This window comes from Athene noctua, chromosome 1 (assembly GCF_965140245.1).
Source record: "Athene noctua chromosome 1, bAthNoc1.hap1.1, whole genome shotgun sequence".
NCBI lineage: Eukaryota > Metazoa > Chordata > Aves > Strigiformes > Strigidae > Athene > Athene noctua.
Window position 1 is genome coordinate 109427004 of NC_134037.1, and position 56876 is coordinate 109483879.

A 56876-nucleotide genomic window follows, 5' to 3' on the forward strand; every position below is an offset into this window, starting at 1 on the left:
GCTTGCCAGGCTGATACCAGCACTAACTCTCCCAGGAGGACGGTGTGAAAGCTGGGACCTCAGCAGGCGGACGTGAGCAATGGGGGAGGTCCAGGGTGTTGATTTGAGGAACACTGCTGTGGATGCACGCACTGCCTTCCAGCAGATGACTGGCATGGTTGAGGCCATTTGTGTCAGCAGGGCTTTGCCGTATTCCCAGGGTGTGATGTGAGCTGTGGTTAGCAGTGCTAACCCTTACAGTAGTCACTGAACTGGCACCAGGGAGCTGTGCCTTGCTGCTGACTTGACCTGGGACTGGGCTGGGAGCTCAGGTGCTGAGCACCTAGCACCAACCAAGGGAAAGCGTTACATGATGTGGGGATCTGCAGTAGTTGTTGCCTCCCTCTAGCCCCCCTCTTCAGGTTTATGTGTGCAAAAAATGAGCAAAAGCATTTGTCTTTGCCTGAGTTGTTGAGGAAGAGGGACTCAATTTCTTTTAGTGAATAGGTGGTAGGGTTTTTTTGGTGGTGCCAGCCCTATCCCCATGACAAAGGTAACTTTCCTCCCTTCCATTTCCTGGTATGTGAAATGCTTTAAATTGATGGGTACTTGCCCTTGTTTTGAAGTTACGGAGCTGGCTCTTTGATATAACCGCCAGCTTTGCTGCACAGCTCAGACGTAGTGAAGTTAAGAGACGTCTTCTGCCTGGTGTCAGCTTGAAGCCTTGCAGACACTGAATCCCTCTAGAGGAGGGCACATCTGTTCAGGAATCTGATCTCATTTCTGCCTTATAGATTCTCCAACTAAATGGACCATTTGCTTTCATGAAAGTAATTGCTTTGAATGCTGTGGAAAAAAGAAGCCAAAGCCACAGACGGTATCTAACCTAGCTAGTGTTTATTCAATAAATTAATAAAATAAACACTAATAGGGTAGCATTCAAGTTCACAACGGTGCAGTAATCCATTTTAAAGCTGTTGTGGCTATTGCTAGCAGAGCACACCACACAGCAGTTGCTATCTGTAATGTGAAAAACCTGGCTATGGGTGGAGATAGCAGTTACAGTACACCCACGAGCATCGTGGAGACGGGGCGTAACAGCTCCATAGAAACACATCTCTTCCCTGCCACGCTGATGAGGAGCTGCTCTGGTTCCACTGCCTGATGCTGCCAGCACTGAATTCATCCCCATGGTCTTAGTTACCTGAACTACCGGAGATCCTGTAAAATATGATGCTAATACTGGGGGGCTGTTGATGTTGGCACCTTGTTCCTGACGCTGCTCTGACCTTCCTCCTGCCTGGCTGTTGTGCAGGCAGGCCACGCACTCCCAGCGTGGAAAGTCGCAAGCGTGTGTCTCTGAATACGGGGAAACCTGTGTCACTCAAACTCTGTCAATATGACTTGTGTGCTCTTCCTACGAATAAGAAAGGCATAGTGACATTCTTGCCATAAATCTTCTTCCCTTCCCTGCTATATCACCCTGCCCCTCTGCCACCGCCGCAGCCTTCCTGCTCCCTACCCACCATAAAACAGAAATACTGCTGCACGCCCTGTCTGAAAGGGGCAGTGGGTACATCTCTCCCCATGCACAGACTCCCTCGCCTCCCTCTCCTGCCACATCATCCACCCAGCTCCTGGCCTTTTGTGCAGCAGGGAAGATATGTCTGATGTCTGCAGGTACCGCAGCGGCTTGGCTGGCTAAGGCCATGTCCTCCAAAGCTGGCAACATCCTTCCCTCATGGTCCTCAAATCCCTTCACCTCCTGACTTTACTATGAGGCTGGGCAGATGCCTTTTTATGTGCTTAAATAATAATGTACATTATTTACTACAAGCATATTATAATAAATAATGCATTAATAATTATAATAATACATCATGTAGGCATACATTTATTGTAATTATATTAATAATATATTTTAATATAATTGTATATATGCACACATAAAATATATTAATGCTATTATTTTAACATATGAGGGTAGATCCTTTTTATATGCTTAAATAATATTATGTTTTATAAATATATATTTAAGCATATTAAAAGCATCTCCTCAACCTCATACCAAAGTCACAAGGTGAGAGGAATCAAGTACTACAACAGAAGGTGCTGCTAGCGGGTTTTTTGTTTTTTTTTCTGAAGAGCTGGTAAAGGTAGTTTGCCTTAGGTTTACTTTTTAATATTGCTTTTTCTGCATTGTTTTTTTAAGAAGCAGCAAAAGTTAAGTGGATTCTTCAGAAAGAAGAGATGTTTTTACAGACGTACAGCTATTAAAATGGCACTAAGAAAACCATGGAGCTCATTGCTATTACCCAGGCCACAGCCACCAGGGGCCAGCCCAGGCACTTTCTTTAGGTGGTGTGATGTGCTGCAACAGAGAACTGTCATTTCTCTCCCTCTCCTGCCCTCTCCTCACCTCCTCTGAGCGCTGCCTTTGCAGTTTTGAGGCAGATGCAACACAGATTACCTCTTTCTTGGGTATCTTTCTTAGACACTAGAAGACTCATTTTGTTTCTCTAACAGCCTGCCATCCTAGTGAGATTCCAGCACCTGCTCCACAGAGCAGCTCAGAGTCAAGGTGTGTGCCTCAGGTTCCAGCTTGCAGAGACGGTGTGCAAGGGAGGTGAGGCATGGCGTATGGCAAAGCTAGTGACAGAGCAAGTGTCCAGCTTCAGCAGGCTCCTGAGCTGATTTGGCATTACACAAAGACGTGTTTTTTTCCTCATGGCAGCAAAGGATTTGCTGGGTGGTTGTGGTTTTTACTGGTAGATGGATGAAGATGGCTCCAGCTGGGGACCAGGAGAGTCACCTTGAGGAATATGTGTATCCATCCACAAGCTGAAGCTTGTGTGAGCAGATGTCATTTCTCCCTCTGACTCCCATGTCATCTCCCTCTGACTGCCCAATATACCTGAGGGGAAAGCGGTGCTGTTAAACTGTTAAACCTGCGCAAGGGGTCTTCATCACATGTAAAAATGGGTAGGAACAGTGGTTTAGTTCTGGGCTTCCAGAAAAGTACACCACCCAGAAAAAACAACCTTCTCACTACTTGAGCAGCAGAAGAGCCTCGTCACCGGCCAGCCCGGCTAAGGTGGTACCAGTAAAACCTAGAGGTCCTCCTCGATGGAAGGGGTGAGGTCCAGCTAAACCTGGTCCTGCCCCTGTTCCTGCCTGCTGAGAGCGTGTCTGCAGCCATCTTTGCCCAGGCCTCTGGGGTCACAGCAAATGGCCCCCCTAACCCTGCCAGTGCCCACCCTGTCATCCTCTCGCCAAGCAGCCGGGTGATGGCTGCTCCTGCAGTCCAGGAGGTTTTGTGTCTGCAACAACTGCAGGTGACCAAGGTAAGCCCACCTGCAGCATGCACAGCGTCAAAACATCACCTGCCAGGTACTGGGAAATAGTGTGGAAGGGATGGTGTGTGCTGTGTTTGTGATTTCTGAGCTCTGAAACCCTGTTTTACATCAGTGTTTCTCCACTCATTTTTCTTTATATCTCTCTCCCCACCACATCATACTGTTCTTCTTCCCAAGAACAGCTCAGGCAGGCTCTGCCAGGAGGTAGAAATATTGGACACCGTCTGGAGCTTGCTTTTAAGCAAGGTAAACAGGGAGCAGACAAGGTCTGCAGTAAGCCGTTTGGCACCACGTAGAACTGCCTTTATTTAGCACCACAGTGCTGCTGTCATGCTCAGGATGTAGCCTGGCACTAATTGCTTCTTCAGTTCGTTTAATTATGATATGTTGGTCCCAATATGCTGCTGCTTTTATATCAGTAATGTGAAGATTCACACAGTACCTGTTGCTACATCCCATGGGTGCTGGGAGCTGCTGAACCAAGGTGCCAAATCTCAGCTCCTGAGTGAAACTTAGTAAGATGCTGAGCTATAGCTTTGGGGTGGAGGCAGCCAAAATAAAATTAAACAAGCCTCTACTCGTCAGTACTCATACAATGCCACAGTTGTGACTAGTGCTTCATGGGATGAGGAAGAGTGTGTTGGAAGCGTTTCTATATCAAACCCAGAACCAAGTACAACAAACCACAGGGTGGAACAGAAGTGTGGCGGAGACGCAAAAAAGCAGAAGATGAGGATTGGGGAAAAGCTGCCTTGAGATGCAGTCAGTGATGGGGAGACAGACACCCAAACTCACCCCGTGAGCCTGGGAACAGGCTTTCCCTTCCTGGTCTTGCCCTGAGAATGACTTTCTCAGCAGCTTTGGGCAAGGTGTATTGCTTCTAGACTTCTCTTTTCTTTCCTAAAACCGAGGTTGCTGCTTTTATGCCTTTACAATGATGCTGGGAGGACTGTTACTGTTTGCAGCACCCTAGAGTTGAGGGATTTGCCCCCAAAATGCACCCTCCTCCTATTACAGGTCCTGTGAAAGCTGGAATAGATGCTCCACTGTTAGCAGAGCAGGAATTCAGGTAGGACCGTAGGGGAGGTCTCTCCTGGGCAGCTTGGAGAGGAGTGCACTCTTGCTGATGGAAATCTGCTTTCAGCAATGTTGCTGAATTCCCTGCTGCTTTAAATGCTAGCCTAGATGTTAATAGTGATATTATTACATTGCTGAAGAGATTCAAACAGCAGGAAATACACCCATCATTATTTAAAGGCAGCTAAATAAGCATATTTTATTTAATAAAGTGTTATAATGCTCTTTTGGCATTAGACCCGTCCTCGGTGTCACCAGTGTCAGTTCCTGTGTCTCTGTTGGGTACAGAGCTGTGTGGTGTCAATGTCGGCAGCCAAAATGTTTTTTGTGATGAGGAACCAACATCTTTGGCGGAGGGTTTTGGCTCCACTTTGTGATTGCAATCAGCCAGTGACAGTTGAAGATTATGACATTAAAAATATATTTTTTAACTACACTTAATTGATTCTCACGGGAAATCAGCATGCAACGGGCCATTTACTCTCTATTTATCGCTCTACTTTGCTAAATGAACAGCCCTGCTGTCTGCTACTGTATCTCCACTGTGATGGGTGAATCTCCTTGTACCTCAGTGATGCCGGCCTTTGATTTCAGAAGACAGGCTATAACCCCAGCTGGGACGGGCAGCAGCCACCTGGTTCTGTGGATGCCACTGGAGTACAAGCACCGCTGGATGGTTTCAGTTATTCTGCGGACGCTGTGCTGTACCCTGCATCCCCATATTTCTTACTGCTGCTTTCCTTTTCCTGCCCCACTGCAGCTCTGTCTGGGAAGCCAGAGCCACGTGCGTGTCTCCAGGCTATACGTTAAACTAGGCTTTTTGCCACTGTGGCTCTGCAATAAAAAAGGAGGAAAGCATGTCCCTGCTTGACTGATACGTAAAGCAGATGTTCAGTACCTAGACCTCATTTCAGGCAGGCAGAAAAGAGAACGAAGGAGAAGAGGATGATTTTCTCTCCTCTCTAGCAGCCAATGATGCCCTTGCAAACCTGCGTTTGCGACGCCAGCCTGCAAATTTGGCGTTAACAGCTGTTCTTGATCTGCTGGCTGGATTGCAGGGATGCTACCTCCCAGGATATTTGAGCGTGTGTGAAGCTGGCTCCAGCTGCAGAGATGGAAAGGGCTAAAAGGATGCTTTAGAGCCACTGAAGAAATGCTGAAAGAATATGCTGGAAGCTTGGGGGTTATCGGGCTGTGTCACATCTGAGCTGACCGCTTTAACTCTCCTTCAAGCTAGTCTCCTTTATATTTATTTCTTACAGAAGTAGCTCAATTTTTCATAACTTTCCTGTCTGAAAGGCTTATTATTATATGTTGTTGTTATTCTCCAAGGTTACGCAGCACCTCTGTGGTAGAAATGCAGCCCTAAGAATGAGCTGACCCATCGTGGCTCTTGGTCCCATTTTTGCATCCATCCAGATACCTTTGCCCTCACCCACAGGCAGTAGCAACGGGGAAATGTCTCATTGACAGAGGGATGCAATAAGTGTTATTAATATAACACAGGGATTTCTAGGCAGAAAGAAAGAGCTAGTTAACGTGTAAATGTGATCTAGTTAATTGGGGAGGCTAAAAATACCACTCTACCTGGGCTGGACACAGTTGAGATGATGTAGCTTGCTCTGCTTCATCTGAGGGGTGAGGAACAGAGCGGGAGGTTCTCAGCCCTGTTCTTCAGCTAAGAGGTCAGCCTTCCCCTTGCCAGGTTAATCACCCCCTCCCACCTTCATCTATGCAAACAGCTGTTAAAATAACCCCTCCATGTTCCTCTTTAAGTTGTTTTAACTGCACAAATTACTTCTATGTAGGTACAAGAAAGACAGTGGTCAAAATTATAGCTGATGGCTATTTGGAGAGCAGAGCATCCGTGCAGCAGGCTGGTAAATTCTGAGTATTTTGTGGAAGAAAATGGAAGAGCAGTGGTGCCCTTTTCAAGCTGTTCCAGAATAAATCCGTCACTGAGCAGAACTGCTTTAATCCGCACGCTTCATAAGGAAAAATTTCCTTTCAGCAGCAGCACAATGGTCACCACAATGGGATGTTCATAGTAAAAACCATCTCAGGGCTGTGCCAGACAGAGTGAATTTCACAGGATGCTGCAGGAGTGACAATCACAGGGCTGGTTTCCTCTGCTTGGCCGCTGGAAAAATCAAAGAGGATCAGTTGTGGTGGCAATGGTGGAATCTGTTTTGGGTGAATGCTTCAACTTCCCATCATAATAAAAGGTTTCTCCCATACTAAGGTTTCTCCTTAGTCCTATATGCACGTGGAAGAGTGCCACTGGAGCCACACTGGAAGCACAGCCATGGTGAGAAAAAAAGTCTCTGCTGGCTAATACAGCAGCTATTCCTCTTACGAGCAAGGCAAAGATACGACAGCACGCTGGTGGGGACCTGGCCAAGTCCTGCTCTCCAGGCAACACTCCCTTTGCCTTGCCTTCCATGGGACTTACAAGAAAATAAAAGATTACAATAATCTGGTGCGGGAAGGACAGGTATTGAAGGGCCATACTTTTTACATATGATTGATGGCTCCAGTCAGTAAGGCTATGCAGCTTCACTGGGCATAAGGGGCTGAACTGGATCCCATCAAAGGCGAAAACGGCTCTCTCGGCTTCAGTTTGTTCCCTCATCTCTGCATTTCAGAAAAGAATAAACATTTTACAAGTTGAAGAAGAAGGAAAAGACAAAAAACCCCACACTCTCTTTGATCGTTACTTTGCTAAAGTAGTTGAAAATTGCTCCTGCCAGTTATACATCTATTCTGGGAGCAGTGCTACTGAGGAATGAGGAGTTGGGGTCAGCTATTTGGTGTGCACAGGGGCAGTTTGGGCAGTTTTCTCTTCTTTTAGCAATAAGGCAAAAAGAATTGGGGGTAAAGGACTCATCTGGGAGGAAAGCTGCCTGGGGCACAGAGTCAATTCAGAGAGGTAATAGAGTGCCTGCCCACAGGAAAAGAAAAAAGTGATTTAATAGAATACAGGTCTCCATTTCCAAAAGGGCATAATACCTCGAGCCTGGTGGGGGGGTTCACAGGAGCTCGCCCCTTTAGCAGTGCTTCTGAGGGGAGCTGCCATCCCAGCACCTGCCTGGCTGGGCTCTGGCCACTGTGGTGCCAGGCACTGAGTGACAGCAAAGGCTGTGGAAGCTTTGCCAGAGCACCCAGTGCTGATCACTCACCTGGAGAAACCAGCAGCTGGGGCTGAAAAGAAGGAGGTGAAGGGACGGGGAGGTGATTTGGGTAGTGGGGGGGAGAAACAGAGGGTGTTTGCTCACAGCAGACATGCTGAGGCTGCCCAGCACAGTTAAAACTGGATCCCTTCCTTCCTCTGAGCCGGTCCCATCAAATGAAAACAAGAGGCCAGAGGCTGAGGTTTATGGCTGGTATGTCTGAAACAAATTAAAGAAAAGAATATTTGGCTTGTCCAAGTGTGGCAGGGAACATGCCAGATCTTCTGTGTGGGAGCACGGCCGAGGTGTTGCTGCACACTCTGTAGGGGGTGGCACATCCTGGTGGGCAGGGACTGATGGCAACAGCCAAGGATGGGCCAGGAATCACAGGACCAGAGTTTAAAACAGCCCCCCCCAGAATAGACTATATAGCTCGGTGAGACAGGGTTGGGAAAGGAAAGCTTGATGTCACCCCAGGGGTCTGTGGTCCCCTTTAGAGACCTCCAGTTGCACTGTGTTGCTTATCTCCTGCCTTCCCAGCCCTACCTCCCTCCTGCAGCAGAAGCTGGCTATACAAAAGGACAGAATTTTGGAGATGAGATGAGAATGGTCTTTCATTTCCTTCCATCGATGTGTGCTCACTCAGTTGTCTGCCTGACTTCCGAAGTCAGAATTTAGAACCTATCACCTCCCCCTCCTACCCCCGCTAATTTCCCTGCCTTGTAATTTGGGGTTTCCCTGGGGATTTTCCTACCCCTTGGCCTGTGAAATTTCCTGCTACAGGCATCACTTTAATTTACACATGCACTGCAAAGGCTGACAAGGGGGGATGAATAGTGTGGCAGCCATGCAAGGGGGATATTGTTTGTATAAAGCTTCCAGAAATGACAGCAGATTGCTGAGCTGGATGGCAGGAATGGCTCTGCAGCCTGATCCCACCATGCTGGCACAGCTTTGGGATGGAGACAGGTACCGGGCTGGGGGAAAACATCTCTCCTCAGGCAGGTTGCTGGAGGAGCAGCAGAAGCTCCTGTGCGAGCTGAGCCAGACAGAAAGAAGCATTGTCGTGTCTATTTTAGGATTTTTGTGTTGCTGTTCCTCACCATCCTGTCCAAATACATCCCTTTAATGGATGTTGCCCGAGAGGAAGCACATACATTCTCCTGCAAGAGGGTGCCTGTGCCCGTAAGCCTTTTTTCCCAACACTATAAATTGGTCCTATAAAAGATGTTACCTCTCCTTGCCTCTCCTTAATAACTAGGTGCTGTGGCTGTAACAACACTTCACTGCCATCGTATTTTTCACCAGGGCTCCAGTCCCCCCTCTTTTTTCCTCCTGGGTACTGAACAGCTCTCAAAAAAGCCAGGCAGTTCAGCATCCCAGCACCCCAGTGCTGGTGGCAGCCGCTGGGTAGGGCAGGAGTGGTTGGGCACACGGATGTGAACAGAGGGGTCTGGTGAGGATGCTCTGGGAGGAGGTGGAACGCTGGGCACAGAGGGGAGCGCAGCAGCCTTGAGCCACGTGAGAATTTGTGAGATGGTGGGGTGGCTCAGGTGCCTACTATAAGGTCTTGGGCAGCCTTCCTGGGATCTGGCTCCAGAGTCACATGGATAAAAGCACTGTTTTTTCAGACTCCCTCCCCTGTGATGGTCTGTCACCATGTCACGGTTCTCCGTGGGGAGTCCAGCACTGAGGCAGACTGCACTGGAGGTTATGGGTTTGTCCTCAGCTCAGCGTTCCTTGTGTGTGAAGACCATCCTCACCACCCTCACCAAGCAAAGGCAGCCAGCACCTGCCGGGGGGATAGTGCTGCCCCGTGTCAAACAGCTTGAATCTTGAGCAGCGAGGGCAACCGGCTGGCACTGAGGCAGCCCATCTCCTTCTGTTCCAGCCCCAGCACACCCGTGGAGAGCAGCGGAGACCCTGCTGATGGCCCTTGAAAGTTGGGAGTAGAAAGGGTGACGTTCAGTGTTATTTAAAAACAGTAAATGCCTGTTTCACTGCCTCAAGTGACCAAGTGTGGAAGTGCTCATCTGCGCCCAGTTCCCCCCCCTCCCACTGCCACTGGGACCAGTAGCAAAGTTAGGTCCTCTCTGAATGACAGTCATCCAAGTTGTGGCACCTGCTGGATCTTCACGTAGCTGCTACTTGAGGCTGTTCCTCCTTGCACGCAGATTTTGTCTGGAAATTCACATTTCCAGATTTCTTTTCCCCGAGGACCTCAGAGGCCTTTCACTGAACACTAAAGATGCAGTGTGTGCTCCTTCAAAAATAAATGTATTCCTTCGATGCACAGTGTGTAAGCAGAGTGCAATATGGTTGCTGAAAATCTGTGCAAATCCAGTAGTAGGGCATTGTATATTATAATAATAAAGGTTTAAAATAGACCCTTAGAGGTTATTCTTACAGCTGAAACTTTGAGGTATCCTTCAGTCTCTGGGTAAAGCCTTGGGAGGGGGCTTTCAGTCGTGGTTCACCTCTTCTGGTCTCACTCGTATGCATGGCCAAGTGCCTTGGGGTAATGTGGGGAGGCTCTAAGCTAGCGAGGATTCATATATCTGCAGTCAATTGCATCTTTATGCTTAGAAACGAGACTTAAACATGCTGATCCTCTTTGCTGTTCATTGGAAATGGAAAAATTGGAAGGAAAAAAGGAACATTTAAAAGGCCACAAATCCTGTCAGCTCACAGTTGAAACATCCTGGCCAATAGGTTGAGCAAAACCAAGCAGCTGAAATGTTGTCTCTCTCACTTGAGTGTAGATATTTTTAACAGAAGATACCACCCCTTTCTGGTACGTTCGTTCCCTCTCAGCTAAACAGTGACCCTCCTGCTGCAACACTGCAGTAAGTTGCTGTCGAGATCAGCCCCCTTGCTTTGTGCTATTACAGTAAAGCATGGCCAAGTATTTGCAGGATGGCAGCTTTAATTAGCTAGGTTTCTGACAATGCATATAATCTTGTCATCTTCCTGACAAATTAATGCTTTAACCTCCCACCCCTTTTTAACTAGCTAAAATGTTAAGCATTAGTGCTCTAGGACTTAAAATATTTCGGTGTACAGTAGTGACACTGGGAAAATGCGACGTAGTTGTAGGTATTAGTGCTTCTTTGCCTCTCAGGGTATTTAAGTCTTAGGTGTGGGACGTGGGTGATTTAAATAATTCCCATAGATTCATCAGCTTCCCTTGTCACATGTATGGGGACAGGAGAAATCACATGTACAAGCATACTTAGCTAATGAGCTGTCTAATGAAGCACCTTCGTCTACGGGCATTAATTGTCTACTGTCAAACAGATCAGGAAGAAAAAAAAAGGTGTAATCCCATGTCAAAGTTTCGTACTGTGTCCCGCCATCTCTGACGCCAGCAGCTGGTCCCACCCTGCACGTGAGAGACGCTTCCAACATCATGTCAGTGTTCAATGCTTTCAGCCACCAGAAAAACGTAAGGGATCCGAGCAAAGCAAACCGGGTTAGTAGGAAGCTGGTGAATAACAGGAATAAACTAAAAAAACCCTTTATAGTCTGATAGGAAGAGGCTCGTTTAACAAACCTCAGCTAAAATCTTTAATTGAGCAGCCTTGAGCAGGCGGTCTCCAGCCACACAAAAAAGAAGAAGACAAGGACAAATTTTATATAAGAAAAAAACAGTCACAATTTTTCATAGTTGCATGCACTAAGCAGAAGCTTTCGAAAAACCACGCTCTGACAACATACGTGTGATGCAAGGCCCTGCCTCTGCAGCAGGGCTCGCCAGCCACAGGCACTGCCTGAAGCAAACAGGGCTGCAGGGCCAATGTGCCCGGCAGGGCAGTGCTGCTTCCTAACAGCATGGGTAAATCCAAAAATTGCTATGGAAGCAGGAAAAATGCTACCTACAATTTGCCCGAAACCTGTTCATTGGTCAGCAGCACTTTTGGGGCATGTGAAATGTCACCTGGTGCTGTTGGATGTGGGGAACCACCTGGGTCCCACACCAGCTCCTCCCGGCTTGCTGCAAGCAATTAAAAAGTATCTTCTGGGGCTCCAGCCTTTTTGTCCCTTGGGTTGGGACCAAGTTATTAACCTGTGCATGATACTTCTCAACCTGTAAGTAAGTAACCTGCCTCTCTTGTTTTCCTCCTGGAGCAAAGGGGGGGTGTTGAAATGAGGGTCCCTACAGGCTCAGAGGGGCTGGATGGTGCTGCTGGTGGCTGACTCCTCACCAGGCTGTTGGGAGGGGTTTTGCTGCTGGGGGCAGGGATGTAGCGACACCCGGAGAGCTTGGTCCATCTGTTTTCTAGGGTGTAGCACACATGTGTTTGTCATCCCCAAATCCAGGGCTCTTGACATGTCAGGTGGGATTTTTACTGTGCATTTGGACTGTGAGTTTCCACCTATTTCCCTGTGCTTTAATCTATTTCCATGGAGAATGTCTGGGGCCCCGGCTCTGCTCAGGCCAGGCTGGGCATCTCTCCCATAAATGCTTCCTGACTCCCTGCGTGCGGGAAGTGGTTTTGGGGATGTTGCGGAAATTCTTTGTCTCCGCTTCCTATTTCTTTTCCTGCTTGCTCCCTCCCAGCCAGGCGCGTGCGCTACCGGCTCAGCCAGCCTTGTGTTTCCTTGTTTTGGTCTACTTCTGGCTAGTTATACTTTATAAGAAAATGCTGGTTTTTTAATAGCTGTTGTTAGTCTGGGAGATACCCCGTGTGCTCAGGCATGTTCAGGCATGGGTGAAGCACTTCCCTGGCAAGACATGGTGCCTTTTGGCCAGGCTGCTCCGTCCTTCCCAGAGACCAGGGTGGCCCTTGCTCTGCAAAATTTCCTCCCCTTGGGGTGGTGGGGTGCAGAGTGGGTTTGGGTGAAGGCTTAGGGCCTGACTCCTTCTACGTGGCTAAATGGTTTTATTCCCACAAATAATGGGTGCTGGCAGGGTGGCAGCGCTGCCAAAATTCTGTCTGCTTCTGACAGCATTGTGGCTTTTCCTCTGGTTTCCTTTGTTTGGGATTAAAAGGTCAATTGCAAAAAAAAAAAAAAAAAAAAGAAATAAAATAACTTTCAGGGCTAGCTGGTGCTTTAGAAACACCCCCAAGTGCCTGGGTACGTGTGGTGAGTCTGTAGACACAAAGAAAAGTCTGTAGCTAATGTTTTCCCACCATGACCTGTTTTTGGCAGTGGCCTGCTCTGCTTGACCTGACTTGCATGGTAAGCGCTATGCCTTAGTGAGCCAAAAAATAAAAAGCCTTGAAAACTGGGATCCCTTGGTGTCTCAAATGAACCTTTAAAACCACTGGGCACTTGTCATGCTGTTGACTCGTGCATCGTGGTGCAGGTCCCGGTCTCCGCACACCCCCACCTAGGGAAGAGGCTCAGCCTGCAGCCCCAGGAGGGCCCCTCTTCCCCTCACACCAGCTACAGCTGAGGCTGCTCCCTGTTTCCTTCTCCTGCTGTAAAAAGAAATGAAGGTTTAGCCTCAAAAATATGTTTTTAGGATTGGGATTTTTTTAAGGACAAAATTCCTGGGGAAACGTGAGATTGTTTCCATGAGCTGCAGCACCAGCCACTGCTGAGAGGGCAGAAGCTTCCTGAGTTTGTTCAATAGTCACTTAAGCAGAGTAAGAGCAAGTTCCCCTGCTGCTAAGGCAGCTTTTAAAGAAAATTTCTTTCTTGTTGCTTAAGGTAAGGGAGGGACTTAATTTTCCTCCTGCAGATGCTCTCCCTTGCCTGTGCCCTGGGCATTGCATTCACCATGTGCCTCTATTGCCTTAACAGAAGCTGCTGTGGCCAGCTCTTGCTCAGGGGTAGGATGGGATGGGCTGGGATGAGATGTGAAGTCTATGGCTTTCATTGTGTCAATTTTAATGAAAGAAAAGAATTTGTTTTTCTTTAGACCAAAAGGAGCATCTGTGGGACCAGAAAGCCAGCAGCTGAACTGGGTACTCATGGCCTCAAAGGGAGAAAGGGCTAGAACTAAACTGCTTGTTAGGCAGTGATTTGTTTGCAGTGCTAGGATGTGGATTTGTGCTATGCAGAATGCATCTGTGCAGGGAGGAGGGTGGTGGCTGCGCTTGCATTGACGGCGATCAGGTCAGTGTGTGCAGCTCTGGGCTGGGAAAAAATGGGCACGTACACTGGTCCCATTCCATGGAGCCAGGAGCATGGCACCAAGCTGCAGCATTGGCGCAGCCCAGCGGGTGCAACCTGCCTGCTTCCTTGTGGGAAAAATGTTACAATTCACTGGAACCTGCTTGGGAATAAAGTAAAATATTTATGGAGGGTAGGAAATAACAAGAGGGATGTGTTTGGCAGCCTGATGGCACAGAGCAGTTCGGTTTTATAGCTTATAATCCAGTTGTTACTGTATTGTGGTAGAAGAGATGCTAATGCTGCTGCTCCTCTGCCTCTGGCGCTGCTTCACGCACTGTGAAGCCACCTGAGCTTGTGTGAAAATAGAGATGGGATGCCCCATGGCAAAGGGGTCTTGCTGTGGCTTGGCAAACCCTGGGCAAGCTCTGCTCCATGTCTCATCCCCCCCATCAGCACCACAGGCATGCTGGTGACCCCCAGCATCACTAGGCTTGGTATCATTTTGGTGCTTCAAAGTCTTCAGCTGATTTTTTTTTTTTTTTTCCTAAGCATTTAGCCTGTACCTGCAACTTTGATCATTCGTTGGTTTACATCAGAAATTGGTGAGTCTGAGTCTTTCCACGAGCCAAAAGGAGTCCGCAGGAGGCTGAGCGCCAGGCATCTGCCTTTGCCAGGGGTCTTTTTCATTTCTATGCTCTATATATTGCACTAAGCAAAAATGGAGGATTACAGGGGAAATGGGATGGATAATCTTTGGAACAACAGGAGGGAACATCAGCAATTTGGTAACTTCTCTCACTTACAGCTTCCCATGGGCTCTGTGGGACTCGGGTCCCTCCTGCCATGTCTCCACATCCCAGGAGCATTCACACCCCCCCTGCAGCAGATGGGGAGTCCAAATCAGAGATGGCCAATACTTACTGGCTGCCCCTGGACAAGTCCCAGCTGGAGTCCGAAATATAATTTACAAATCCAAATTCTTTAACTACAGCCCCATCTAATGGTGCAATCCCAGCCGCTCCCTGTACAACGTTGGTGTCTGGTGGATGTGAAGCCTCCTCTGACCTGGGGGTTTCTTGCCAGTGTGGCGTCATGTGTTTCTGGTCAGGAACACAGCAGTGGTGGGGGCTGCTGCTGTCACCACATGTGGACGTGCTGGCAGTGCTGGATGTGCCCCAGGATGTGCCCCCGTGCAACACCAGTATGGGGTTTCCCCCTCTTTTTTTTTTTTTTTTTTCCCCTTCCCTTCTCACTTTTTACTGGTGTAAAAAAGCATCATCGCCCGTGGCTGGTTCGACGAGGCATGTTAGGCTCTGGCTCCTGTTGCCCAAGTGCGGCCGTGCCGGGCCGTATATTCTGGAGCCAGCCCAGGAAGCTGTTGGGAGCAGCAGGATTTGTGCTGTGGGAGCCTTGTGCTGGCTCTCCCCAAAGGGTCCCCCAAGGTTCTCTTCTGCACCCAGGCCAGCCTCTGGCACATCTTCTGCCGGACGCCCAAACCAGCGCAATGCAGAGCCAAGGGTACCACCAGTCTGATGCCACCAGTGCTCCCGCAGAGGCCGTGGGGAGGCGCAAGGTGCCCGGCCCAGCGGGCAGTAGGTGCTCCTGTGTGCGTGTGAGCAGCACTGCGATTAAGGGAGAGCAGTTAACAGACAGCCCTGAGATCCCTTGTCTGGAGGGTCTCCTGCACGCATGCAGGAGCACATGTGCACATCAGCAGCAGCCCCACGGGACACACCGTCCCAGCCACATGCCCTGACTGCCACGGGGGTCGGGGCACTGCTTGTATCCCGGGCAGAGCCACAGGGGCTTGATTGCCTCCCAGACCTTTCCAGCAAGGATAATTTCCAGCAAACTCATGGGGTGGGCCCCAGGGCCTACAGCCTGTACAGACACCCACTCCCCTGGGGCTGCCTGTTCCTGGACTGAACCCCTGTAGCTAATGCAGAGAGATGCACTAAAGACCCAATGGTAACAGAAGTTCGCCTAATGGTGATTTTACTTGAATTTAAATGCTCTCTATGGTTAACGAATGAAAAGCCACGAGGGCAGAGGGCGGTGGGGCTTGTTTTGCAAGGCTGGCTCAGTTGGGCTGCTGCCTGGAGGACAATGCCCTGCATCTCCTTTGTGCCTTGCTGGCTGAAGCATCCCCCTCCCTGCTTCTGCAGACAGGGATGGGGTGGTGGTACTGGTGCTGGGTATGGGGCTGCTGGTTGGGACAGTCCTGAGCCCTAGGCGAGTGTTGCTGCTGCCTTTGGAGGACAATTTCATGCCAGACACGTTACTAGCTGGTTTATGGTGGGTTTTGGTTTGTTGTTTTTTTTTTTAACTGCATTTGCACATATCTTCAAATGGTGGTGATGGCTGAAACCCAACCCCTGGTGCCAGACACATCCGACCTTGTCATTCGGAGCCAAATTGTGGTGTTGAGATGATCTAAAAGTCGGCTGGTAAGTCTGGCTGCTCTGCTGTGTCCACCCCGGAGAAGGGTGTGTGAAGAGAGGTGGGTGGGCAGGAGGCACCCTGCTGCCCTCTGTGATGGTGGGGGGATGCTTTAGACATATTATGCTCTTGTCTCAAGGGGTGTGCTAGCCCGGTGTGTTACCCAGCCTGTCTGGGTAAGTTCATTAAGGACTTTTAGCTGCTAGCAGTGTGGAGATGGAAAATAAAGAAGACAGCTGCCCAGCAGGCACCCAGCCGCTGTGCTGCAGCTCCCCCACCGTAAAAATAACTTCAGGGTTACAGCCAGGAGAGAGGTTTTTCCAAGTCTGGCTGAGAGAAATGGTCCTACCACTAGACAAAGCACTACTTGCAAGAGGAGGCTTTTTACCCCACTTCCAGTTCTGGTGGGTATTTCCCTTTTCCCCCTCCACCCCTTTTCTCCATGCATGAGGCTGTGCTCTTACTTCCCCTGTGACACAGTCCCTGAGACCTTCGTGCTGGTTGAGTCTAAGCAGGGATGGTGATGTTGGGTGTCTTGGAGAGGCCTGGGGGCATGTGGGCATTGGGAGATAGATGGCATCATCAGGCAGCATCGAGCATCGTCCCTTTAGCTATGAACCATGCACCATGGTGAGAGCGAGTCCCATCTCTCCCACAGCCCAACCCCAGCTTCAAGTTACACGCTAGCCCACAAAAGCACAGAAATCCAGCAAACCAACAGCAGAACTTTCTGTTATTTCTCTTTTTTCCACTGTTTTTGGTCTTTGCCCTACCCTTGGTGCTGGGGAAGGGGGGGGGGGGGGGGTCCTCCTACAGCCAGGGCCAGACCAGGCTGCTCTGGCGTTGCTGTGGCTTGTCGGGCTGGCACCCGCTGAGCCAGCCAGCCCCAGTCAGGCTGGGCATGCAGGCGGCTCCCTGCTCCCCTATGCTTTTCATTTGCTTCATGGCTGCTGCGAACCCCACTAGTGAGGCTGGGGAGAGAAACCCTGCACACCTCCCTGTGGGCTGGCTGATTTCAGGAGGAGCAAAAAGCAACTCTTTGTGGGGTCCCTGCTGTAGGGTAGGGAAGCTCACTGCCCCAGCTCCCTGTTTATCCAGCACCGGCAGGCTGGCTACAAAAGACTACCTGTAAAAATTAATTTTGGCACAAGCATCCCAGAGAGAGTCTTTGCCAAGGAAAAATATTGTCAACAGGCTCTAAGAAAACAGCGTTACTCATCTGGGGGAAAATAACCCAGCCAGGTTGAGCAACCTGCATGGATTTATTCAGTGCAGCTTTATCTCTGCATGGCAGCAGCATGACTGTGAAAGGATGATGCTTTTCCTTGGTGTTACCCCATGCCACCCAGCTTGCCTTACCTTGGGTTGGTGCAGGCTTGAGGTTCCCCACTCCCTGCTGAGGGACGCGTTGGGCCAAAGGGGGAATTTGTGGGGCATAGCTGGCTGGGGCAGGCGGTGGTTTCTGTTCTGGGGCCATGCTGGGGTGCTGGAGGTGCTCTCGGTTCTCTGCTGTGCCAGGGCAAAGCCCAGCCCCGGGGCACTGGCTGGGGGAGGCTGAACTTGGCAATGAGCACGGCTGAAACCAGCATTAAAACATTTCCCACCTTGTTCTTCCCATCACTGGGCCTGCACTGAAGTCACTTCCTGTGCATATGAAGCAATCCAAGGCTTAATGAATAAATAATATTTTTTTAAAGACATTAAAACCTCTGTTCCTTGCAAACCAGAATCAAATTTTACAAGCATCACGTAAAGCTCTGCTAGTTGCTCTGCACTTGTTCTGCAATCTTGTTTGACTATCTTGACACAAACTGCAAATAACTTCCTGGTGGTTTACAGCACATGTCAAAGACAAGAGCCTGAGAAATCAGATTCAAGTCAGTAAGTGGCTGTTGAAGCCCTCCGATGCAAACTCTGACAGCACTGCAAAGGGCAGAAAGACATTGCATGGCTTATATTAGCTTGGAGACCCATTCTTCTTCCCCGGCGTGGAGCCACACTTTGGCTTTGAGCACCCACAGAGTGCCAGCAGAGACACAAGGACTGTTCTGCGTCATCTGGTGTACAAACCTGGCAATGAGGAAGAACAGGGTTCATCTCCTGTAAAGCTAAAGTGCTCTTGTCTCGAAGGGGGGCCAGACCTGCAGGGCAGGGGTGCACGGCCAGGGCAGGACTGAGCCCTCGCTGCCCCTCGCCTGAGGCAGGGGGTGTAGCAAGTTGGACGGTCTCAGCCCCATGGCTCGGAGGTTGGGCTTGCAGGAAGGGCATGAGCAGGGACTTTTCTCAGTGTGGTGCTGCAATATGCAATAAATATCAGAGTTTGTGTTAATTCTAATTTTAGTTTGTGGTAATTTCGGGAATTACTTTTCCCTAGCAAGGTGGTGCATAAGGTCTATCCAGGCAGGTCTAGAAGTAAGCCTGCATCACAGCTGACTGCTCGTGGGGTGCAAGATGGGTTTGAAGGCCACAGCTAAGCCAGTTTCATAAGCAGCCACAGCCAAACAGGCCCGTGCCCAGCCCCGGGGCGGAGGAGGGTTTCACTGGGCTCCCTGCGGTTGTGTGGGCAGAGCTGCCCCTCAGTCTGTGCTGCACAGTCCATCCCCACATGCCCTAAACTCTGTCCCCTGCATCCTGTGCTGTTAATGGCTGTACAGGCATTTTGCTGATGAAATGATGGCAGAAGGCCAAGCATTTGTTTCACTGGGTGAGCGGCGACAGTCCCCCTGCCCACAGTTTGTCAAGAGTGCTGGGGGAGAGCCTGTGTTTGAGCTTCCCCGAACAGACAAGACACTAGTGACGCCGGTCACGCTTCCCCAGAGCATCCCTGCCATGCCAGGGACACAGCCGTGGCAGGAGAGGAGCCATAGGCTGGCCTGGTGGGGTGGCACAGGAGCTCCCATAGCCCTGGGGAAGGGGAGCTGCAAACTGACCAAGCCAAGGGAATCAGCTTTTTTTCATCCAGACCATCTACTCTGTCAGGGGAGCACAGCTGAGTGGCATTTTTGTTCAAATGCACTGTGAAGGATAACACCAAACCTCCTCTTGGGCCTGGCACAGACCAGCTGCCCGGCCAGGTAAGAACAGTGACTGTCACCAAGCAGCTGCTCTCTTCAAACAAAAAGGTTTGTAACTTGAACACCGAGGAAAATGCTGAACTCAGAAAGAGATGCGTAGGCTGAAATAAGGGATTACTTCCCCAAACCTGACCACCAGTTAGGTGTGCCAGTGCTGAACACCCCGACTGAAAGGAGCAGGTCTCCCACCAGCTCCTTAATGGAGATGGCACAAGATGAAAATAGTAAAGGCCAGGAAGAGAAATTGTTATAGCAAACAAATGTCACCTTGTTTTTCCTCATTCCTTGCAAGTTTTTTATGTTTAGGATACCAAATGATGCCTGCATATGCAAAATCTATATTGCATTGCAATATCTACATCAGTACTAATCCAAATGGTTTATTTAAGCCAATCTGATGTTGTTTCAGTGAAACGCCTTTAAAAGGCCTTTGATGTGCAACTGGCAGATCTCAGATGAGCAGTATTGGGTGAAAGTTTTGAGCTACCATTTTATGCTTTGCTTAATCTTCCAGTACATGGTGCTGGATGTAGCTGTGAGGTTAGAAGTTTTATTTTTTAAGCAATGGACCCAGAAGCACATAGTTCACATTTGTAACTTATCAAACCGGCTGTCACTGCAAACACCAGTGGCATACCTAAGCCGAACACAAACAAGCTGCTGTCGCAGAGCACGGGAGCAACGCTACCACAGGGACTTGTGCATCTCTACAACAAATTGCTTTCCACTGGCACACAGTAAAGCAGAGACAAAAGTTTTCCCTTTTGTGTGCTGCTTCCCCGTGCAGCGAGCAGGAGTGAAAGCACAGACAGGCTGGCATGGAAGCTGAAAGCTCCTGCCACTGAGCTTAGTCTGCAAATGAACTAACAGCAGCAGCTGCGTTTATTAATTTCAACTGTATTGGGGGGGTGGGGGGGAAGGTGGAATAGGGGAGATGAGAGCAGAAATAACTAGGAAGTAGCAGCTTGCAAGAGAGAAACTGTAATGTCCACAAATCCTGGCGGTACATGCCTTTTAGCTGGGCTCTTGCTCTAGCTGGCACCTTTGAGCAGCGCCACGTGTATGGAAGGTGCTGGCCCAGTCCCTCTGGTGTGTGGATGAGGAGGCCAAACGTGGCAGAGGAGCTCAAGGAAGGGCAGGAGCTACAGGACCTGAACCCAGAGGCCAAGTACATGAGTCAAACAGGCTGGGAGGGATTAGATGCCTTGAACAGGCATTTTCCAGCTTCCCCTTGCAGTCTTTTCACTGCAAATGTAGCAGGGGATGGAAAGAAGAGGGTGGGGATCACAGGATGTGGTGATAGAAAGAGGAGAGCAACAAGCTGTCAGAGAGCAGCCTTTACATTGCTCTTTTAGATTAATAAGGCTAAGATCTGCCCATAGCTGTTACTCAGTCTGGAGAGGTGACTAGCCCCTGGGTGAAGGATGGCTGCTTTGCGTCTTTGTACTTCAGCACGTCAATGCAGCCTACTCTGACAATTTCCAAAGCAACTGCATAAATAGGAGGAGGTAAAATGGCTAAACTATCCCTCAGACCTCCTTTGACAGGAAACAACTGATTTTTACAGTCCTGTCCATTACAGTTACTTTATCCATCAACTTCATGACTGCATCCATCTGCGCCTTACAAAGCAAAGTATAAGGCAGAGAGTTCTAAAAAAGCCAAGGGGTAGGGAAGGACAGCAAAGGGGACAGGCAAGGATAATTTCACAGAGCAGCCAAGTGGCTTAATTAGCAAGTTCGTTTCAATTGCAGTGCTTATCCTTCAGGGACAGCAGAGTCAAGGAAGCCCTTGCCTTGGTACCTCCCATGCAACCGCCGCAAAGAAGAGGCTGCACCAGCAACGCCCATGTTGACAGTACTTCTGAAAGCCTCATTTCCAACAAGGGTTTGTCCCTCAGATTATTTAGCTTTTCTCAAAGCACCAGTGTATTTGGAACCGAGCTTTGTCAACCTGTTTATGTTACATCACCTAGATTTATTGCCCGTGACTCCGCTCATTTCAGAGAGCATTTACGAGAACTCTCCTGTGGAAGAGCACTGCCTTAAGTGAGCTGCAAGGAGTACGGCGCTCCACTTCAATTAGAGAAAGTGGAATTTATACATGCATGAGGCAGGTAAAATAGGTCCAGCTGGGGTAGGCTTGCTGCTGTAATTTGGTTTTCAAAGCACTTGCACACTTCATGTGAAACTAGTTTGCAGCACACCCAGAGTCTATGGTACATTGAGCTTCTCAGCATCTCACTTTTAACCGTGCTGCACTTGTTTTGTTCTCACTGAAGAGACTTCTGCTCCCCAGATGGGATCTGGAAGCACGAGCTTGAGGGGCCGCCCTCTGAGGGGGCAGGTGGGGCCAATGGGACCTGGACCACAGATCGAACTAGTGCAAAACCCACTTCTGGTCTCAGCTCCAGGATAAGCTACGTAATAGTAGCAGGTAAGCAGCAAAAGGTAACTTTGGTGAACAGAAGCCTTAGCATAACTTGTCTTTTTGCCTCTAGGTTCTTGCTTTTCTTGTTCAGTCTAAACCATGCGTGGTCCTGCCTGTCTCTTGCTGTTGGGCCAAGGGCTTTTCAGGACAAGGCAGCCAGCTCCTACTGACCCTTGGGGCTGGGTTCAGTAAACCTCAGGGGGAAAGGTAGGAACTTTTCTCCTAGGCAGAAAAGAGCCTACAAGTTTTAGCTGCCCACATCCAACCCTTTCTCCTACCCTTTCAAAAACTCAATGCAATGATGCTGTTCAAGCTGGGCTCTTCTAATATTGACAGATGGTCTCATCCAGTGAGCTAGTGACACTTCTCATGAAGAGCCTCTGGCCCAAGTGATTTGGCTGCTAAGACCACAGAGTGTTAGCATGGTACTGAATTTTCAAAAATGAAAGGGAAGATGACAAGCTTATCTTAGCTGAATAGCCATACACAGAAATGCCAAGGTTTCCAAATTAATAAAAAGCCAACAGCATTACAGATAAATGTATTTTAATTAGGATTAAATACTATCTCAAGGTATCTTGAAATCGCACTTGTACTGTACTAATCAACAGCCAGAGGCAATAAAAAAAGTCTGAAAACGTAAAAGTTCTAACATCCAACACATGACAGTAAGTGCTGCCATTTAAAGCGACAAACACTGCTCCCAAGAACAGATATTCTTAGAGGAAAAAGTTGTAACATTTTTGTATGGACAAAAAAAAAAAATTAAATTGAAGACTGGAAGAAATATATTAGTGCCTGCCTTTTTAAAAGGTTTTTTTTTTTTTTACATTAAATACAGTTTTCTTTAAAAGCAAGGTACTTTCTAAATTCATGGTTTATATACTGTATGTACACAAGAGCAGAACATTTTACAGTGTTTTTGGATAAAGCAGCACTAACTAGCTATAAGCTGGTACGGTGTTGCTGAACCAAATGCAAGATGACAAGTTAAGCACTCCAGGAGAAATATCTCCATGGTTGGTATGAGAAAAGTAAAGTATCATGTATGTACAAACCGATTATTCAAACAAACCCCACAAACTCAACATCATTTGCCATGGAACTGTACATGCTGCAGCTAATCAATGGAAGTCTTACTGCAAGAACTGATCTGACAGACTCAAAGTAACCATTTTTTCTTTCAGTAACAAAGTGCATTACCCATGCAGAGAGCACTTACGCAAGTCGTCATTGCAACACATCACCCCTGGGGTGCAGGGCTCCAAGGAGAGCAGATTCTTACTGCAGCCTCAAGTCAAGGAGCCACCTGCATTTTTCCACTATACAAAATATGAAATGCCCCAACCAAACCATATGAAATTGAGATTAAAGCTACATTATTAAGTATCTGTATGTGCACTCTGGCTTTCTGCAGACAGTTACAGATTAAAGCAGAAAGTTTGCACCCAAGTATCACCAGTTCAGACTAAAATGGACTGGCAGTGAATTCTATAATTAGTGCAACATTAACTCGTATACTTTATCAAAGTGATTTCCTGTTCTTCAGATGCACAATGTGCTTATTCAGGTTTTACAAAAACAGACAAACCAGAACATTGTGCAGAAAACTGGTTTCAGGTTTGTATACATATATATATATATATGCTTTTTTAAAGTCTACCCCATTAAAAACCCACCAAACTTAGAAATAGTTTGTGCCCTGGTTCAAAGTCAATTGCCCCCCAAAATGACTTCTTTTATTCTAGGGTTAGCAGCAGGGCAGAGAGATTAAGGTGGTTCTTGTTACATATATTTTAATTATCATTCAGTTTACATCTTCAGAAGAGGTTATTTGCTGTACTTCCAGGATTCTGTTCATCCTTGTCTTAGTCACTACACTGGTTTAAGGAACTGAATGTTTCTTCTTCGAAGAGGACAGAAGCGAGACAACTTGTTTCTAAACTGCATCAACGTAAAGTTTCAAGTTTTAATGGTGTAAAAATCTGACATTCAATTACAGTTAAGAGAAACTTGCTACACAGCAAACTGCATCCAAATCTACCAGTTATTGATGGGACCTTTAAATTAACCATTAACAAGTTATTCAAAGCATCCAGACCTGGAAACATCAGATCACCCAGCCAGTGAGCCAGCAACTCCCTCCCCCTTTTTCATGAGGCTTTAACAAATGCAACTTGATGTGACCTTAGCACTGGAGCCAATGACTTCCATTGGTTAACTCCAATACCCAAAAGGGCTAGGGAGATCCTCTGTTAAGCCCAATGCAATATGCATTAGTGTCATGGAGCAGGAAGATCCCAGTGTCTACTTGTTAGAGTTCACACAAACCATACAGATACAGACAGGATAAAACACAGACTCAAAAGGATCCATTATGCTTGAAGAAAATTCCAAATAAAATGACATCTTCTGCACAGCCCAGCCTCAGACACAGCCACACCTTTATCTAGTATAATAAACTCTGTAGTAAACTGTTTTTGACCTCCATAGAGAGTAGGAGTTGTCAAATTTAAGAAGATAAACTCCTCTCCCTGGGTACTGGTGGCTGCCAGCATACACTTCTTCGTGACAGTCTCGTCTGTACACAGGCACTATTTCATCTAGCTGAGGCTTGTTGGCATTCTTTTTGGCTTTTTCTTCACTGCTAGTATTTTCTGCAAGGAAAAAGAAAAGGTGTCAGTTAACGTGGGTGGATGCTTTACAAGAGAAAGTCAGACTGATCTGTAGTGGACAAGGCACTCTGTGTTAGTTTGGAAATCAGATGGGTCGAAGGGGTTCACACCAAGGCTGTGGCTCAAGCATTCAAAAGCAGAAGGAACAATAAGCATGCTCACTTTATCATGGATTTTACAGTTTGATGTTAAAACTCACCACACCCATCTCCCCAGCACAGCTGGGTTAGTTTGCAGAGATGCCAAGCTCTAGTTTTCATTAAGACATTACCTCACATTGACTGCTACTGATCTGACATACTTACTACTACTGATTACTTAGTAGTAATATCCAGAAGGCCACTGCTTCCTATGTCAGCAGTTCCTTCTAAACAAATCACATTCCAAACAATTTTTCTTCTGATAGTATGCTAGACTCCCCTGTAGGTAAAGGCTGTGGCCCGTGTCCTAGCCACTATCAGGAATTGCTCTTTTAAGCTGTTTTGCTGAAGACTCAAAGAATCTTCCTCCTTAGAAAAAGTTCATGAACAGCACAGAAGGATTCTTCTTAAGGCTTTCAGTGTGCAGATCCACTATGCCCTATTAGGGAAGACCTTCAATCTAGCTTACTGAATAGCTGAACCGGACAAGAGGGTACACTAAGCAGTAAGTAAAACTTAGGAAAAGGATTTCTCCACCCTCAACTGCTTTAACCTATCTGTGACCAAATGAGGTGACTGAAGTTACTTTCAGAATTATATTTCCTATTCAAAATTGAAGACAAGATTCCAGCTAGATGAAAGTTTGGAGAACTAGGAGTTTACAAAAAACAATCACTTGGGTCTTCCCCACGGCAAGCTCTGCAGGACTGGCATAAATAAGCTTACATAAATAAGCATGCTTACCTTCTTCTTCATCCTCATCATCACTGGATTCGCTGACATGCACACTGACTGCAGTATTAGGGGAGTCTGTCCATTCAAAATACACCCCAAAACCAATGTCATAATTGTCTGTAGCAAACTCCCAAAAGAGGTAAGACCCCTCTTCATGAGTTGGTACTCTAACTGTAACCACTTCTCCTCGGCCCACTGTGATCACAGAGTCTGCATCCTGCCGGATTTTCTCCTTGAAGTCTTTTATTTGGGGTCTTGTCCACATCGATGGGGCAGCTATGACTGGAACAGAATCTGGAGACAGGGGAGGAAATACTCCCGTTAAGCTTTGTTTCAGTTATTTATGCTGCATATCTAAGTGTGCCTTAGGGGCACCCGAGGACCACAAGCAGAGTTCTTTCCAAGTAATTTATTTTTTAACTGAAGAAACATCTTTCACAGCTGAAGCTTGCAGGAAATGCGGTGCAAGTTTAGATAAACCGCTGCATGCTTAAATCCTACCGGTTCACTCATCTACCACATTTAAACCTACTAGTGCTTCTGCAGAAAAGACTCAGAAGACAGATGTACTACTACAGGTGACAGGGTTGCATTGCACAGAACTCTTCACTGAAAGGATCTTTAATGGGACAGAACCAGAGCTTGTGGATTTGTCTAGAAATTGTCAAGTATTGACTAAAATAACTGAAGGTCTCATTATGCAGACAGGGACTGTGCTAGTGGTGGTTCTACACTGGGATCCAAGCAAGTCTTTTGAGGACTACTGATTGTGGATGAAAGCATAGAGGTAACACCCAGAAACACCAGCGATGAAAGAGCTGCTGGGAGGCTATGTTTCCTGCTCCACTACCGCAGCCTCCTAGGAGCTGTCTGAGGAAGGTGGGAAATATGAGCAGACAGCAGTCCAGACTGCACATAGGACAGGGTTAAGCCACAGGTAGGACAGCAGAGTAAGACGGATTTGGCTTTATTTTAATCTGCAAGGCTAAATCATTCAGTTTTGACCTGAGTTCAAATAAGATTGAACATACTTCTGCACAGAACAGCTTTCTGACAGAACTTTTATGTGCCTTTCTTTCAAGAGTGAAAGGAGGTTCTGGATCCCAACCAATTTGCCTGAACCGCTTTTGCTGTTTCCTCTTTCCCTTACCCCAAAGCTGGGTTTTGCTTGCACAGTATTGCTCTCCCTTGAGAGAAACTGGACCCAGGAATCCAACTTAGCTCTTGCATAGCCCAATGAAGCCAAAGAGCCACAGTAACCATACTTAAAACATCGGACTCCTAAGAAATGCTTTTGCTATTTATTTTTAATTAAGGCATCTAGCTAGGCCTACCTTTTGGTCCATTCTCCAGCGCTTCTTCCAAAGCCTCTGGATCCAGCTCTTTTTCAGGGCTGTCTGCATGTGCACTGGCCTGCCCATTAATAGATGGGGTGTCCCCTGGGGCAGGTGCATTCACCTTCGATGCAGTAGTCAGAGGTGTCCCTGTCGCTGCCACAACCGCCTCCTGCTGTTTTTGTAAGGCTGCCTAAAATGACAGAAATCAAGTCAAGTAAAACCAAAACCTCCCAAGATGTCTCCCTCTTCCAGTAGAAGGTACAAAGACACTTTATAAAGAAAAACAATCTCTGCCTGCACCCCACAAAGAGGCCCTACACAAAAGGCCAGAAGCAGCACACATTAACCAGTGAGAATTACATGTACTTAGCAACAGGGGAAATGAAGTCACTTTGTTCTAGGCTGGTGGGTACAACCGGAACAAAAAGATTCAACTTTCAAGTTAATCGGGGCACACACAATAAACCCTTGCACTTAACTACAGAAATTTCTTCATTTCAGTAATTCATATAATGTTTCTTTCAAAATTGAAAGCGATGACTTGTTTGCTGGTTTTTACCAGCGGGCTGAAAGGGGTCTAGCTCTAAAGAGAGCTGGAAGTATTTAAGGTCTATTAAGTACTTGACAATTTGCGACTTATCTTGCTCAACAGGGTTCTCTATCAAATCCATGATGCCTGACAAATGCAGTTATTTAATATGAAAGCAGGACGTGTAAGAGCCACAAGGACTGCAAGTGGTCTGGGAGAAGAGTTATTAAAGCTCAGAGGTGCTGCTTTTAGAACACGACTTACGTACATTGAAACTCTCTAGACAGAATTTATCACGCTGTCCCTCTGCAAAGGATTAAATACACCTAGAAAGAGATTATACAAGGTAACAACCATCCTTTTGGATTTAAGCAGGATGCATTACCTGCTGAAGCCCCTTTAGCTTCAAGGCTTATTCCCCTGCCCCTAGCTATCAGTACAGAGATTACATATGCTTTTTTGTTGGGACAGGAAAAAAAGTATAATTGACAGAACTACTCTTTAAAGAATAACCTAACTGATGAATGAATGGGACATAGGTATCCTGTAGGAGCATGAAGACAATATAGTCAAACATTACTTAGATTTCAAATCTGAGCAATAGTACAGATGGTGCCCAGATCCACTTGCTACAACAGCAGTTCTATGCACTGAGACAACATAAAGTGGGAAGAACTTTCCTGGAAAACTATTGCATACGTCCTTTCCAAAATTAATTGTATCACAAGATGATCTGTAAGTAACCATGACAGAACAGCACTTTTTTAACTACACTAATACGTCCCAAAGAGCCTGAGTTACAGGCATCTGAAAGTAAAGTATTCCTCAGAAGTTTTACAGAGGCCTCCTGAACATTCAGGGAAGTCTGAAATAGGATTAGATAATTTTAGCTGTTACATGTTTCTTTTTCATCCGTTCCTCTACAAAAGTTGTCCAAATAGAGATTTGAAAGATAAACTTCATTGTCTGGCAGACTTCTTATTTTGTAAGTCACTATAAAGGAAAGGCTGTTTTGCCCAGATCTTGGAGGGCATTAGTCTTCTGTACATAGAAAGCAAGCAGCCATGATTGAAAGGAGCAGTGCTGACAGCACTGAAGAAAACTGGCAGCAGCATCTCTGACACCTGTCTCAAGGGAGTAGTATCAATTACAGAAGACAGCAAGGACAAGACTGATGAGGCTATAGCTTTTGCTTACCACTACGACACCAAAGCATTGGTACCAAGGTGGCACTAAGCTTCAAGAGTAACTATAACAGGGTAGGAAGCTTCTGACTTTCCTATACCACTACAACTCCATCAAATTGTGGTTTGGCTTGGCTTGGACCTTTAAAGATCATCTAGTCCAACCCGCCTGCTGTGGGCAGGGACGTTTTTCACCCAATCAGGCCACTCAAAGCTCCATCCAACCTGACCTTGAACACTTCCAATGACGGGGCATCCACAACTTCTCTAGGCAATGTGATCCAGTGTCTGACCATCCTCATTGTAAAACCATTTCTTCCTCATGTTCACTCTAAACCTACTCTCTCTCAGATTAAAACCATTGCTCCTCGTCCTGTCACTATAGGCCCTGGTAAAAAGGTCTGTCTTTGTTTTTCTTATAAGCCCCCTGTAAGTACTGAAAGGCTGCAATAAGGTCTCCTTGGAGCCTTCTCTCCTCTGGGCTGAACAACCCCAACCTGCTCAACCTTTCCTCAGAGGAGAGGTGTTCCAGCCCTCTGACCATTTTTGTGGCCTCCTCTGGACCTGCTCTAACAGGTCCACATCTGTCTTGTACTGGGGACCCCAGAGCTGGATATAGGACTCCAGGCGGGGTCTCATGAAAGCAGAGTGGAGGGGGAGAATCACCTCAACCACCTGGCCACACTTTTTATGCAGCCCAGGATACAACTGGCTTTCTGGGCTGCAAGAGCTCACTGCCAGCTCACATCCAGTTTTTCATGAACCAGTATCGCCAAATCCATCTCTCCAGGGCTGCTCCAAATCCATTCATCCCCCAGTCTGTACTGATATTAGGAACTGCCCTGACCCATGTGCAGGACCTTGCACTTGGCCTTGTTGAACTTCATGAGGCTCACATGGCTTCCTCCTTCCTTGGACAGTTCTTTTCTGAGGGCATCAGCCTCATCAAAATACAAATGATTTAACAAGAAATTGGTTACTGAATTTCAAATCTTCAGCTCAAGAACAACAGAACTCAGGCTGGCAGTTATAGGCCATTTAAGATTCAGGTCCTGCCCAGATAGGTCAGACATACTAGTCTGGAGTCTGGCTTACATCTGTTTGAGACAGTTACAGATAGACATCCTTGAACTTTAAGACAGCTTGAGATGGGAATACAGCATATTTGCCTGAGATGTAAGACTCCCCTAAACTGACAAGTGGCCTTTCAAGCCCAAGCACAAAACCCTTGCAGAGGAGTAATGTACTACTGCCACCCATTGCTACCAGAAATGCGAAAGTCTGTCCTCCCACCCAAATCACGAGCAGTCTATTGCAGGCAAGCAACTTAATTAGATACTGATGTCAGACAGTAGCGGCAGAAGGAGAAAAGTCAGTAGTCATCAGTGACAGGAAGAAGCAATCTCAAACCCAGTAGTGATGTGGCAGTGCCGCATGCATGTTCAGCTGGAAACGCATGGCTGACCAAAGCTTGATGCTCTGCACAGATCTTCAGGTGCCAGACCTACACGAGAGTCACTTGCATAAGTTGGTTTGTGCTCAGATGCACTGGTAGGTACCCCCATTAAATTACACATACAATAGATACTGCAGCAGAGCGCTCCATATTTGGTGTCTCAAGAATAATATCAAGCCATGTAATTAGTAAAGGCTGCTTAGAATTTTCTTAACTAAGAGCTGCTTCAAGAAACTACACAAAAAGATTAAATAACGGAGCTTTGGTGTTTGAATCTGAAGCCACATTAGTCACTAGGACACTATCCTCATAGCAATTACCTTTTCAAGGAGGTAACGGCAGACAAGGTAACATCTCTCAGACAGCCTGGGACACAAAATCTAAGCTTCTCAGCTGGTCGGCCATACCTGTTGCTGTGCAAGCTGGACTTGATACAACTGCTGCATGTATTGTTGATAATGTTGTTCCTGGAGCTGCCGAATTAGGATCTGCTGCTGTTCATAGTTGCCCGGATACTGCTGGGCTGCATACTGCTGGAACTGAATGGCAGTCTGGGAGTTCAGTGCTGCCATTATCTGTTGCCTAGATAGGTGGGAGGAGAGTATGAAGATTACAAGCAGCTGAGGGTATTGGGGAAATCCCTGTACTTAAGTGATTTAAGTGGCCTCAAAGACAGTTAATTCAATTCCTGCAAAAAACAATTAAAACAAATCTACATAATGGAGCAGAACCCAGAGGTAATGCAAATGTGAATTTTGCCTAAAAAAATATGCTGAGAATATGAAGAAGGGAGCAACAATTTCTACCCAATGTTTGAAAACATCATATGTTAAAAAACCAAGAGCTCTTACGTAATTCCCAATCTGTAGTCTGGTAAAGAGGTAGTGCTAGAAAAATGCATGACTAAATTTCTCAAACAACCAAGGGGAAAAAACCACATTCAGTTCCTCCAGAAAACATGCAGAAAGCACCCTTCTAGCAACCGTTCTACAAATACTGATAAGAACAAACCCTCTGTGGTACAGCACACCAACGCTCTTTGGTACATCTAAGAAGAACACACCACATTACTATCTTAATTTCCCAGGACAGTATGCAAACAAATATGAAAATCCTGACTGACTGTGGCCTAATTCAGGAACAAAAAACAATGCTGCCAAATAGGGCATCTGTGCCTCCAATAAACACAACTGCTGAAACTTCAGGAGGAACACATGGGTTACTTATGCACTGGCTCAGTTTTTCTCCTCTCTCCAAAGGGCTAACAGAAACTATATAGTAAAATTACTAGCTAGATCCAGGGTTTGTCTCACATGTTATGTCCATCAGTGACCAGCTATCAATGCTTCACAGGAAGAAAGAAGTATGACACAAATTCAGGAGTAATTCTTTCCTTACCCAAAAATCATCCTCTAAAAGCTCCAGTATTAGACTGGTTTAGTATCCTAAATGGCAAGATTTACTACTCTTCAGCAAACTATGACCAGTTTAGATACACGGCCCATATATATGTATTGACATTCCTTTTCTGACTAAACTCCTTATCTCTGTAACCTGCTACAAGCACTTAGTACACAACTGCTATTCATATAAAAAAAAAATCTCTTAACTTCAAGGCATATCATGCTTCTTGTTACTTAGCATTGTGCAATGTTTTTTATTGTATTCTCTGTATTTTACACTCCTCTGGCTCTCGTCACATTAAACAGTAAAACTTGTGGATTAATTATTTGCTCTCTTCTCAAAACGACTACATAGCAAGCACAGGATCTACTTCAGAGACATCCCCTCTGAAGACATTTTTATTATGGAAAACGGTTTCTGACTGATGTGGAACAGCTTCAATGATTTACCATTCTCTTAAATATTATGTGTGCAAAGCTAGATTCATGTCTTCAGCACCTAGATACTATGGGAACAATGAAATATAACTAGAGCTATATATTCCAAGTAAACAATTTAATTCAGGCTACAAACAGAAGTTAAGTGCATTTGAATGTGAATTTTAGAAATGTGGTAAGATCCAGTGATTGCCAGCATACAAATGAGATCTGCAGACACTTCACACTTTCTAGAAAGGGAGCACCGTCAAGGAAGTAGTGTTAGACTACCAAGTTAGGAAATTTCAGCCATGCATTCAAAACACCCCAGTGAACTGCAGTTATCCTTTTTTCAAGGTTCCACGTTCTGTGAAAGGATAGAAACGTTCAAGTCACAGTTCAAACAACATTTCCAGCTGGACACTTAACTCTGCTCAGTTGAGTGCGGCATTAATCATTTAGGAAGCAGAGACACAAGTTTTCATGAGGTGCAGCCTTTGAACCCCAAAATCTCCAGAGCTTCTCTTTAAAGAAAGCTTCTCTGGCACTTTCATTTGAGGAGGCCACATACAATAACACATTAGAGTAATTACTCTCTGCAAACCGTGTCCCTCTTAACTAAGGATGCAAATGTCATTGCCAGGCTTGAGTGCTCTGAACTTCAGGTATTCAATTTTAGCCTAACTTTTTTAACAGTTAGATACAATTGTCTCAAGTGCAAGTAATTTTCTTTCAAGTGTTGTTTCTGTTACTCACTTCTGTTGTTCCATCCGAAGTCGTTCCTCCTCTATTCTCCTCCTCTCTTCTTCTTCCCTTCTCAGTCTTTCCTCTTCTTCTCGCCTACGTTTTTCTTCTTCTTTTTGTAAACGCTCACGCTCCTCCTCTTCACGCCGCCTTCGTTCTTCCTCTTCTCTTCTGCAACATCCACTCAATAAGCTATTTCAGCATTCCTACAATCCTAGGACGAGTTATTTTCAACATGCTGTAACCTGCCTTCTGCCTGCCCAATAAGGCTTTTTTGTTTGGTATCATCTCCTCCCACTTAAATTGGCCTGGAGAAGTGTCTTACTGGACACAAGAAGAAAACATATTACTGTTTACTTTTACTGTACTCTGCAGTATGACAAGTGTAAACTCTGTATTATAATTTGATAATCACTCTAACCTGTTACTATACTATCTGTAGTAGAGAGCAGTGGAAAAAAATGCCTGGAAACCTTAAACACCTCTTTCAAGCTTTTCCATATGTTCAATAATTACATGGATATTACAGTTTGATAATCACATGATATCGTGATATGTAAATGATAGTAGAGGACTGTCTTTGTCAAGTTGTTAACCAATACCAGAAGAGGAGTTTAAAGCACCTGACAATTTCATGTTCTGCATACGTTTAGTCCACAGACATATTGGGGCAGACATTTTGTGAAGCATGTATTTCTTAAACATCTTAAGATGACAGCATTAGCAAAATTTTAGAAACTCCTTACATTCTAGGTGTCTTCACCTCAGAAACAATAATTCATTACTGGCAAAATAAAAAGGCTTAGGGAGATCAAATGGTAGCACAGCCACCTAAACTTCAGGCACTTCTCTTCCCAAGACAACTTCAATCCAAGTTAGCTGTGACACTATCCACAGGTCAAGAGTTATACACTCAATATACTCCAATACCAAAGGACTCAAACACTACCTTTTCTTTTCTTGTTCTTCTTTCTCTATCTTGTGGGAAGTCACATACGTTGAAAACAAGTGGCAACACCTATTCAGGAGCTTAACAAATTCTGTCATAGCTTTTTGTTTTGACATGTTTCCAAGTGCAGCCCATTCCTTCCTGAGAGAGAGAAATCAGCTGAAATAACAGAAGACTCAACTCTTTTCAAGTCAGTAGCAAACTCTGAGAACCCAGCAAAGAAAAAAAAGTTGTGACACCAGGGATGAAACTTCATCATATGCAGTTTCAGAGAAGCAACAACTTTTTCCCAAAGACAGTACAGTGCTCTCTTCTTCCTGCACCAGAACAACTCTTTCAGACATAACTGAGTGCTTCTATGAAATCTCATACATACCATCGACACTACTCAGAATTCTGAACGATGTCCAAGAGCTTTCCAGCTACAAATGAACCTGAAATATTTTTTACCCTTCTTCCGCTCTAGTTTGTATGAAAAAATGGATACATTTTCCTGGATGAATAAACTGGTAACAACCATTGATTACAGTGCTTCAGTTAGTTGAATGCAACAGCCTGGTTCTTCCTAAAGGAAAACTATGTCCAGCTGTGCAAAAGCAGTGTACTGGGTCCAGCTCTGAGAAGCCAGTGTGGTGTTGCACATCACCTTCACACTAGAAATAGCAACAATGAACATCAGAAGTGCAGCCTGAACTACAAGCAATGCATGAGAGGCCAGAGACCGCTCAGATCTCATAAAAATTCACTCATTTTGAACACATCAAGCATCTGATTTCAGAAGTTATCTTTGGTATTAGTAAAAGCTATGGTGAATGCTGCTACCATTAGTAAAAGGCTTGGCCTGCTCTAACCCTGATGTGGAGTTAGAATGAAACACAGGCCTGCACATTAAGGCACAGCCAACCAAGTCTTAAACTGCTATGAGAAACTGGATTGTTGGCACAGCAGCTTTTCCTAATGCTGTTGAAAAAATCCAATAATCTTCTGTTAGCTCCTTTACTGAACCGTGACTCAGATTTCTAAGATGTATTTGAAGAGACCACTCTCACTTTCCAATACCATACACACATATTGAGGCAACCCACATACTTGTCGTTTTATTGCAGAAATTGGATGATGTTATCTTCAGACAGGAAAAGCAGAGTTAAGACCAAGAAGAGCACCAGCCCTTTTACCTTCTATCATTCCCCAGCACATCAAAGAATCCAACTTCAGGGCAAGTGTCAGGGTTGTAAGGTCCCAGCAGAACCTGCTTATGCAGTGCCACAAGTTTGAGCTTTTCTTCGTATGTTGGATGAAAGGCTTTGCCATCTTTTTCTGCAGAAAAAAAGGAAAATTTCAATGTTGTGATTGAATGATTAAGCGCAGGACAGCAAAGAACATTTTGTATAACCATTGCCATGATTTCCTCCATAAAAAAGGAATAAGAAAGAGAAGTCACAACAGGTTGGACAAATTAAGTCAGTTCTGTTCAAATAAAATAGATCTGTCCAGAAGAAACACATCTATTAGCTGCTGAAATGTAATTGTGAAGTGTTTTCCATCATACCATCTAGAGTCATTAATTTACGTGATAACTTAACTAGTAAGTTACCACATAAATATTTATGTTAGTTGAACATCATACCATATGGATCTGTATCTCTGAAATATTTAAAAACCTTAACTTAAATTCAAATGTGTCTGCCAAGTCTAGTGTGGATAGGAAGGATCTTCCACAAAGAAAGATGTGATGTTAACTTTATAAATTGCTCTCCTTTCATGCTCTTCACATCGATGAAAGCAGAAGAAAGGTTTAAGGCAAGGAAAACTGCAGAGAGAAAAAATCAGAATTAAGGGAGAGTTTTCCTTGGGGGAATTAGATTGCTGCACTTTGCCAATGCAGCTGGAATAACGCCTCAGAATGAAAGGTCTTAGAGGTGACTCCACCAGCACCAGCACATACAGAGAGCTGAGGCCATAAGACAGGCAACATAAGCCTGAACATAACCAGAATTCCAGTGGCTCCACACCAACACCTTCTGAAGTGGTCTTGGTTAGATCCTGCCACACATTTACTGGCAAGAAGAGACTTGCGCTGATTTAAAATTATATATGAATTAGTCAGCTAGGACTTACCTCAGCACATTTAAACTGTCAAAACAAATCAAAGAAACAGGCACCGCTATAATTACACTACTCATTAAGAAAAGACCTTTTTCTTGAACAGGAAAACAAATAAATAAGCGTCATCTCCTTTTGGAAGGACTGAAATGAGGAAGCTGTTGCCAGAGGTAAACAGTGATTTGGCATGACTGTACTACTAACTGCTCTCCATTTAGTCAGGAACTGCAGGCAGAGCTGCCACAAGTTTCCAGCTCTGCTTTGGAGCAAGTTGTTTACAGCCCAAAAATGTACAGTGCAATTCACACCCAAATCTTAGGGCTGGCATTTACATATTGTAAAATTGCTCGGCTGATGCTTGTGAACACAGTTATTAACAGGAAAAGAAGCAAATCTCAGAACAAAATGGGGGGGGGAATAAATACCTCTACTATGGCTTATTGAGAAACTCAAAGCAAAAACTTCTGAAACTTGGAAACAATCCCAGAGGAAAAGTGTTTGCAGGTCACAGCAAGAAGCTGTATTTTTGACAGAGTAAGTTCAGTACATTACTGGACTTCATTAAAATATCACAAGCAACCACTACATGCATGCCATTTGTTTTGAAGCCAGAATAAAAGAATTAGGAAGGTAAACATTTAATTACTTATTATCCCATCCTAAACATCCACTTCACTCTTCCAGAATCTCAAGTATTTGCTCTTCTCCCAGTGTCACACAACCTTACAGCAAATATAGCTTCCAGCTTCAAAAACCATAAGCCTTTCTCCACAAAAATATTTATTTCCAAAAATACCTAGTGGGGTGGAGAAGGTGGGGAAATGTAAAGACTGAAGCAGAGTCTACTCAGTGGTATCCAGTGAAAGGACGAGAGGTAACAGACACAAACTGAAATATAGGAAATGCCACTCAAGCATAAGAGGTGTCCTTTTTTTTTTTTTTTTTTTTTAATCATGAGAGTGATTATGGAAGAGGTTGCCCAGATTGATTCTGACATCTCCATCCTTGCAGATATTCAATACCCAAATGGACACAGTCCCAAGAAGCCTGCTGTGAACAGAAGGGCTAAACTTGACAACGCCCAGAGGTCCCTTCCCACCCCGACACATCTGTGATCCTTAAAAGATGCAAACCACCATGTTCTGGTAAGGTCTCTCCCTGGGTCTCAGGTCTCCCGCTCTCAGGCCACCCAAAGAGCCCTTTGGCTTTCCTCAATTCTTCATACTTCACATTTAACTCAGAATTTGCTTATTAGGCAGCAAGCACTTTCATTAGCCTCAATGAACAGCATGCACTTTGAAATCATACTTAATATCCTGGGGCAGCATGCTGAAAAGCAAATCAATTGATAAGGGTACTACACTGAAATTCTGACAGGCTTTTAAGTGAAGTTTGCTTCTCAAGGGGGTCCCTATGGCATAGTTTACCTTGTACAACCTGTACACCTACAGTTGTCTGCCAAAAACCATAGCTATTTGCTGTACTTGACTGCAATCTAAGCCAGCTAACATCAACAATATCTGAACTCATTTCTGAAGAGGGTTAAAGGGAAAAAACCCATTGTTTCCCATGCTATACACAGCACATCTGCATTTTCACAGAACAGACAATTCAGACCTCAAGACGTAACTGTAGAGAGAAGCCAAAATCTGCATTTACGAAGAATGGTGACCCAAGGGATGAACAACAAACAAACTAAATAAGAGAGGAAGATATCGACAGATGAGAAAATATGAGACAGGCATTCAGTGACTTGTAGATAATGCAGATTAGAAGCAAACTCTCAGCAAAATATTTGGAAACGTATTGCGTACTTGTATACTAGCTATTTTTCAGATGAATTCTTCAGCATAAGCCACAGTGCGTCATTATCCCAAAGGTTTGGAATTGTTGCCATTAAACTGAACCTGAGGACTTGAAGCCAACGGCAGAGTCAAATAAGCCAAAAAAGAACATTAGTGAGTCCAGACAAGTACAAGTGCCAAATTTATTCCAGCAGGTATTACCCACACATCTAATACAGCTGTCAGGAAGCTGAAGAACATCAAAGAGCTCTAGGGAACATATTGAGAAATCCAAAGTATGCACGCAGCAGTAGTACAGTAGCTATACAACTCCTCCTATGCCCCTGGTATGCCTGAGCCAACAGGGCCACTGAAAGCCTCATCTTTCTCACAGAAGATTAGGAGACTTCTTTCCTGACAACACAACACATCAAACCAGCGTTCACCTGAAATGGCAATTTCTCAAGTCAACTAAACTCTATGCTTAAGCAGCAACTACTAACAGATCAAAGTCAAGTGGTGATTAAGGGTACCGTTACATGAACAAAGCAGGCTATTGGACCTACAATGCTTTAGGCATTCTGCAGTAAGGGCCCATATATACATATGTACTTCACTAACGACACGAAGTAGCTCACCCAGACCACGGAGAAAGACCAGCTCCCACTTACTGCAAGCTCAGGCCTCAGATGTGTGCCATGAAACCACAACATACTGTCACTGTGTTGTCAACCATGAAAGGGAAATCCCTGTACACCCATCATCTCTTCATACTACAGTTCTCCTTGACAGTGGCTACTTTGTTTAGATGCCCACAAAACTGAGATCCACTGAGGGCAACTCAGCTGAATATTCCAGAAAACCAGTACTTAAAAGACTAATAACCCTCCTTGCACTAAAGGTAATTAACTGTATGCTTGCAGACCACTGTTTGTGTCGGCATGCAAACACAGTGGGAAGATGAATCTATAACTAGTAATGAAAAGCAGGTATCAGAGGCTTATATCACTATGTGGCACTGTACCATTGATGTGAATTGGTATAAACCCACAAATGTAGACTCAAGGGAGTTTAAGAAATATGTTCAAGAGACTGTATCATGCAAGATACTGTTAATCCTATGTAATTTCAGCCTTTCTTCCCCTGTAAGAAACATGGCACAATATGCTGCAGCTTCCACTCCCAACTTCACCTACTGTGCTCACTCTAAACACTTAATCCCCATGGGATAGCATTCAGCAGTCATCTAGGAAAAAAAACAGAAAACAGTTTGCAAAGTGTGATTTGTCACCTCATAGCTTTTAAAAGCAGAAGTCACCTATGTTAATGCTATTCATTTGCGAAGTTTTAATGAGCAGACCAAAACTGAGAAGTGTGAGAACTGAATCAGTGCCTGCAGAACCCAGTACACACTCTTACCTCCTAATCCTCCTCTCCTGAAGATATTGTGCATCAACAGAAGACTTACCAACCAGCCCTTCCAATTAAACATGATCAAAGCTCAACTTCACGTCAAACATAGATACATTATGGGGGTTTTCATATTCTCATACAAGAACCTACTCAAGTCGTGAATTACAATCATGCCATCAAATTAGCCCTCAAAAAAAAAAGATGAGGTTGAACAATTAATTTAGAATGATGTATTACTGAGGTTGAAGATACGTTCTTGTTAGGATAAGAGGAAATAACTTCTGAGCAGTCAAACAAAATTAGAGTACTTAACATACCAGGAGAGCTTTTAGATACCAAAATGATATGGTTTGTATACTGTCTACTCAGATGTGCTACACAGCAAATCACTTTAGACAGTGAATGAACACTTCAGAGATGTCATATACTGAAGGCTGGGTGCAATGGTATTTCAATAACAGGATGTGGAAAACTGTAAAGCCAGGTTGATGCTGGAATAGATACACTGGCAGGTCTATGCAAGCCACCCCCTCCTCCTGCAGTACACTGCTTACACCTGAAACAAGTTACCTTCACTGGCATAGCTTGTACCAGCCCAACAAGCAGAAGAAGTCATCAGACACACTTCTATTCTGCCAGCTGCCCCAGGGCACACAATTACAGACAGTCCAAGGGACAAAGAAACGCACCCATTTCAGTAATGTGACTGTTCTCCAGTGTACACTGGATCCAGCAGAGCAGAGCAGCTTCTTAATGGCAGCCAAAATTCTAGTTGACCTGAGCTAGGCTCGACAGAGCAGTAAAGGATGCTCCTGTTTCTCCCAGAAAAATGGACGGGAACACTGTTAACTATCTGTTTTCTATGCCCCCGTTATTCTGAAAAGCTCTCTTCACAAGCCATTATGGATGCTAAAAAAAGCTAGCGTGCATCTCCTGCACAGCCCAAGGCCTGACAGTTGAAGTGACCCAGGGTCAAGCATTTTAGATCTGTTTCTGTCTTTATCAGAGACAGAATAAGGTAGCTTTTGAGTCTCTTTAATATCCTAGCCTAGTTTCAGTTGTGTTTTTTCACATTGTTTATACGCACTCCCACCCTGTCTTGTCTTCGAGCAATTCTGTTACATGCAATATGCCACCACAGACAAGTGTTAGCAGTCACTGTAATAAGCAAATCTGAAGTATTTTGATCAGATTCGACTTTTCTAGGAATAAAGTACATCATGAGTTACAACCAGACAACTCAGTCTGCACACTGAAGCAGAAAGGAAGCTGCTTAACTCGTGACTGCTGCTTGCCCCTCGACCTCTCAGAGGAACTCCTTCAGCATCCTGACCCAAGCTCCTTCCCTCCCAATCGCCACAGTTAATCCCGACGCCATCGTTCTCCCAAAAAAGCACTGCCCTGAGTCACTTGTTCGTTCCACAGTAGCTGTGTGAGTAGGTAATATCATACACCGAGGCATGGATATCAACTAGCTTTCAGACAAAAGTTTTCCAAGACACCCCTCATCTCCAAATCAGCATCGTTTAGAAGAATGATCAGAAACAAGATCTCAGCATTAACCTATTAACATGGGTCAACCTTCAGTCCCTCTTATGTTGCTTCCTCAAGTAAAGGAAGAATCTGTTTGTTCCTTGGCATCTACAAGGCTGCTAAACAAGCATGCCCGCTCCCACAGTTGTTTTGACAGTGGATGCATGAAAATCATTTGGAAACAAGACCAATTATTTTTGGAGCCACACAGATATAGAACAAGCTGGCAGAATCAGTAATTCAAGTATTACCAGCTCCTGTAACTCACCATCACATCTATAAATAAAAATCCTCACGTTATGCCACTTCCAGCAAAAAACTACAGATGAAAATATGGGCAATGCTTTCAGGTGACTTATTCCAGCCATAAGGCTAGAGGAACGAGGTCTTCATTTGGAAAGTCTGACAACTTCATGCAATGCGAAAAATTTTCCTCTTATAAGCAAAACCATGCATTACAAGAAATTGCAGAACGTTAAAAAAAAGAGCAGCAGTAAGTTGAAACATGTTGAAATCAAGCATTTAATAAAAGGAAGGCAACAAAAACCCCACTGCTGAGACAACACAACACAAGGAACTGGAATGCAGACATAAGTAACGCTCCCCTGACTTTTCCTCATCCAAGAGCAGATAAAGACAGAACAAAAATTACATTAAAATACAAGATATAATAGACATAGGTTAGCAATAATGTAGATAATCTCAATCAGTGTGTAATCTTTACACTGTAAATACAGGTTCCAGTAGAATATTAAGCCCAAGACAAAATAAGACCACAGTTGAGTGAGACAAGGAATTTGCTACTTTCTTTCTGCATCATGTTTTAAAAACAAACACTTATTAAACCAAACCAGAACTCTTTCAAGCAGCTTGTTTTACAGAAAGGAGAAAGAGACAAAAGTGACAATGCTTCCACAACCCGATACCCAGCAGCAGCTTCTGACACAGGAAAACAAACAAACAAAAAAAAATCAAGTCCCTTATGGTTCTTACGACTTAACACAGATTTTTTTTAACATCCTAACAAAAATTTGCTTTGTGGAAGGGCATATGAACAGGGTCAAAGAATGAGGGTTCAAGAAAACTGCTTAGACCCTTACATGCTCCTAACAACTATTAGGGTGCAGGTTAGCCAAAGTTAAGAAAACGGACAACTTTGTCCTTCCAGCACAGTTTTCATCTGTCAGTACGCTTGCCCTCAGAAAAGACAGCTTTCCGGGGGGGGGGGGGTGTCACCTAACAACTGACCGCGACGAGACTGACCTTTGCAAGTACAGGGTCGTACCCTCCCTAGTGCAGGCACGTTGCTAGACTCCGGGCTCTGTGCCCCGCGTCAGGCAGCAGCCACCCGAAAGCCAGCAGAGCGACACATCGCTGCGAGGTGCTCAAACGCTGTAGCACAACGTAACGCTACAGTGAACGCAGCTCTTCCTCCAAAACCACACAGTCGATTTCCTCCTCTTGTGGAAAGCAAGCGTGGCAAGGGACCGCCGGCTTTCTGCAGAAGCAAACCTGGCTACGGGGGATCCCAAGACAAACGCCCCACGTCTACAGCCTGGGTGTTTCCCGGCTCCCTCACACAGCCGCCAGCCGGAGCCATGGCAGCGCACGAAGCGGCGGCAAAGCCAGACTCGAAGTTCGCATCCTGTGGAGACGGCAGGACATCTCACACCAGCATCCGGGCTGTCAGCACACTCGACAACGCTCAAGGAGCGCACTCTTCGCCTACGTTTGCAAGGTTTTTCTTCGCATACCACAAGCAAGAATAATTTTGCCTTCGCTCCGTTTTTAGGGCGGGTGGTGCAAGCCCTCGGAAGTGCCTTCCCGGCCCCGCGGAGCGGGCACACGGCGGCCCGGGGCACCCTCCCGGCTCTTCTCCCGGTCCCCCAGCTCGGCTCATCTCTCGCACCGGGAAAAGCGCATCCCCACAACCCGCCTCCGACCGCCGTGACACGATGCTCGCCCCAGCTCGCCGCCGCGCCCGGCACACCGACCCCCGGCGGCCGCGGGTGGTGCCGGCCCCGCCCTCCCCCCGCGGCTCTCGGGAGATCCGGTGCTCCGCCTGCACCCCGGAGACCGGCTCGGCGGGGACGCGGGCGATGCCGGACGCCCGGGGTCTGCCAGGACGCGGCGGCTCCCGCCTCGCCGCCCCGGTCCCGGCGGGGAGGTGTGCGTAGGGGTGTGTGCAGGCCACGTCGCCGGGCGGCCTCACCTTTGAAAAAGCGCAGCGCCAGGCCGTACAGCTCCTCCAGCGCGAAGCCCCAGCGCCGCTCCGGGCTCAGCGCCGCCTCCTCCGCCGCCTCACCGCCGGCCTCCGCCTGGCCCGGGGAACCGGGGCCCGCTCGGCTCCGCCCCGCCGCGGGCTCCCCCTGCCCCGGCCGCGCTTCACAGTGCGGCGCCTCGGCGTTGGGGCTCAGCGTCAGCCCGTCCACCGAGACCTCGAGCCGGTCCGAGCTCAGCACCGCCGCCATCCTCCCCCGCCCGCCCTCCGCCTCCTGCTCCGCTGCGGCGGCCACGTCCCGACTTCCGGTCCCCTCCGACCCGGAACTTCCGGCCCCGCCCAGTTGCCCCGCCCCCGCGCCCGGCCCGCGCCCGCCCTCGGCCCCGCCCCTCGCCCTCAGCCTGCGGGCGGCGGCCGGACGCGGGCGGCCCCTCGGCGCCGCCTTTTCCCGCCGCGCCGCCCTCCCAGGGCAGGGGCTACACCCGCCTGGGCCGGCCTGCCCCGGCCCCTCGGCCACGGGGATGAAAAGAAACTCGCCCCCTGCCCCAGACCGGGGGAGCCGCCCGCGGGTAGCGGCGCTGCGCTCACCAGAGCGTTTGGGCCGCGTGCCCCGGCTCGCAGGCCCCTCCGCCGCCCCCCAGGGTGCGGGGGGTACCTCGGTGCTCGGGCGAACTGCCGCTGAGCACTCCGTATGCGCCTTTGGGTTGCCTTATAGAAGGGAATAATGGTTTTTCAACAGCTTTATGTCAGATGGAAAGCCTTTTGCCCCGGCTGGAAGGTAGCGTGGGGTCTGTCACTGACCTCTCCTCTCAGGAAACATGCTTCAGGCCTCACGCAGGAAAGGAAAGAAATGAGCCGGGGAAAGAAGAAAGAGTACAAGGCAATTACTTCTCCAAGAGCTATATCTGCAATTAGCTCACTCCCTTGTGACCGTTCAACACGGTTCACAATAATACTGTTATCATGTGCTACGCAAGGGGAGAGAGTCGCTCTTGTGCACGGCGCAGGAGGTTTATTCCCAGCACAAGCGATCCTTCTCACAGGATTTCGAGAAAGGCTGCATTAGCATGAAGTGCTTTTGATCATGTTTCCCACCCAAACCGAGATGTAGGCTGCACACCTGGGGAGCGGGGTGTCCCTGCCTGGTGGTTCATGAAGCCGGTGCAAAGGAAGAGAAGCGCCCAGCTCTATGAAGTCCTGAAACTCGGGGGTCGTGTGAGAGTCCTGTCCCCGGTGCTTTGTTGAAGCCTGCCGCCCATTTCTGGGGTTATCTGCTGAAGTCACTCACACCGCCTAGGAGTTTTATCTGCTGTCCAGGGGAGTTTTAGTTTCATCTGCTGATCTCTCAGGAATGCTGAAGAGATTTTATTGTAACATTTGTAAAGTGCTTTGAAGCCTTTGGGTGAAAGGGAGAGGAAATGTAAAGCTTTAATTCAAAGTACTTCATTTCCAGCTAGTATTTCTTGAGAGACTAAACGCCATACAGGGTACTGTTTACTACAAATGGGGCAGAATTTGATTCAGATAATGAGTCATCTGAGCTTCAAAAGAAATTTTACAACCAGTTGGAAATCCTTTGTAGCTTCTTCACTGGTGTTTTTGGTTTGGGTTTTTTTTGATTGAGGATCAAACATAACACCGTATTGTTTACTTTTTCCTGCCAGGGACTGCTGAACAAGGGTGTACTGTCCTCCTGACAGTTGGAGCTCTCCATGGCATGCAGTTCTCCCTACTGACTGGTGCTATCTCATGGACCACATTAACAGCAGAACAGATGATTTCATCTCCTTGCACAAGCCTGCACCATACTTTAAAAGTCTGTCACTTCAGCATGAGATCCAGCCTCACTTTAAGATTTGTTAGTTCATTTATAAAATCACTTGTATTAAAACGTCTGTTTTCAAAGTTTTGGTCTGATACATTTCCCACTTGGCTTGAGGAATTTGTGCTTCATAAATATTTTCTTACGGCATCAGTTCTACAGTTTAATCCATAGTGAGATTAATCTTAAAGTTCCTGTTTTTAAAACTCTAAATTCTTTATCTTAAAATGCATCCTTAGAGTAAAAGAAACTGAAAGTTCTGACTGATCCCTACTGGATTTGCTGTTTCACCAAAATGGAAGGAAATATTTACTTCATTTTATATATATGCAAAACAAGAGATGCTTCTGCTTCATGGTAGGAGACTGGCCTGAAACTAGGCAGTCCTTAGTTTATGTGTTTTCAGGCCAAGCTATATCTGAGATGCTCCACAAAGCATCTCGCTTGACAAGTTGATTTTGGGAATAATTACAGAAAAGTGGCTTGTCTTCTGACAAGCTCTCTCCCGTATATCAAATGTTTGGTCTGTTTAGCAAATGTGAGACTATTCCTTTCTTCTCATGCCAGCTTTGCTTTACCATGCAACAGGCACGTGAGCTGGCGCCAGCAGGGCAGGTTTCTCCATGAAGTGCAGCGTAGTCTCTTGAAGAGGTCCCAGCTGGAGAACCAAAGCAAGATGTCTCCGGTAGCGCTGCATCCAACTGAGGCGTGACCAAGGCACAGTGCCGCAGCCCAGTTTGCCTGTGTTTGGCGAGCCACCAGGCAGCACTGAGCTGCCCTTAGTGGCTCTCCGCCTCCCTTCCCCATAGCACAGCTGTCTGGTGAGCACAGAATGGATGTGTTACATCGACTCTCCGCTGTTTCGTGGTGCTTCTGAGTCAGATTTATAAATACAGAAACTTGCTGTTACACTGTGGCGTCAGTAGGTGCTGTCATGGGCAACTGGTGCACAAGCTGAGGGCATGATCAGGTATAGGAAGGGGAATAGCTGGGATATGCTATATTAGAAAAGAAAATGGAAGTTCGGATTTTGAGGAGTCAGGAAGTCCTGGTCTGGGATAATGTAACAGCAAATGACAAAATATTTTTCCAGAAGAGGATTTTGAATTTGCAGAGATGGTTATTTGAGCTACCGTGTAGATTGCTGGCTCATGCGCTACAAAATAGAGATTCATGCAGAGCTACGTGTGCAGGCAGCCACGGAGCCCCGAGCACATCCTCCCCGCTGCTGGAGGTATGGCTGCTGGGGCTAAGGGCCCGCTCGCGACTGTGGGGAGCGCAGCCATGGGGAGTGCTGCTGGGCAGTGCAGCGTAGCAGGGAGGCCATCGCTGGCACCGAGCTCTGGCCCTTGGGAGCTGCTTCAGCTGAGGCTCTCGCCCTTGACCCCATCTGAGCTATGGCCACAGGCCCCCAGACCGTTGCCTGCACCCCGACCCACTGACTGGCACTCCCTGCCCCCTTGGCTCCGCGGCCCTTGGGGAGCAGCCAGTCCTGGTTGTCCCCTGGCATGCAGCCACTATGACTTCTAACATCTTCAGTGAATTGCTCATGAATCCTGTAAATGAAGAAATATTTCCCAAATGATTATGACAAAGAGTTCCCAATAGTTTATGTATTTGAGAAGACCCTTAGCTTAATTCACAGATAAGAAGAAAATGCTAAGTTCAGCCAGTAAATTATTCATTTATTTCTTGTAACAGCTGGGTCCACATGGGAAAAGAAACACAGAAGAAATACAAGTCCCAGAGAGGTATTCTAGTCCAGCAGCAGTGCCCTCCACTAAGAAATGTAGACCTAGAAACTTTATATAGAATAAATCAATTATTTAATTCAAGCTGGTGAATGTTTAACAGTTTAAAATACCAACCTACTCATTGCAATTATACAGTGAACCATTAAAGCGTTCATAGAGCACTAGTCTCACATAAGCAAATGGCTCTTCTACTCTTCCTGGTGTTCACAGGTACCAGACCTCCAGCCCTTCCTCCCAGGCACCTGTGGGTGAAGCCCATGTGCTCCCTGCGGCGGGTGCGGTCCTGTGGAGGAGTTCCACTTGCACAGTGGTGGATAACTGAGGAAGGAGCCCCGCTTTGTAAGGGGTGGCCTAATGTAGTGTTTGCTAGAGCAACAGCTGCTAAATATTTGATTATCTCAAATTAACATCTCTGAGCAGCTGGGTCTGGCACTGTGCTATGGGCTCAGAAATGCAAATCATTCACTGAGAAAATATTGTTATCAGCTTCTCAGGAATGGCTACCTTAAATAAACCAGGTGTGAACATCAGTCCCAGCCCTAGTGTTACCGTACCAGCCCAGAGCTCCTGCAGCTGGGAGGGAGGGAGGGGAGTGGACTGCCTGGAAGGAAAGGCTACGTGTATCTCCAGGAGGGTGACCAGGTTAACAGAAGAATTAAATTCCCCAAGGTTTAGCGGTTGAATTGCAATTGTGAGTAGTAACAGGACTTACCTTTTTCCAGAACATGGCAGTTCTGTTCCTCTTTTTACTGTCTTCATTTTGCATTCATTAGAGTTGTACTGGCTGGAACAGACCAGGACCAGAAGGAAGAAAGTGTTCAAGTTAATTTACTTTAAATTACAGGCTTTCTCTTTGTCTGCCTTTCCTTAAAGGACAGATACAAACTGTTTGGTTAGGAGCTGATCTTACACTGTAAAGCCACCATGGAGGCACTGCTACAGTGTAGTGGACTCCCAACTCTGCTAGCAGCACAAAGGAAAACAAATTTGATTTGTGCTTATGTCTCTACATCGCTCTGGCTGATATAGTCTAGACTAAAAGTATATATAAATAAATTTGTTTTCCCCTTATAGTTCTCTTGGTCACAATAATTTTATAGAAATTGATTTTTATTTTTTTTGGAAGCCTGTTGGAAAATATCTTTGTCCCAGGAGCTACAGTGAATCTGCCAGTGTTGCCCATTTTGGTGACTGCTCAACCTCATCCACCACCAAGCTGCTTTTTTTGTGGCTGCTTATTGGTTTTCCTGAAGTTTAGGAGCCCAGGGTGGCCCTACTGTACGTGTGACAGAGAGTGGATCTTTTCAGTAACTCTTTAGATGTTCAGGACACGTTAAACTCAAGGGTCACACTCCAACCATTTGTGCATGCGGAGTGAATTGGATCTGGACCTACTAGGATTGGCAGATCTGGGACAACAAAGTGTATAATGGCACCAGAAGATTCACTGAGAGAAAATTCTCTGAAGACATTTAGATCTGTCCTTTTTCATTACTACTTGTTTATTCAAATGTCATATGTGGAAAAAAATAAGCCAGCTCAAGTTCTTATGTTTCTACTTTTCAGTGAAGCAAGAAAGCACTTTGAATCCACTTCTGCAAGACCTCCACCACAGTCTCTTCTGGATTGAATAGTTTAAGATTTTCTAAGAACTAAGAGAGAGAGGGAAAAAAAAAAAAAGAGAATGGCACTTTTCCAAGTAGAAATGTGTATGCAATTTCCGAGTAGAAACCTGTATGCAATTAGGGTCGATGCCTGAAAATAACCACAATTCCATTTTCTTTTTCCTTCAAGAGGTCTCCTTTAAAGCATGGTCTAATCTTGCCTGGCACCCAATAACAAACAGTGCTGTGTGCTTCACGTCTTGTTGGACAACTCTGAAAGACGGCAGTACGGTTGCAATTTTGCAAACAACTTGTGGTCCCTTCTGGGACCTCTCTAGAGAGAGGTGGGTAATAGTTGTCTCTGCTTTAAAGCGAACACTGTTCACTGTGCTGCTGCCTTACATTTATTGTAGTAATTTATAGTGACATTCACACTGACTTCTCTAAATTATTACACAGGGTGCAGAATAACAGTTAATCGGATGTAGGGTCTGGCAATACCTTTTTAGCCGTGTCAGCAAACCCTGCTGAAATCAGGTTTATTTACAGAGTACTAGAGTGACTCCTGAGGAAACATACACGTGCTAAAGTCCATCTTCACTAAATATTCCCATTTTAACAGACAGCAAACATCCCATAGCATGGATGCAGTTATACCAGCTATATGTGATCATAAAAGAATAGTTCAGTTTAATAAAATAAGTGATACTAGTTTAATTATCTTATAGTGATACGATTGCATCTGCAGCAGTGTCACTGTGTAAACAGTCACACCTTTTACAGGCACACGAGCTGAGAGAAGCTGTACAGCACTGTTACCACGCAGTCTTTGCTAAACAAGATACAGCTGGAAATTTGAGCACTTCCTGAATTTAACCAACTCCTCTAACAAAGTGATTTTACAGAAGAGAGAACATGGAAATTGATGCAATTAGAAATTGCATTTTTGGCTATCTGCCCAGAGAAAACTGTGAATCAACAGCCAGATGAATGATTTCTGTCCACATAAATTCAGAGCACCTATGGATGCCTTTTTAAAACACCCCCAGAAGGGAGTGGTACCTCTGGGTCAGGGTCTGACCCCACCTAGCATGTGTCCCCAAAGGGGACAGAGACGGCACACCCCTGCCCCTGGGCTCTGGTGTTCCAGACACGTCCTCCTCTGTGCTGTGCTACATACCAGCTTCTTCCCTCCTGCGTCCTTTTGGCTTTATTTCCAAATGAACTGTATCTACCTTTGGGCCTCCAAGCTGCCCAATGGCATGGGAGAGGATAGGCAGCTAGGGGATTTGTTTGCAAAACTGTTTGCTGACCCTCCCGCCTGTCCTGCAGGAAGAGCAAGGCTGTGTGTGCAATACGTGGCGCTATTCATCTCACTCTTTCCATTCAGCAAACAGAAGGATAACATGCTTTTGAAAAGCATGTGTTAAACCTGTCCGTCTCCACCTAATTATTAGATGCACGCTTTTCAATGGAGAGTGTGCAGCTGGTTCCTATCTGCTCAGCTGTGGCTCTCTTTTTTATGTTGTTGTTTGGGTTTTTTTCTCCTGCTTTGGGTTAAAATGAGAATGAAGTTTCATGAAATGGCTGCTGTCGGAAGGAGCCACCTTGGTCTGCTCCCAGCCACACACCACACGCTGCCATCAGCATCCGTGTTGCCAGCTCTTCTGCTCATCAGACCTCTCAGCAATCCCCTTTACCAAGCAGGCAGAAAACTATTCACTTCCCTAGGTTAGTTCTCTGCTGGCTTAGAGAGCAGGCCTGGTTCACCGAGGGGTCAGGAAAGCACCGTGGCAGCAGAAAGGCGCTGCCAGCAGCAGGGAAGGGAGGATGGGAGCAGGTTGTCCTTTCTCGGGCAGCTTGCAGTTTCAGCCACGAGCTAATGCCAAATAGCGGTGGTTGCACTCCACTGCTGCTCCCAGCTGCCTTCTCCTGCCCTTTCCGTTGCGCTGAATCTAGCGATGGAGTGGCTTCAGGGTGAGTTGATCCAGCTGGCTGATCTGCCTGAAAACTACTCATTTTTATGGCACAGTTAGTTTGCCACTGTTATCAGCCAGATGAACAGATTTGCCCTGTGGTCACACAGCCATTAGATGCAATATAAGGAAAGCAACGTGAACAGGAAACACGGAGAGCAGCGAGCTTGTAGACCAGCTCAGCTGTGATACCAAACTGCACCCTAAGAAGTAGCTACACCAATCCAGCCACCCCGCTGTTACTGGAATAGTCAGATCACTGGACAGTTTGCTTCCCTACCTGTGCTCTTCTGCTCTAATGAACATCTTTTCAGTGCAGGAAGTGTATTTTTATCTCCCTTATTCCGTGCGAGTAGAATTGCACTTCAGCAGGCAATTTCAACCTCCTCTGATTTGTGGACTGTTAGTGGAGAGGCAGATCCTGCACAGCGGGACTAAATCTATTGACTTCCATTCCTTTGTGGCTTTTGTGGACCTTGAAACTTGTTCACAGTGGCAACAACCATAGAATGAAATCTATTGCACAGCAGAACGGCTGAGAATCGCACAGGTCCCATCAGACTGGCGGTAGTGTTTTGACATAATTTTCTTCTCTTTTTTTTTTTTTTTTTTTTTCCTTCTCATCAAGGATAATAAAATCAGAGCAGATTATGGTGTGTGAGGCTGGTGAATAAAGATGGAAACTTTGAGCCAAAGCACCCTTACTCCAGTTTCCTAATGGACAGCATAGGACAAATTTCTGAGACAGGACTTGCCCTTCTCTTCATCTGTGAGCAAGCTGTCCTCAAGGGAGATAAGCAGTAACATCCTTTCTTACAAAAGTAACGCGAGATCCTTTGTTGCAAAGCAGACTCACAAATCTAAGTTTGTGTATGGGCTGCACTAGTAAATATGCCTTTTCTTGCCTTGCAGATGTTCCTCTTAGAGAGACTGTGGATCCTCTCCCCACCACTGTAGAAGGTTGTGTTTTGGTACGATGGGGTTTCAGTGGTAATACTATCTCACAGTGAAATGCAGCCTCCTTCCTTTTATCTCACCCTCTCTCTCTCTCTTTTTAAACTGGCTTGATTCCCAGATCTGGTCCACAGCCCAGCCTCATAAACAATTGAATCAATACAATTGTCAGGGTGAAGGGCTGCAAGGAGAGGAGTGTGAACAAGGGAGATGGTGAAGGGAGTGGCAGGCAGGATGTCCTTAAACTGCCAAACCCTCATTTTTCACCAAGCCAGAGTTCAAGACTGGCACGTTTAGCACATTCATAATCTGACTCAGCCCCTTTGGCTTAAAATGTCTATCGTTTATATACACACCTTCTGGTCCATATCTTGCTGATGCTTGAGAGGAACTGCTGCTGAACAGGTCATGTGTTTTTTCTCTTAAATATAAGGAGACGTGAATCCTCTTCCTTTCACATGCTCTGCTGCAAGATAATGAAATCTTTGAATGAGGAGGGGAATGATATATTAACATATAATTTAAAGTAGTTCTGGAGTAATCTACTGGGGCCCTCATCATGTATCTATCTCAGGTAAAACTGGGTCCAGGATGGCTGGCATGTAAAAGAGTTTCATCAAGGAAAAACAGCACAAGAAGGAGAAAAGAAGTTCTCAAAGGAAATGCTTAACCAAGGTGATTACATCTCACCAGCCAGATTTCTGAACCGTATTCCCAGGAGAGAAGTATCTGAATGCCTGATTCAGTGATGATGCTCTCCTACACACCAGTCCTAAAATAGCAGAGGTTAACAACACTCAGAATGTCAGCACTAGGCCCCTGAGATAAAACACTATCATGATGAAAGGAGCAATTCTCTTGTTTCCTTCCGTCTGCAGAATCTGTATAAGCTGGCCTCCACTTAAGGAGCCTCACCAGCGCAATTATGTGAGTTAAGAGCTGGGTCTTTTGCTGACATAGTTATGCTGATAAAAGCCCTCGTTTAGATGTAGCTATATAGACATAGGCAGGAAGAGTGCATCTTTAACCTCACTGAGATACTTACAGAAAAAAAAATAAAAATCTCTAGTACAGACAAGCCCTTAGGCTCAAAAATATGTGAATTGTAATATCTCCTTTTGTGTGTTGCTTTTATTACAGGCCTCCACAGAGTGCCCATCATTGTAATTGTCGAGTAGCCTTTACAGAACAGCAAAACAACAATATTTCCCAGCTAGAGAACAGGCTCTGATATTCGCAACAGCAACTGACATTTCTTTCCAGATCAAAACCTGGGGAAGGAAATTCCTTGCCAGACTGAGTCCCAAACATCACTAGTATTGTGCCCAACACCTCCCAGTAACCTGTTAGCCATGACAGACAGCTGGTTCTTGCTAATCCTCTCTATTCAAAAGGAGGGCAGTAGCAATCTTTGCTGGTTGAACCTTTTCGCTGTGGTGTGAAATACCGCATTCAGGTCAGTGGGTATTCCTTCCGATCCCTCTCACTACATTTTGTGTGCAAAATGTAATTATCTCATGGTTGATCACTTTAACAGAATAATGCAGTCCCCAAGGTTTAGTGGTCATGTCACGAAGGGGCTGGTCCTCATTAGGACTCCCAAATCCCACAACAATAAGTAAGAGCATCCAATAGGACTGGTTTGATTAAAATAATACTTATTCGATGCAAGTAATTTAATGCACTACAAAATATCTAATGCTTTTTATCTTTTTAAGAATCACCTAGAAGTCAGGAGAAAAATCCTTCAGAAATACTACTGGAAAGGCCTGAAGATTTGAAGAAGAAAATTTCTCTAACCACAGGTGAAAGAAATCAGATGCCAGCTTTAGCATCATGTTCATGCAAAAGGATTCAAGTTTTCAATTAATTTTATTTTTTGAAAGAGCTTGGTTTCCTCAACTTGTAAAATATATTAGAGGGAAAACATCTGTTTTGAAAGGTGGTTGGGTTTTTTTTCCCCAGTGACACACTGCAAGTTCTTGCCTTCTAACGCCTTGCAGGAGTTAGTTTGATGATTCCTTCTGACACCCTAAAGCTCCAAGACTCTACAAAGAGGTAGTGAAGGATTAAATAAATTACTTGGTCACTGTGGAAAATCATAGCCAGGGAGTCAGAACACGAGGAGCCTGAGGTTTCTATGGCTATTGTATAAGACAGACAGTTTCATCTTGTCACTCGTGTAGGATTGCAGTGCGATTTTCTTTTCTTTTCTTCTTTGAACAAATGGGCTCATGGCCAATGATTTACCAGTCTCACTTCTAGAAGTGTGGAAGCCACTTAGTTGTCGCAAAGCCTCAGACAAAGGTAGACAAAAGCTTTGCAAAAAGTCTCAGCCGTCCCTATTTAGAATGGAGGCTGTTCAATATCTAAAGGCCTGAGCTCTTAGTTATCAAGGGATAGAGTAAAATCCTAAATAATCTGCAGACTATTAGAGGACAAATAAAGGCTCTGGCTGGGAAGTTACTGAATGTGCAAGGTTTTCCAGTATCCCGTTTCCTAGGTGCCATTAAAAACCCACAACCTTAAATTCCGCAGCAACTCAGCTCCCCCTGTGATACCATTATGCATACATGGCTGGACACAAAAAATGTGCCAGCTCTTACCCGACAGCATATTGCTACACACTGTAGCATGTAAATTCATCTCTGTCTCTTGACAGAAGTCACCCTTCTTCAGCATCACTTTATTTAAACAACCGTACGGTGTGCGTCTGCATGTGCATTTGTACACAGAAGAAACGGCTCCCCCGGGCAGCTCCTCACCCTGCTCACAACAAACAACCCAGCGCCCGCCGAAGCCGGGGAGCCCGAGGGGTTTCCAGAGAGCCGGCAGGGAAGGGTGGGCCTGCACCCCCGGCACCATGCCTGGGCACCGAGGCTGCTCCCCGGCTCCCTCCCAAGGCTTTGCCGCGGGACTGGAGGCCGCTTGCTTTCGTTTCTGGGTGCCTCCGAGTTCCTCACGGATGACGCTTGGGAGCTGGGTGCAGCCAGTGCTCACAGACGCGGCCCAGCCCATCCCGCGGTGTGTGCCTTTCCGTCCCGGAGGCTTTGTCTGATGCCAAATCGTTCCTCACATTGCCAAACCGTCCTGACACCTTTGGTAACAGCTGTGTTTGGCAGCCGACCGTTTCCTCGCAGACTGGTGAGCTCACCGCTGCTTCAAACCTGTGTCGGAGAAGTTTACGCGTCACTTAGGAACACACCGTTCTTCACCCACACAACAAAGGCCCTATCTGCACTACAAAACAAACAAAATCAACCTGCCTGCAATGCTGCGGCCACTTTGCACTGCTTAGTCTTGCCGAGGATGCAGAAGGGACCTGGACCTCTGGCTGATCCACTTGGCTCCCGAGGCAGGAGGGTGCTGCCAGGCTGGTCCCCACGACGAACCCTGCCGAATCAGGGCTCAGCCCAGCAGGACTTAATGCAACCACTACAGTAAACTGGGCACTTGTGAGACTTTTTCTGAAATTTTTCCTTGTCTTTTTTATGTAGCTGTTACTTCCTGGACTCATATTGTTCAAACTGTCTCATTTGGTTGCAGAAAATTGAATTGGATGGACCCCTGGTAGTGTCAGCTCACCAGACAGCAGGCCCAGTGACTAAAGGGAAGTGATGGGAAGGGGGAAAGCAGAATCAGAACAGCCAGGCTCCCCTTCGTGCTCTGTCACCCACTGGCTTTCACATAACTGTGGGCAGGTTCCTCGACCTTCCCATGTATTAGTAAAACAGAAAATGGAAAATATATCAAGGTCCCCAACGGAAGGAAGTCCACAAAGTGAAATGTGGGATTACTCCCAAATGTTTACTGTTCACATTTTAGAAAAGAAATGGCTTTACTACAGCATCCACTGTTTCAGGGCTGTCCTTAACAGAGACAGCCGAGACCCCATCTGCAGTACTGTGATGGTGTGTAGCACTAGCACAATTCCACAGTCATTCACTTCTCTCTTTTTTTTCTAGATTAATAAATCCCCTTTTCTTGAACAGTCCTGCTTTTACGGGAAGTTTTGGCCTCATTAGTGTGTTTTCAAATATATGTTGCCACATGCAGTTAAGGACAAAAATAGGTTTCATATGTGGGACGATATATTGCTGGACATGCCCCATTGCCAGAGCTCAGTTTATAACTGTATGTGAACAGCATCCAGGAAAACTGTCCAAAGGAAAGGTTTGCTGCCCTGGTGTCACTGTGTAGGGACCACTGAGAGCACATAGTCAAGTGCTAGGTAAAAGTCAGGCTACATTGCAAAGCCAGATAAAATTACCTTTCTGTTAACAAACTGTGTAAAATTACCCAGTTTGTCTAACCTTGAATTCCTCCAGGTTTCTAGGGAGTTTATGTCCCAAATTACTTGAACTATATAATAAGATGATTGCTATAATACTTTATTTTGGTTGTGTGCACATGAAACAGGACGAACTGGTAATACACCAGAGACTGTGTAGAACAGCAGCTGTTACACTTTCAAAGAGCATTACTGAGCTTTTTATAGTTGGCTGCAGTTGACATCACAGCTAAATAGAGTCTCACTCTAAAATATATCGCACCCAGCCTATGCAACCTTAAAGCCATGTACTGCTGGGAGGAGAGAGGGTCACAGGAAGCAATGCAATACCAGCATGGAAGCAAAAGCCTGGGGATGTGTCATCTTCTTTTTCCTGTGTCCATTAGAAATGTTCTTGAAAGACTTCTTCAGGAAGAGCAGCTGCCTCTGGAGAAGCATCACAGGGTGAAATCTCTCATCTCAGGACCCAGCATTCAAATCTGGCTGAGGTCAGTGGCGACTGACAGCTGTAGTGACCTAGTGAGTAGGTAGCTCTCTTAGTGCCTCACAGATGACTGTCCAGACAAGAAGAGGCCAAGTGTTTTTACGCTGTTACCACTGGTGCCACCGTGATGCTGCTAGAACTGGGTAAAAGCACCTGTGCAGTAAAAACCATTGTTGAGAAGCATCACACAGCCAAGCTCCTTTATGGACCAGACCAGCAGCTTCCAGAGCTTTCATGAGAGTGCTTTGCATCATACTCATTATTAAGAAAATAACAAAGCTGAATCTGGGGGAAGCTTACCCAGAACTTGAAGGTATTGAGGATAATGAACCCTGTGGATGACATCTGCTGCAGCACAGAACTCCTGAACAAAACCTCTGCATTGCTTGAAATCCTCACAGCATGGCACACCACAGCCCTGAGAACCTTCTGCAGTAGCACAAGGGAGAACAGTTTGGGAACAAGTCCCCAAAACCTGAAGATGGGGGCTCACTACACCGGTTCAGAGCAACTCCTGCCTGTACTCTGCAATCTCTGTAGCTAACACAAGGGGATTAGGGACGAAGGAAGGAGTTGGGGCTAGGATGGCCCTCCACACTGCAGTGGTCCATGCACTCACCTGGGCTACTATAGCATGTAAAAAGCCACATACTTACTTCCCCTGCCTGCTAGAGAGGTACAGGATGAAATACATGATGTGCTTCTTCCCTATGCCTGCCTGGCATTTCTGTCCAGCTAGTAATGATGCCAGCCTAGTAATGATGCCAGCCTGTGGAGCTGAAATCACACATACTGATCAAGTATTTTTCCCCAAAGTATTCAACTTGTTGTGTGGGTTCCTTCCGGGCTCCCTTTTCTGTTTTCATCATCACATCTGTCGGCTGACAACAGATGTGATAATACAAGAATAGGAGCAGCCGCTGTAACTGCTGTATGTAACTGGTTCTCTTCCACACGGGATATTCAGAAGACACTTTTGGTTCAGTTTCTTTCATGGGTGCTGCTCAGGGGACTGCCTGTGTGATACAAGACATGCAAACTAGGGTACAATAAAATAGGGGAGCCTGAAATGCTGATGAATAAAGGTTTAGTGCAGATGTTTCACCAGTGCTGCTTGTATAAGGTCTAGCCCCCCCCAACTTCTAAATCCACCCTGTGCCTGTGTCTGAATATACTACTATATTGCTGGACATACTCCCTGTGAATGGCCTGGGTTTCCTGAGGTATCTCTCACAGTTTCACATGCACTGCACCTCTCCTCTGAGTCTGTGACTGAAGATCATTTGGTTTTCAGCTATGGTTTCTTCTGAGATCCTAAAAGACCTTGTCAGGAAATATCAGTGTCTTACTCCTTCCTTGACCTGCTCTGTTTCATCTTGCAGGGACCCACTGTCTTGGCAAGAAGTCCATTTAAAAGGCCAAGGCAGGGACGTCCAGCCTACCTTCACCAGGAAAGGCTGCAAAATGTGAGGAGACGGTGCATCACCACCGTCTGAGGACCTTCCCTGGGGGTTGGTTAGGTGGCGTGCCAAAAATGTCACGGGTAGGAATTACCGGTACAGCCCCTTTCACAATCTGCCACTGTTTACTGTCTCAAGGGTGTGATGGCACAAGCTGACCTTAAAACTGCATGGACACAAGACTCCTCTATGCTGGAAAATGCATCATCCTCATAGCCAAGTGCATCGGCACATACCCAGCGCAGCAGCCAGGAACGATCAACGCTGCCTTCCCCCTTCCAAAATGTCAGATGAATTTCTGCTTAAACATGTGGCAC

General features: G+C 46.2%; 1 protein-coding gene across 1 annotated transcript; it reads right to left on the bottom strand.

Annotated features, from left to right (window-relative positions):
• Positions 1–22120: 22120 nt before the first annotated feature.
• ACBD3 (acyl-CoA binding domain containing 3) lies at positions 22121–42465 on the bottom strand. The gene is made up of 8 exons (XM_074897316.1): positions 42206–42465; positions 34336–34477; positions 33161–33301; positions 32224–32382; positions 30055–30229; positions 26476–26668; positions 25151–25435; positions 22121–24248 (listed from the first exon to the last, which is right to left on the bottom strand). The coding sequence occupies exons 1-8, from the start codon at positions 42462–42464 to the stop codon at positions 24037–24039; spliced, it is 1566 nt and encodes a 521-aa protein (XP_074753417.1). The 5' UTR covers position 42465; the 3' UTR covers positions 22121–24036.
• Between the last annotated feature and the right edge of the window lie 14411 nt (positions 42466–56876).

Bases quoted from the DNA above. Each gene is read 5' to 3' on its own strand.
- ACBD3 (XM_074897316.1), bottom strand. From the start codon at position 42,464: ATGGCGGCGGTGCTGAGCTCGGACCGGCTCGAGGTCTCGGTGGACGGG. The intron at 34,478-42,205 runs GTGAGGCCGCCC...TTTTTTCTGCAG, and splicing joins GGCGCTGCGCTTTTTCAAAG to AAAAAGATGGCAAAGCCTTT. The intron at 30,230-32,223 runs GTGAGTAACAGA...CCACCTATCTAG, and splicing joins CTTCGGATGGAACAACAGAA to GCAACAGATAATGGCAGCAC.